This window comes from Quercus robur, chromosome 8, assembly GCF_932294415.1.
Source record: "Quercus robur chromosome 8, dhQueRobu3.1, whole genome shotgun sequence".
Taxonomy (NCBI): Eukaryota; Viridiplantae; Streptophyta; class Magnoliopsida; order Fagales; family Fagaceae; genus Quercus; species Quercus robur.
Window position 1 is genome coordinate 33721808 of NC_065541.1, and position 72089 is coordinate 33793896.

Consider the following 72089-nt stretch of genomic DNA (forward strand, 5'->3'; position numbering starts at 1 on the left):
CACATCACCCTTCGCCACGCACCACGTGTTCCCTGACGTACTCTTCGACACGCCTCCGCCTCCGCTACCGTTCACCGGTGTTCTCGCGTGTTGGTTACCGGGCACGGGTGTCCGCGGCGTGTCGTGGTAGTTCTTCAATCCCTCCACGGTAAACGGTATGTCGTAAACTTTCTCCTCAGTAGGGTAAAACAGCCCGTAGTTACGCTCCGATGTGGGACCGTTCTTGTTGTTCTCGTTGAAAAGAGCGAACAAATAAACGGTCAGATCTGCCTTGGGTCTCAACGGGGTCCCACCTCCAGTCAAAATCCGACGGACCAGATTTCCGTTATAAGCTGCAGCGTTTGGAACCGACGCGCCTACTTCGTTTTCGTCTCCTTTAGAAGGCCAACCCGTTTCCGTTACAACGACCTTGATATCGTCGTATTTCAAAGCTGACATGGCAGCAAAAACAGCGTCGATTTGAGCGTCGAATAAGCTAAAATATCTTAACCCATTACCCGCATCCACTACGCCCGGGTTTTCACGGAACAAAGCGTAGTCTAAGGAGATGACGTCGGCGTTCGACTCGTAAGCGAAAAATGGGTAGGCATTAACCATGAGGTACGACCCAGTTTGGCGAAGGAAACCCAACAAGGGCTTGAAAACGGACTCTACTAGTTCGGGTCGGAAAGACCCGGCTGAAGAAGGGTAAGAGTTTTGAAGTGCGCTGAGAGCTATAGGGGAAGAGATTTTGATGTCATTATTGAAGTTGTACTTCACGAGAGCGTCATGAAGGTTTTTCATTGCGGGTAAGAGGTAACGGGTTGTATTGTTTGGGTCGACGAAGACTTCGTTTCCTACAGCAATGGCTTCGATTTGTGTTGAGGGGTGGTAGGCAGCGACATTCTTCTGGACCCATGTGGAGGCGAAGGATTTGCTTCTGGCGGCGGCGAAAAGGAGCCCGTTTGGGAGGTCCACGGTGACTTTGATGCCGGATCCGGATAAGGCATTGAGAACCGCCGGGTCGGAGTCGAAGACCTTGACCCGATTTAGACCCTGAGATTTGAGAAGCGACACAACCTTTGATGCTGGGGGAAGGTTGTTTGCGATTCTACCATAGTTCACTCCTATGGAACCCGCATCTGCAAATGTAGTAACGTAAAACAATGTTAGAAGTAAGAACTAAAAACAAAAACGAAGGCTCATTTTGAGTTTTAAAGCAAATGCTGAAGAAAGTAAACTGTTTTTGCAAGTATGTTTTGGTTTTACTTTGTTCTCTGTTTCTTTTAAACCAAAACAAACAAGCAAAAACTCGTCATTGTAGTCAAATACTTTCAGCGAAACAAAAACGGAAAATGAGAAAGCCTCAGGCTTGTGATTTTACCTGCGAATGCGAGGAGAGAAATGAACAGGAAGAGGCAAGAGAAAGCTAGGCGCTCCATGCTCTGGTTCTGGTTCGGAGAGAAACAGAGCAGGTGAGAAAGTGAGTTGTTTTAATTTTGCTTGCTGTATTTCTGGGGTTGTTTGTACTGTCTGTGAGAGAGTAAGTGGGTGAGAAAGAGAGTGAACACTGAGGAGTCTTTTATGGAGGAGAGAGGAATTGAGTGCATCGAGGTACTAGTGGGTGGGACCCGCTGTTGGTAGCTCATTTGTCCATTGACAAGCACTAAAGGCTGAAAATAAGACTTGAGATAGTTAATAAGAGAAGAGTGCAGGCTCAACGGATCGGACCAAGGTCTTCACCGTACGGTTCTTTCTCATAAAAATGTACAATTATATCACCAGTAAAACGAATTAAGAGCCGTTAGATCTGAAGATCATTTCGGGGACCCACTTTATTAACGTTACAAATCTCAAATCAGTGGGTAAAGTTTACTCTTACTAAAATAAAAAATAAAAAAAAGTATTTGCAGGTGATTTTTATATTGTGCTATTTCTAGTTTACTCGGCCATTTGAGCTTTTCAACGTGGCCCCTACAAACTCGACCGTTTCAGGGTACAGTTACCAAAAAGACATTAAATTAAAAACACTCCTCCTCCTCGGTTGCATCATTATGAATGTACTATTGACTAGTGTCATTTACACGTGTTTCGTGATATTAGCTGTAAGTCAACAAATGAGGATGGGGATGGTGCTGTTTTGGAACATTGTGGCAGAGGCATCTTTCGTATGTAAAATCATTTATTAATGAAGAAAGTGAATTGGGGGATGGTCGACTGTCCATTTTACGATTTTTTTTTTTTTTTTTTTTTTTTTTGAACGTTGGTTGCGACAAGAAGTGACTGTGCTTAACTGGACTGAAAAAAAAAAAAACCATCATATGGTGTAGAAATGGAAATATCATAATAATGCTGTATACACAGTGGAAACAGTGACCTGGTGTGGTGATTTAGTGAAACATTTATGTGTTCCATTTGTAGTCTCGGCACCATTAGGCGAAGCTTGCAGTTTGTGAGCCCAAACATGGGGGCAATGCCCAATGAAATTAACAGTAGAAGCCATTGCAGAAACAAACAAACAAAAAGTAGTGAGAATTACATACTTTGTGCCTAACTAGGCCCACGGCCCATGCTGTTTGTCTATGCAGTCCAGGGCTCACCTTTTCTATTTCGGTTTTCTTTTTTTCTTTTTTTATGAGATCTATTTCGTTTTAGTTGTGTGGTAAAGCCCAAACGGTACAAGCATACGAGAGGCTGGTAGCACACTAGCACTCTCTATTCAAGGCCCATGGAAAATTTTCAAAAATATTATATACCATCATCATCTTCAATGTCACAGATAATTTTGTCTTTATATTTTAGTAGCAATTAATTTAGTCTTTATTATTTTAATTTACAGTCAATTTGGTCTTACTATTAACTTACTAAATGAAAAATGTCTACACAACAAACGGTTTGTACCGTCAATAGAATTGAAGTTTTTTTTGAAGTGAAATAGAATTGAAGTTGACATGAATGATAAAATAATATTAAAAATATTTAATTGATATTTAAAAAAGCCGCCACAATATCATAAAAAATCTATATCCGAATTCTTTTTTTAAAAATTTTTAATTCCTAATTGTAAAACAGGAGAAATTTTAATTTTAAAAAATTTCATCTGGCCTTTTCTTTTTCTTTTTTCTTTCAATTTCTCGGCTACCAAACACATCTAAAATTATTGTTCCCTTGTCAAACACACAGTTCAGCACCACCACCACCACCACCCATCGATCCATCCTTTCTTTATCTAAAAATAAATAAAAATAAAAAAAACACCAAGCTTGAAAGAAAACCAGTTACCCAGGTTTTCTCAGCCACCAAACAGAGCATTAGAACCAACCCACACTTTAGATATCTCGAAATTATTGAAATAGTTTGAAAGAATTAAACATAAACATCATATTACTCGTGAAAGAACAACTTTAGATCTTCTGGGTTTGGGAAATTTCTAGGCTTTGGGTTACTTGATTCAATGGTGGTGGGATATTGCTCATCAAAAAATAACTCCCAAGATCTTCAATTTACGTTACTCGAGAATATGTATTGGCGAGCCTGACATTGGTACCAAAATTATGGCTTATAATCACTATAAAAAGAAATTTAAGAAGGAAACATAGCAGTGCTTGAATACTTTGAAAGGGATGAAGAATAAACTCATTATTTTGGATCACCTACCATGTAGGAGGCAAAAAATTTTCAAGCCAATTACGAAATGCCACATTGAAATTTAGTGACAAATTCCAATTTTTTTTTTTTTTTAAATAATTATAACATGCTGCTAACCCAGCAACTCGAACCCTTTCCCCCCTAAACCTCCAAGCACTTTATACATAGGAAGGTATCAATTCAGCTACAAAACTTTTGACATTAAACTAATTAAGTCAAATAATGACATGTGTCATCCAAATTGATATTACATTGGCATATTTAAATTTGCCACGTGTCATTCAACCCACAAGATAAAGATAAATTCCCTATTCAAAGTTTAGTGATAATTATCTTTATTAAAATAAATAAATAAATAAAACTAGCCTCTGAGCACGCGTGTAAGGCTCTTCTATTTTTTTGGGAAAAAATTAATAATTTGCATCTATTAAAATTTTAGATTACTACATTTTTATTCACAAAAATTCCTAGGGGTGTGATAAGTGTTATGCGTTTTAGATGAAATAATTTTTTCATCACACCCCTAGTTTTTTTTGGTGCATCTATTATTTTTTTGAACCCAAGGCCAAAAGTTTAATAAATGAAAATTATTCATTTTGGATTGTGAACTTTGTAATGACAGAAGAAGATATACCAGTCATAGTGTCACAATTATCATTTTTTTTTTAAATGAGAGTTATCAATTTTAAAAATAAATTAAAAAAAAATCCTAAAAGGCAGCCATAACATCTCCAACAGGAGAGCTAAACACAAAATCCTCTCTACTATAGAGAGTAAACCCACAAAATAGGTCTCCAATGGACTCTCTATACCCGGAATTTTTTTGGCTCATGAACAGTATTTCATCAAGTCTAATGGGTTGCTGTTCATTCTTCAAATGTTTTTTTCTATTATAATAATCAAGTATTAAATAAAAAAATGTCAAAAGATGTGTAGTTGTTAAAAAAAGAGTAAATAATGAATGAAGAAATAATATTTAAATGAAATAGAGAATGAGATAGAGAATCTGTTGGAAAGTATATTTGAAAAATTGGTTAACTAAAAGGTAAAAATCACTGTTCATTCTCCAAACAGTACAAAAATTTGTCTAATCTACTAGAGATGCTTAGTCCTAAAAGGTAGCTAGTAGCCTAGTATTACACATCCATAACCATAACAAAAATTTCAAATGCTAAAGACTCTCACGTTGTAAACGTAGAATTTTTTTAATTAAATTTTTTTAAATGGTAGTTATGTAATTATATTTAATCCTAAAAGATAGCCACTTAGTACACATCCATAACTAAATTTTAGCATGCTTTAAAAAGTTTAAAAAGAAAAAAAGAAAAAAAAATTAAGAAGGGCTGTCAATGTTACCATTCCTTTAATTATTTTTTTTTTAAATGTGTTCTCTTTTTTTTTTTTTTTTAAATGTGCAATGAAAGGCACAACAAAGGACAATAGTAAATTTCATATGAAAGAGATGTGATTGAGTAAAATGAAGCTAAAGTGTAATGGTATCAATTAATTGAATACGTAATGTTACACAAATTAATAAATATAGGTATATATAGGTAGGATATTTACCAAAAAAAAAAATATAGTCTTTAACAACTACCTAATAGATTGACTACCACTTTCCTCACCCAAATTCATCCAATATGCCTGCTATGCAATCTAATGCTCTGGCTTCAATGATCTAGTGACTACTCAAAAGGCTTGAAAAGGAAAACACCTAATTAAAGGTGACCGGGTCAAACCGGCCAAGAACCCTTCAGTGCTTAAGTTAGTTTCTCTCTTAAATTATGGAGTTCCAACTTTTTGGGAGTTGTCGCAAAACTTATCTTCATTTTATGTGCATGAATGTTTATATAGTGTGCTCTTGAAGCGATTACTCGTCTCATAACTTCCCCTATATTTGAGGAGGTCAAAGGGTTCAAGGTTAACTTCCACAACCACTACAGGAGTTAGAATATTTTATCTTTTTCTATAACTGTCGTTGGAAGTTAAGTACTGAGTAGGAAGTTATAATGATTAACCAGGATCTTACTCAAGCCTCGAAATAATAACACGTGGTTCAATTTACTAGCTCTTGTAGATAAATCTCTATGGAATTTTTCGAGTGTCAGGGGTTGTTTAGGCGCTTTCCTCATGGATGACCCATATGCCTTTGGACAATCGTTTTGCTAGGTACAACCATTCTTGTCTTCTTGGCTTGGATGACCCTCATGGACGAATTGAAGTTGGTTCAAATTTTAGTTCAACATCGATATAAAGAGAATAATGATAACAAAGGGTGGTCCTATTTTGTAGGCAATATTTGACGTGGGAGTTAAAAGGGTTTTTTTTTTTTTTTTTCCTTTTAGACTCTAAATCACGATAAAATAATAAGGTTTTAAAAAAAAAAACTATATGTCAACATTCAACTAATTTTTTTTTATTTTTAAATATCAATTTGAGTTTTAAAAAACTAACAAAGTAAGGAAACCAAATATAAACCAAATACAGAAAAGCAAATACTGAATGACAAATTCAAACTCCTAAAACCCTATTCCATTAATTTTGTTGCACTTCGGGCTCTTGTTACCTTATCTGGATTGATACCACTCCTAATAGCATGAGTATCTTGAATAGGAAATATATTTAAAGGATTGGTGCACTAAACATCAAACACATTACCCTTATCTTTCAAACCCAACTTACTACTTCATTCCAAATTATCAAATGGCACGTGTGTCTTTGAAGCAAGCAAATTCCCACTACCAACTTTAGCACTTTCTAGTTCACTTGAATTCAAATTTGGATACACGTAATCTACAGATAAAGCTTTATCAATATCATGAAATTAAAGAAACCAAATATAAATCAAATATAGGAAAGCAAATACTGAATGGAAACTCATAAAAGTAAACATAATACAGAGAACCCAACAGGCATGAGGCCTTTTAAATAGAGGTCATGAAAGATACTTACATTTTTGTTGTTGACTACACTTAAAGTTCAAAGTCCAAACAGTCTGTTGGAGTTGGAGGATAGATCACACAAAAATCTTGAAGATTAATACCCCAGCGCACATTCCTTGAAGTTTAGATACCAAAATCTTGAAGATAGACACCCCAGTGCACGTTCCTTTAAGAAATATGTGAAAAAAATTAAAGGTAAGGTTAGGGCTATCCAAACCCGACCGGAGCCCGACAACCCGACCAAACCGCCCGACGGCGACTCGATTCCAACCCGAACCGAAGGTCCAGTCGGTCGGTGGCGGGTTTCCATTCTCAAGAACCGACACCCAGTACAACAAAATGTATTTTTAGTGACAAAAATTAGTGAGGAAATATTTTTCTTCACTAAAAATACAACTTTAGTGACGAAATATGAATTTCGTCACTAATAATGAAAAAAATTATAACATTTAGTGACGAAAAATAAATTTCGTCACTATTGTGATCTGAAAAATGGGCGCCAATAGAGGGAAATTTTGCCGTGAATTTAATTAATCTATAGTGACGAAATATTTCGTCACTAAAAATTTCAACTTTTAGTGACGAAATATTTCGTCACTATAGGTATTACTATAGATAGTATTAGTGACGAAAATCCTTTCGTCACTATAAGGAAGAATTAGTGACGAAAAATATTCGTCACTAAAAATAATAATAGTTGTGCACTTATATGTTTTTAGTGACGAAATCATAATTTGTCACTAAAAGTATAATTTAGTGATGAAATATGAATTTCGTCTCTAAAAATCTTAACAAAACCCAGTCTTTAGTGACGAAACTGGAATTCGTCACTAAAGACTTCAAAGCCCAATTTCAATACCCAACACATGCACCAAAAGTTTTTGGAGTTTTTTTTTCAACATAGCCACAAACATTTCTAAAAACTCTCTTTAAAGCACTTGTTGTGCCATATTTTGGTCAAAAAAGAAGAAAAAAAAAGAAAAGCAAAGAGCCAAACAAACTCTCTTCACCATCGCGATTAAGCTCCCACCGTCGCTGTTGGGCTCCCACCGTCGCCGTTGGGCTCCCACCGACACGATTAAGCTAAGCCGTCGCCGATGAAGCTCAAACCGTCGCCGATGAAGCTCCATTAAGAGCCAACCGTCATCGATTAAGCTCAACGGCGACCCTACGCATTCCTTTGAACTGGCGACCATTCGACTTCCCGGCGACCCTTCGCATTCCTTTGAATCGGCGACCATTTGACTTCCCGGCGACCCTTCGCATTCCTTTGAACCGGTGACCCTTCGCCTTCTCGGTGACCGTTCGCCTTCCTGAAGACCGTTCGCCATCACCGTCGATGTCGTTGCTTCCACACAACCTTCGCCTCATTCTCAAACTCCACCGCCGGTAATTTCCTTTTTTCAACGTTCACGTTCAAAATTTCCGCCGCCGGTATATATATATATATATATATATTTATATATATAAATATATATTTTTGATAATCTAATTTTTGTGTTAGCACTGTATCTATTTGTTTGATTGCTTGAGATTATCTGTTAAATCATACAATTTTTTTTTTGCATCGCATTGAATTTTTTTTTTGAAATATATTTATTTATAAATTTTATTAGTAAATTTTGTTAAATATGACATTCTTAATCTGATTCTTAATCTGTAACTATCGCCAATGGAGGAGTGTTGCCGAATATCCACCAGACCCTTCTGCCTAAGAAGGTTGGCAAAGGAAAAGGCAATATTGGATCAGCTTCACATAGATGTGTTTTAGTAGTTTGTAACATATATGTGTTTTTCTATTTTTGTACTTGTGCCAACTGAATTTTCATGCTATGTTTCTTGTTAATGAAATGAATCTTATTGCTTCTACATACTTGTCCGATGTGCTTTCTTACATCTGTCCTTTTTTAATGAGATTAAATCGAAGGGTGAGATTTTGGATGATGGTATTTATGTGATAGAATGGTTTTGTTGGGGAATTTACTGTTGGGTTTCTCCACAAAGTTATATTGCCTGTTAAGATGGTTCTGTTGTACTTTGGCGTTCTTTGCTATGCACTACCATGTTTCCTCTTATGCTAGTTGTGTGTAATTGTGTTTTAGATTAAGTGAAAGAGCCTGTTTTTTTAGATGAATTGTGTAAATGCGTGTGTGATGATATCTTCATATTGGGTTCATTTGACTAAAATTGCTTGCGAATGTGCCTGTGGCCGTGGATAACCTTATTTGTTTTGGAGCTGGTGGGTGAGGTGGTTTAAGTTGTAGTTATGAGCCTATGAGGGAGCAAGGTAGATAAAGGCAATCGTATTTTATGCATTGTGATTGTTTGATTAATTAAAAGTTAAACTTTCTTTTATCTCCAGCTCTCTTTCTCTTTGGTGGCTAAAAAAATTGTGAGGAACAAGGTGAAGAACACAAGTTAACTTTGGATTTTTTCTGAAAATTGTAAACTTAGCTTGAGCAAAGTAAATATATTTTAGTTAAAAACTTATAAAACTCTATATATACTTATGATGTTGGAAATTTGTTTTGTGGTGGGTTGTTGTGTTGGAGCAAGCGGGTGGCTTGCATGGTGTTATAAGGTGGTTTAAATTCATATTGGGAGTGTTTTTAATTTCTTGCAAATATGAATGAAACTTATTGATTAGTAGCAATTGTGTTCCTTTATTCAATTTCAATACTTGTAAGCATTATAGTTGTGATGCTGAAAATTTGTTTTGTGGTGGGTTGTTGTGTTGGAGCAAGCGGGTGACTTACATGGTGTTATAAGGTGGTTTAAATTCATATTGGGAGTCTTTTTAATTTCTTGCAAATATGAATAAAACTTGTTGATTAGTAGCAATTGTGTTCCTTTATTCAATTTCAATACTTGTAAGCATTATAGTTGTGATGTTGAAAATTTGTTTTGTGGTGGGTTGTTATGTTGGAGCAAGCGGGTGACTTGCACGGTGTTATAAGTTGGTTTAAATTCATATTGGAAGTGTTTTTAATTTCTTGCAAATATGAATGAAACTTGTTGATTAGTAGCAATTGTGTTCCTTTATTCAATTTCAATACTTGTAAGTATTATAGTTGTGATGTTGAAAATTTGTTTTGTGGTGGGTTGTTGTGTTGAAGCAAGCAGGTGGCTTACATGGTGTTATAAGGTGGTTTAAATTATATTGGGAGTATTTTTAATTTCTTGCAAATGTGAATGAAACTTGTTGATTAGTAGCAATTGTGTTCTTTTATTCAATTCAAAACTTGTAAGCATTATAGTTGTGATGTTGAAAATTTGTTTTGTGGTGGGTTGTTGTATTGGAGCAAGTGGGTGGCTTGTGTGATGTTATAAGGTCGTTTAAATGCATATTGGGAGTATATATTTGTGTGTGCAATGTATATTTGTTTAAGTATTAATATAGACTTATGCATTCATGAATAAGATAGAACTTTATCTTAATAGCTTATGGATTTAGATGTTAGAATACATTATGCATGAGTTGTCCTTATTTTACTAAAATAACATTCATTTTGTAATTGTAGTCAAACATGGATAAAAGTTGGATGATAATGGGTAAGACACCCAATGGCCGATTAAGTCATCCATATATTGAAGGGGTCAATGCATTTATTAATTTTACAAGAGTAGTTGTGGACGTGAGTGATAATATTCCGTGCCCGTGTATTCATTGTAAGAATTACCATCGACAATCTCCTAATACTGTGCGTATCCATTTGCTTTATCGTGGGATTATACAATCTTACATTAATTGGTATAATCATAGAGAACCTCATGTATTGAACGAGAACATTCATGATAATAAAATGTCGGATGGTGATCAGATGGATGGTATCGATGCCTTGGTAGGTGACCAAATTAGAGGGGAACCAAGAAATGCAACCGAAGATAAGGAGGTGCATCATTTTGACAAACTTGAGGAAGATGCAAAGCGTGAGTTGTATCCGGGTTGCACTGATTATAGTATCTTGAAGTTTGTTATTGAGATGTTGAATGTAAAAGTAATGACCAACTTGAATAATAAAGGACTTGATATGATGCTAGAATTGCTGACAAAGGTTTTACCGAAAGGTAATTTGGTTACCAAGGTCAACTTATGAAGCAAAGAAGATATTACGTGACTTGGGCATGTCATACGAGCATATAGATGCATGCAAAAATGATTGTGCACTATAGGCATTACTTGAAGACATATGAGAACATCTTCCGTTAGTTCTAAAATAGGGTTTAGGTAGAGTTATTGTATGTATTGCAAACAATTATTGTATGGAAGGAGTTTGAATTAGATACTTGTTTTATTTTTTACTTGTGGAACATATAGATCTTTTTTTATAAATGTGTTGTTGAAATAAATGTGTTATTCAAATGTGAGGTTTTAATAATGTAATGATAGATTACAGGTTAATATCAAAGCCATGAAAAAAATAAAAACAAAAAATAAGTTTTAGTGACGAATTTTTTCGTCACAAATATAGCAACAAAAAATTGTTTTAGTGACGAAAATTTCGTCACTAAATATAGCAAAATTTTGTAAGAAATGGTTTTCGAGACGAAAATTTTCGTCACTATATGTGCCCGGATTTTCTTAAAAATAGTTTTAGTGACAAAATTATTCGTCACTAAATATGATTTAGTAAACTAAAGTGTTTTTAGTGACGAAATATTTTCGTCGCTGAATAGTGTTTTTAGTGAGGAAAACATTTAGTGACGAAACGTTTTTGTCACTAAAAGTTTTTTTTTTTTAAATCAAATTGGACTTTTTAGTGACGAAATTTTTCGTCACCGGGACTTTTAGTGACAGGGCTTACAGTGACAAAATGAGTTTCGTCACTAAAAGTCTAATTTCGTCACTAAAGGTCCTTAGTGACGAAAAACTGGACTTCTAGTGACGAATTTTTTCGTCACTGAAAATACATTTTGTTGTAGTGACCGGCGGGTCGAGTGGCGGGTTTGCTTCTCCAAAACTCGAGCAACCCGAACCCGATCGGAGTTGTATAAAAAATCCGGCCAAACCTGCAAAATCAAGCCAGATCCGGCTAGATCTCAACCAAATCTGCCGAGATCTTGACCAGATCTGGCCAGATCTAGTGGGATTTAGCCAAATCCTGCCAATTCCAGCAATTTTTAGTGAAAAATTTCAAATTCCAGCGAGAAAAAATGCAAATACTAGCAAGATTTTCCAGATTCCGGCGATATTTTTCAGATTCCAGCAACTTTTTTTTTTTTTTCAAATTTCGATGATTTTTTTTTACTCCAGCGACCGACCGAACCGACTAATGCTCACCCTCACCCGAAACCGACTCGACCGATTTTTCCAAAGGTCAGTTCCATGTTCCTCCACCCTCCCACTCGACACCGACGGGTCGAGTCCGGGTTGGGCCCAAAACCGACCCGATCCGACCTGTGGACAGGCCTAGGTAAGGTTGAAATATAAGGGTCATTTTACACAAATATTTGATTTGTTTCTAGAATATAAGAAGTTGTTCATGAATTAGAAAACCAAAATAGAAAAGACCAATGTACATTGACATACACATACCGTTGAGCAGATGCAAATTTAAGCAAAGCAAGTAGAGAAAATAATGAGAATGGTGAAAAGAAGATTAACACCGAATTGAAAGAATTGAAGAAACAAAGAAGATGGAATTTGAGTTTGAAAACAAACATAAGTGTACTGGGAGTATGGTCCTATTTGTAGATAGTGTTTTACGTGGGAGTTATTGAAAGCATTTTTACCAAGTTTTGTCCCTACTTAAACGTAGGCTGTAGGGGCATTTTGGAACAAAAAAAATTTCGGTCCAAACAAGGGAAACCTCTTGAATAATAGTATAGATAAAGATAAATTTTCTATTCAAAATTGATGGATAATTATCTTTATTAAAATAAATAAATAAAATAGAGATAATTGTTTATCTTTATTAATCATTATCTTTATCAAAATAGATAAATAGAGATAATTATCTCTAAATAAAATTTGGACCAATCAAAAGTCTTCTATATATCTTCAAGCATATCAATTCAAAGTGAAGCCTATCCTTTGAAACCATTATAAATAGAGGACATCCCTTCTCATTTTCAACACAAAGTTTTCAAGAAGCCAAAACTTTGGAGAAATTCTGCCTCTAAAGCACCAAAGAATTATAACCTAAAATCCAAGAATCTTCGAAGAACTTGAAAAACATTCAAATGATTTGAAGAACTGAAGAACAACAAATCTCGAACATGCTCAAAGCTAGAGATTCGTTGTGAAAACCGTTTGATCCATCTTCCAACCAAAGGTAAAGAGAATTTCTTGTTCAAGTCAAGTTCAAAAAAGATTACTACTTGATTAATACAAAAATATATTTGTGACACCTTTTTCAATTTGTTTGATTTGCAAACTTTGTGAAAAATTTGTGTTTACACACCAATACAAGAATGTTAAAGTAGTTGTCGGGTGATAAAGGAAGTGAGGGTGATTTGTGGGATTTGAGTTATTTGATTGAAAGGCAAAGAGGGCTTGATTTTGGAGTTTTTTAATATTATTTTATTAGCCATGTCATCTTTAATGTGCCAACTATACAAATCGTTTGCCACGTAGGCATTTCTGTTAGTGAGTTAACAGTAGATACCAAATTCATAGCAAATTGAAAATAATAAGGACCAAATTGATTGCTACCAAAATGTAGAGACCAAATTGATTTTGATCCCAAAATGTAGGGACCAAAATAGCATTTTCGCCTCATTTTTATCCATTTAGTCTCTCCCTTTGTTAAAATGAGTCAGTCTATTATGCTATCAAAACCTATTAGCATGTAAATCCTTTTTATTTTTTTAAATAATACTCTCAAACAACAAGATCTATTAAGGAACAGTGAATAGCATAATATGATACTAGGATCAAAACACTTGCGTTAGTCAATGCAAAATATAATAATTGGTCAATTTCACATATTCAATTCCAAAAATCACCCACATTAACTTATGTAAAACTATGCAAAGTAACATTGTCGCTACATCAACCACGTAAATAATAAGGAAAAATTGCACTTAACCCACCTGTGGTTTAACCCATTTTAACAACGCCCACCTGTAGTTTAAAACTTATCACTTAACCCACTTGAGCTGCCCTCCGTTAGCACCTATTACCCTCTTCTACCTTCTTCGTTAGAAAACCCCATTTACTATATAAGCCAAAATTAGAACCTAATTAATACCCCCTAAAAAGAAGAACGAGCTCTCTCCCTTTCTTTACCTCATAATCCCTAAAATCCCTAAACTCATTATCCCTTTCTCTCTTTAGTTAGGGTTTCAAGGTGAAATCTGAACATATCTTCTTCAAGTTATTACTCGGGTTCCAGTCGCCATTCATGTTTTGCTGACCGTTGTCAGTTGCAGACTACTTTGACCTTGAACAATTTTGGGAGAAGGTTTTATGGGTGCTACTATTGTGATGTGGTGAGTAACAATTGGTTTTCAGATTTATTTATTTTCTAGTTTTGTTGGCTTTATGAATAACCCTAATTGGATTTTGTTTGTAGGATGATGAACCTACTTGCAAATACTTTAGGTGGTTGGATGGCAAAACATGTAAGTGTGGGTCTAAAGTTGCACCCATTGTCCTTGCAAGAATTAGTATGTATAAGAATCAGGCAAGAGTTACACAAGAAAAGGAAAAAGAGGCTAGTGATAGGAAAAAAATAGTTACTGAAAAGGAAATGCTGGCTTGTGCAATGGAAGAAGAATCAAAGAGAATGGAAAAAGTAGCCAAGTAAAGGGAAGAAAAAGCTAGGGTGAAAGAAAGGATAGCAAAGAAAAGTTACACAACTACAAATTTGCACTTGCTGTGTCATGGGTTTTTTTTGCTATTTTTTTATATTTTCTGGTAGGATGGGAGAATTTGGAACAAAACCATTGTCTGCCTTAAAGGCAAGTTGCTTGTTGGCTCACTTACTGTTGACCTGATGAAATAGCTAGCTGCTTTTGTGCCTAGTTGAATGGTTGTCTTGCTTGATGGGTGGTTGGATTTTTTGTTGGATGGCTGGCTACCCCACTTGTTGCTTGGATGGGTGGCTACTTATTTTGCTGCCTGACTGGTTGTCTGATTGACTGAGCACATTGACTGGTTGTCTACTTGGCTACTTTGTTTATTGGTCCAGGTGGGTGCCTTGTTTGATGATTGGTTGTCTGATTGGCTACCTTGTTTGCAGATCTAGGTGATTGTCTTGCAAACTTTCTTGGTGGTTGCCTAGGTGGCTGACTTACTAGTTGTCTTGTTAGCTGTTTGCTTGCCTAGCTATCTGGCTAAGGTACTGAAGTTGAACCCTAACCTAGTTGGTTAGTGCTTCTTGTCCCTACAAAAAGAATTGCTTTGCATCAGAAATAGATTTAGAATAAAATGGTCATAGTGAACACCTTTTTGCTCTACTTACAATTTTTCTTTGCCTCTCAAGCCTTTGTTTCCTTTGCCATTGTATCTCACCAGTTATTCCAGCCTTACGCCCCTTTGAATTATGCCTCTCCTTATGGCAAAACCCACATTTTATAGGTCCATTTAACCTAGAAACTTTGTATGGATTGATTGGCTCATCTGCATATTTCTTCCTTTTCTTGGGAGGCCTGCCTAGAGGCTTACATGAGTAGGTTGGTTGGTTATCATCTCCTTGTATGTAGCCACATAGGCATCCTTTTTATAGCATGAATGCACATAATCCTCAAGTCTCTTTAGATTCTTATAGATTACTGCAACACCATGTTTACATGAAATTCTTGTCAAATCCTAAACTCTACAACTACAACACTGTTTTGTAAGGTTAACCAAATGCTTCTCATACTCATTATCAACCTCATATATAAACATGCCTCTTATACTCATTATCAACCACCTATAAAGCAGCCTGATGGAACAGCAGAAAATGACTTACAATCAAGTTTCAACTGCTCAAGCTTTTGCAATATTTTTGGATATATGTCACTAGTGAATTTTTCAATCTCAATCCTCTTACTGTACATTCTAGTCATCAAGCTAACCCTAATCCATTCTAGCATGGCAATGAATAGGCTTATCTCTAGCTTCCTATATCATAGAATTAAATGAGTCATTAAGATTGTTCACATAACAATCTGAGATGGCCCTTGGAATGAAATGTGACTTGGTCCATTGGGTTAGTTGGATGTCTACTAGGTACTCTTATGCTTCTTTGTCCAAGTCCTTCAAATCTTGCATTCTCTTCTCAAACTCCCTAATTGTTGTTGCTGTAGCACACCTCAATAATGTAACCTTCAATTCTAAACCCTTTTACTTTAACTTGAAGTTATTGTAAATATATTTCACACAAAATCTATGTTCAACTATTGGTAACAACAACTCCATGGCAGGTATCAATCCCTGGTTATCATACACAAAATCAATAAACATCCAAAGAACAAAGATGAACATCATCTGCCTATTTGACAAAAATAGAACTTTCAAAAAACAAAAATGTAATGACTAAGAACAAAAAGAAATCTCAAAAAGCAAGTGACTTGTATTACTCTCTGTCTATCTGAAATGAACAACAAATTCAGCTCATCTGGCCTCCCAATATCATTTGCAAATGTTTTTAAAAACCACACCCAAGAATCCTTGTTTTCTTACTCAACTACAGCTAATGCAACAGGGAAAATATTGTCATTCCTATCCCTTGCAGTTGCTGATGATATATGTCCACCAAACTTGCCTTGCAAATGGCAACCATCTAATCCTACAAGTGGCCTGCACCCCCCAAGAATCCAACTTTCTATGCATTGTATCACACATATAGCCTCTTAAACTTGAGCTGTGTGTTAGATTCAGTAATCTCAATTTGCAGAATCACTTTACTACCCACATTAGTTACTCTAATCATTTTAGCATAGTCCCTAAGCATCCCATACTGCAACCTCTCATCACCTAGTATGAACTCTCTAACTTTTTTCTTAGCACTGTAAACTCGATTTATGCTCAAGTCCATAGACACATCTTGCATAACTCAATGCTTCACACCAAAAATTGCCCAATCATGGTTTTTGTTGAAATCATCCAAGTAATTCCTAGCCACATATGTAGAAGTGACCTGACTATGTTTGAATTTCCACCCACATGTACAATTTGGAACCATGGTCTTTATCTGGAAGGTTATCTCACCTGAAATTTGTGATGCATATACCTTCCAACCACATTCATACTTGCAATGGATAGAAATTTTGGTCTTTTCATTAAGTTTAAACTTAATGTCCACAGGCTTCTTCACTGCGTATTTCCTCAAGGTAGCCCTAAAGACCTTCCCATTTGGAAATTTCATATCCTTGCATAACTGAGAATTACTTATGCTAGTCTTCTCATTGAACTCTAGACATCTCACCCTTTCATCCTCATCCTCAGAATTGTTAATGCTCCTAGTGTCATCATCATCAAGAGCTTTAGCATTAGCACTAGCTTCTAGTTTCTTCCCCTTATCTCTAACCTACTCCTTCAAATGCTCTCCCCCATCTACCTTTTCGATCTCTCTTTGATACTTTCTCATATTGGGCATCTCATTGTTCTGAGCACATGGTTCACCAAATATGTCATAAGGATAATCTGGTCCTTCATACCCTTCATCTAGCCAATCAGATTCATCCATATGAACATTTTCACTACCAACAGTTATCCACGGGTAGCATTGCCATCCACATTCTTCCCAACACTACAATTCACACGCACTTCTTCACAACCAACAGGTTATCCACCACCAACATTGTCGTCCATAACCCTCCTAACACTACCATCCACATTCCCCTCAACAGGCTCTTTACTAATATCATTTTGCTTAACAACAGATGTTGCAAGGGAGAGAATATTATTACTACCCCTAGTGTGTTTACACATTACTGGAGCCACCTCCTCACAATCAGCACCATCATCTTCATCATTCATTTCCTATGGCTTTTCTACTGTAATTGGTTGATCTGGTTTAACTACAGGTTCTTCAACAGCAATTGGTTGAACTTCTGGTTCTACATACAATGCGATTTCATTTGTTGACCATTCAGCATGTAGTTCACACATGTAGGTCACATCATCACTTGAAGTAATTAACTTTAACCCTTCCTCTAAGTTACCACCAGCTATTAAATAATAAATCCTATTGTTAATGGGTTCCCCAGCCTCAGCACAAATGTCTTATATCTCAAAATGACTTAGTGGATCTGAATCAACATTACCCAGTACAGATACCTCACCACCTACATACTCTAAACCAAGGTTCCACTCAAAATACCCACTATGATGAATAGTAAAATCAAAACGAATTTCATCAACCATCTGTAGGAGTTAAAACACATGCACAAACAATAGTAATCAAATACAGAATCAACACATGCACAAAAAGCACCAACCATTAACAAAAGTAGAAATAATTCCATACAACATAAAATATCATTTAACATGGGGTCAGGGGAGACAAGAAACTCAACCAACTAAACAATTTGTATCCATGGGACCATAGACAACCTAAAGATGCATTTACCCAAAATATTCCTAGGGACCACAGTCATCAATGTCAACTGTAAAAGCAAGAAATCATTTAACAGAAAACCAATTATTTTATGACAAAAAGCCTTTAATCATGTAACCTTTATCAATCATTACACATTGAAAAAGAACAAACACAACAATGGTTAAAACTACTTGAGTAAACCCAACAAAATCATTTCATACCTGATATAGAGGAAACCCGAGTTTTAGTACACCTTCTTGCTCGCAATCAGTAGAGTAAATAGAGATTCTTTTGGCAATTGAAGTAAAGAGAGAAAGGGATAATGGGTTTAGGGATTTTAGGGATTTTGAAGTAGAGAGAGGGAGAGAGCTCGTTCTTCTTTTTAGGGGTTCTAATTGGGTTCTAATTTTGGCTTATATAGTAAAGTGGATTTTCTAACAGAGATGGCAAAGTGGGTTTTGTTAAAATGGGTCAAACCATAGGTGGGTTAAGTGCAATTTTCCCAAATAATAATATACATGGCTACTATATTTTGCATTTCATTATTCAGTGATAGAGAGACATCAATCCCCCTCATACATTAGGGAGCAATTTTTATTTAATTTTTTGTATTATGGAATATTGAGAAGAAATTAATTATATATAAATTGACAAGACTTTTATTAATGAGTGCATCCGTGATTTTTATTATTGAAGAATTTAATAGGCCCTATAATATTAAGTAGTGAAAACAAATAAATAATACTTCTTTAACCAACTCATGTGTCATTAAAAAAAAAAAAAAAACTAAGTGATTACAATAAAAAAACTCAACATTAACCAATGCTTTTAGGCACTCACTAACCAAACCCAATTGACAATCAGAAACGTTAAGCTCATAGTACTTTTTTTTTTTTGTGTGGAAGAAGCTCGAAGTACTTTTATGTGTACTAAACAAGTTCCACTTTTATGTACTACTGTAGTGTTTTGTGGGACATCATGTCTAAAAAGTATCATTGTTTTAAAAAATTAGACCAAACCAGCCGTTCAACCAAACCCTAAACGAATTGATAAAAAATGTGAAAATTGGCCATAAACCGATAAAAATCGGGAATTGGTCCATTTTCCAATTCTTTGACCGTTTTAGTTTTTAAAACCATAACAAAAATTACTTTGCTAAGTTGTTTAAAAAATAAAAGTCTCTCTTTGATTATTATTATTATTATTTTTAAGTAAAACAAGTAAACCAAAATGTCTTATTGTGTAAAAAAAGTATCCAAAAACCTCGGTTGCTCTTACCAAAGGGAATTGGACTATAAGAGGAAAGGCCATTATTGAAGATGGATGTATCAAAGACTTCTACTTATTGATGGGAGACGTGTTTAGAACATTAGAATCAGCTATGCCAAACAAATTCTATTTTGATATATCAAAAAGTTACTTTATTTATTTTAACACACTATTTCACAATACATCGTACCTCAAATCTCTTATTTTAGTACATCACCCATTAAAATAACTTAAAAAAACTCCTACATTTTATTATTAAAAAAGAAAAAAAGAATCATCACCAACCAACAAGCAACAGCAACCAGCCAACTTCCTAAAAAACCAACACCATATTTATGGAACAAAAATTTTAGACCAGAACCCATGGGAACCCACCTTAACTTGGAGCAAAATCACCACTGCAAATCATCCCAACCAACAACTAACATAACTATTAGATCATTAGATAATGCAAATATTAAAATCCATTCAAGACAACAAGATCGAGCCTATCTCTAGTTCTAGATCAAAGTCTATCTTTAGTTAAACTTCAAATAATCGGATAAGATAGAGATAGAATTTCAAACAAATTTAATCAATGTAACTAATGTGTATATCTTCAAGGTTGGTTGGAGAGAGAGAGAGGCAATTGCATAGTCTAGTGAGAGTGGTGAAGGAAGGGGAATAAAAAAATTTTTGGTATTTGGGATATCTGATATAGTTCTTTTTTGGTGTGTTAAATGTTAAAAATTTAGCATTTAGCACATTTGATGCTAGTTCTTTTAGAGTATTCACAATGAAGTTGGTATGATTGCTAAAATGCTATTTTAGCAACCAAAACACTAAAATGTAGGTTACAATGAAGGTGCAATAGTATAAAAAAAAAGAATGGCAACTGAGCTACATATATTGCCAAAGATGGCAGCTTATTGTAGCTACAAACTTATAAAAAATTAAAAATAACTAGCCTCTAAGCACGCGCGTGAGCGCATGCTTAAAGGGTCTTATATTTTTTTGAGTAAACGTTAGTAATTTGAATATATTATAATTTAGAATTTTTTTTTTAACAAATAAAAAGGATAAACTTTAGAAATAAGCAATAACTATAATTTCTTTTTTGAACGTGAAGGGAAAAAAAATCCTAAATCTTAGGAATTTTTTTTTTGAATTTAAAATGAAATTTGTTATTCAATATTTAAGATTCTATTTCTAAATAAAGTCACCCTTCATTAATAAGGGTATTTTTGAACCACATGAAAGTCTATGTTGAAAAGGGGAATCTTCTTATAGATAGTATAAATAATATTTTATTTATTTCTCTCCCTTCTTCTCTTTAAAATATTTTTTTTTTCTATGACCAAGTTTGTAACTAAATCTTGTCATTTTATTTTATAAACAAAATAGAAAGACAATAAGAATGGAGCGATTTGATCATACTATATGTATTTATGAATTAGAAAATTGCATGATATAGTGATTAGCATATATACATGTGGGGACCGGCCCAAAATAATAGGTTGGCTGGGCCTTGGGCCCGTCCGAGGACCATTCTGTCCGAGGAGACGTCGCGGCCCAGAATCCTTGCTCAGGCCCATTGGAGCAAAGAGAACACGTTCGGGGAGTAATTCCTCCTTGGACGTTCCAAAATCCAGGTCAAAGGTGCGTCCCAGCTACTGTAGTCCTCCCTCCAAGCACGTAAAAAGAAAGGAGATCCAAAATATCCCAGAAAAGGCTACCACCACCACATTAAATGCACCACAGCTACTCTCCTGGCCGCATTAATAAAGAGAAGACCCCTGAACAGTACTACCTTGGTCACTGCAACTCACAAAGAACTAATAAGGGTGTCTGATGGGATAGGTGCTCAAGTAAGAGTTTGGATGATCAACAAGTGTAAGGCCCAGATGATAAAAGAGGACCTATATAATATGTAAGAGTCCCCCAAGAGAGGGGGATGGACGGAAAAAAAAAAAGGAGAGAAGGAACAGAGGAGGAAAATTTCACTGTACGAATGTATGCCATGAATAAAATCTCCCCCTTCACATCCACTTTCTTCATTCTTGTTTCCATATCTCCTGAGCCCATGCAACAAACCGTTTAAGCCAACTGGAACCAAGTTCTTTAGCCCACACTCTACAAAAATTCATTGTATGGGACTTTTTGGGCCAAGACTTGACCACCCAGAATCGGGTCAACTAAAATCATGTCCCTACAATTGGTGCCGTCTATGGGAAGAACTAAAGTATCAGTAAGCACAACAGTCGAGCATGGCAGAACTAGGTCTACACCAGGAGAATCCTCACCAGGCTAACCCTCAACAGACAGAACCCATTGAGTCCCAGCGGCAAAATAACCCTGCCAACCCAGGCGGCAGAGGAAATCGTGAGAGAAGTGTACATACTACCCAGACGAACTAGAGTCACACTCAGATAGGTAGTCACGTATCCCAGAGGCGAAACAGTCATCAGGCCATGCAACGAGAGATAGATGACCTAAAAAGGAAGTTACGACGTGTGCAGCGAAAGCGATCTCCCTCTAGCTTAGATGAATCCTCTAATGGGGAGGACGCAAGTTATCAACGGAGGTCGAGACCCCCCCCTAAGTGAAACTTTTTCTTACGAGAGGGAACCACGCCCTGTACGAAAATATGAGAGCCCATCCAGCAAGGGTTCGGGAAACGAAGCTATGAATAGGGCACTAGACCAGATTTCAAGATCACCCTTCATGTATAGAATTGAAGGGGCTAAGTTGCCTCGACGCTTTAATCAACCAGCGTTCACCATCTATAACGGCCAAGCAGACCCGGTGGAGCACGTGAGTCAGTTTAACCAGAAAATGGCTATCTACTCGCAAAATGAAGCCCTGATGTGCAGAGTCTTCCCATCCAGCTTGGGACCAATGGTGATGAGATGGTTCAACAGCCTGAAGACAAATTCAATAAGCTCATACAAGCAGCTCACTCAGGCTTTTTGCTCCCGCTTTATTACAAATAGTAGAGTCCCTCGACCCCTCAGTTCGCTATTGTCCTTATCCATGCACGAGGGAGAGACCCTGAAAGCATATTCGGATAGATATTGGGAGATGTATAACGAGTTAGATGAGAACCATGATGATGTTACTATCAGCACATTCAAAAGCGGTCTCCCCACCGAGCATGGATTAAGGAAATCTCCCACTGGTAAACCAGTTGCCAACGTTCATCAGTTGATGGATAGGATTGACAAATACAAAATGGTGGAAGAAGATTAGCTACAAGGAAAGGGAAAGGAGAAGATCATTCCCCTCAAAGCGAATGATTTCAGGATGGAATGATATAACCATAACTAGCCGAGGAGAGATTTTTCGAGATAGGCTGGACAGAGTAACATGCAAACGGTGAATGCCGTGTTCAGAGAGCCAGTACAACAAGTGCTGGAGAAAGTAAGGAACGAACCATTCTTCAGATGGCCGGGAAAGATGGCTGGAGATCCTTCAAAACGTAACCAGAACTTGTACTGCCACTATCATCAGGACCATGGGCATACCACTGAGGATTGCAGGAATCTATGGAATCACCTAGATCAATTGGTCCGAGAAGGGAAGTTACGTCACCTTTTGCACCCCTCGAGCGGTCATCCGGGTTAGGCAATGCAAGAGCCTTCAAAGGATGTATCATTAAGACCCCCCACCGGGACGATACACGTCATCCTTGCCGCACCAGGAAGAACCGGGCCATCTCCTTCCAGGGTACTGGCTGTTGGTCGGCTCCCCTCCGAAGACAGGCAGAGGGAACCTAAAAGGTCTAAAAAGGGAAGCTCTTTGATACTAGGATTCTCGGACGAGGATAAGAGGGGAACTATCCAACCTCACGACGATGCCTTAGTGGTTACATTAAGAATCGGAGGCTTCGGTGTGAGAAGGGTGTTGGTAGACCCAGGAAGCGCAGTAAAGATAATGTACCCTGATCTATACAAGGGGCTGAACCTGAGGCCGGAGGATTTGACGGATTATGACTCTCCCCTTATCAGCTTCGAAGGGAAGACTGTTACGCTAAAAGGGCAGATCAGACTACCCATATAGACTGGATCAGAAGTGGTGGAGGTGAACTTTATCTTAGTCGATGCCTACTCACCCTACACAACGATAGTAGCCAGGCCATGGATCCATGCCCTAGAAGCTGTATCCTCCACACTTCACCAAAAAGTAAAATACCCATCCAGAGGCCAAGTAGAAGAGATTCGTGGAGATCAGGCCATGGCCAAGCAGTGTATGGTGGCCGCCATCTCACGTCGGTCCCATACCGAGTCCTCGGCCTCTGGGAACTTATAGCAACCAGCCACCTCGGTAGGGCAAGACAATGAGCCAGCCGAGGAGATAAGGTGTGAAAGTTTAAAAAAGTTTATCGTCGACAACGACTTGGAGAGATTTTTCCAAGTCGGCTCCGAGTTGCCTCCTCAAGAAAAAGATGAACTGGTCGGATTCCTGAGAAGAAATGTCGATGTGTTTGCATGGGACGCTTACGACGCCCCGGGGGTTGACCCTAGCCTTATTTGTCACCATTTGAATGTTAACCCATCTTCCATTCCAAAGAAACAACCACCCCAACGTCCCTCACAGGAGCATGCTAGTGCCGTTAGAGACGAAGTGATGAAACTAAAAAAGGCAGGAGCTATTAAATAAGTTTTTTACCCTGAATGGCTGGCAAATACGTTGGTGGTGAAGAAGAAAATGGGGAAGTGGAGAGTCTGCGGGGACTTCACGAACCTAAATAAGGCATGCCTGAAGGATCCATTCCCCTTACCGCGAATTGACCGATTGGTGGATGCAACCATGGGCCACCCTCGAATGAGTTTCCTGGACGCCTTCCAGGGCTATCATCAGATACCCCTTGCATTAGAGGATCAGGAGAAGACGGCGTTCATGACACCCGTCGGAAACTATCACTATAAGGTGATGCCATTCGGACTAAAGAACGCAGGGTCAACCTACCAAAGGATGATGACCAGGATGTTCGAGCCACAACTAGGCAAAGTTATTGAGGTCTACATAGAAGATATGGTTATAAAAAGTAAAATGGTGTCCGAGCACGTGAAAGACCTTAAAATCATCTTTGCTATCTTAAGGGAGCACAAGTTGCAACTCAATGCTTCTAAGTGTTCATTCGGGGTCGGATCTGGGAAATTCTTAGGTTATATGGTAACCCACAGGGAAATAGAAGTGAGTCCCGATCAAATCAAAGCGATTAACAGCCTACAGGCTCCTCGGAATCCAAAAGAAGTGCAGAAGCTCGCTGGCATGATCGCAGCATTAAACCGATTCATATCACGATCTGCAGATCGATGTCGACCTTTCTACCTCTTGATAAATAAGTGGAAATGGTTTGAATGGTCGGAGGATTGTGTCCGGGCCTTCCAGCAACTTAAGGAATACTTGTCGCGACCACCCATCATGTCCAGCCCTGAGGCAGACAAGGTACTGTTTGCATACATAGCCATAGCCCCTCATGCTGTAAGCCTGGTACTGATACGGGATGACGACAGGGTACAACGACCAGTGTACTACGTGAGTAAATCACTATATGAGGCCGAAGTGCAATACTTACCATTGGAGAAAGCAATTCTGGCGGTAGTGCACGCCATAAGGAAACTCCCTCATTACTTTCAGGCACACACGGTCATCGTTCTAACCCAGCTTCCCCTTCGAGCGGTGCTTCGAAGTGCCGACTACACCGAAAGGATTGCCATATGGAGTGCACTTTTAGGAGCCTTTGATATTAAATATATGCCTAGGTCCTCTGTCAAGGGTCAAGTCCTCGCGGACTTAGTCGTAGAATTCGTTGAACCCTCTGAAGAAACAATAACCGAGAAGAAAGACATGGATGGAAAATCGGTTGGCACAATTTCAGTAGGGGAGACCTTGCGCTGGAGGGTCTACATGGATGGCGCGGCCAACCAAAGAGGATCCGGAATTGGGCTAGTTTTAATATCGCCCGACGGTATTGCCATTGAGAAATCATTGAGACTCGGTTTCTCGGCTACAAATAATGAGGCCGAGTACGAAGCCTTACTTCAAGGGATGACGATGGTTCAAAAATTGGGCGAAAGGGTAATAGAAGCATTCTCGGACTCCAAATTGGTCGTTGGCCAAGTGATGGGTGAGTTGGAAGCTAGAGATGCTAGAATGCAAGAGTATCTCGGACGAGTCAAACGCCTAAAGTCGGGTTTTGAATCCTTCAATCTGACACACGTTTCAGGAGTGCGAACACCCATACAGACTCGCTGGCCACTCTTGCCACGTCCTTGGCGCATGATCTGCCGCGAATGATCCTTGTCGAGGATCTAGTCCAAGCGAGTCCCATTAGAAGAGACCTGGCTCAGGTCCATCAGATTAGAAAGAGTCCCAGCTGGATGGATCCTATAAAGAACTTCCTCAAAGACGACACACTACCAGAGGGAAAACTGGAGGCCGAGAAGATACGGAGGAATGCTCCTCGATTCTGGTTATCAGAAGACCACAAACTATATCGGTGCTCCTATTCTGGGCCGTACCTACTTTGTATACACTTAGAAGAATCCGAGTCCTTACTTGAAGAATTACATGAGGGGATTTGTGGAAGTCACACCGGAGGGAGGTGGCTAACGCACAGGGCGCTCACCCAAGGATACTGGTGGCCAAACATGCAAAGAGAGGCCCAAGAATATGCAAAGAAGTGTGATCAGTGCCAGAGATTCGCCCCAAATATCCACCAACCCGGAGGAGTCCTTAACCCCCTCTCCAGCCCCTGGCCGTTTGCTCAGTGGGGTCTTGATATTGTCGGTCCTTTCCCCAAAGCTGTAGGGAATAAGCGATACATAATAGTTGGAACCGATTACTTCACCAAATTGGTGGAGGCTGAACCTTTGGCCAACATCAGGGATGTGGATGCCCAGAAATTCATCTGGAAAAACATTATTACCCGCTTCGGAACTCCACACACACTTATCTCGGACAACGGTCTCCAATTTGATAGCAAGAATTTCAGGGAGTATTGCTGCGAGTTTGGATCACTAACCGGTACTCCACTCCCGCCTACCCCCAAGGAAATGGACAAGCCGAGACCGTGAACAAGGTCATAATGAATGGACTGAAAAAGAGGTTGGATGAGGCAAAGGGGAGATGGGTGGAAGAGCTCCCACACGTCTTATGGACCTATCAGACAACGCCGCGACAGTCAACCGGTGAAACCCCCTTTTCAATGACCTATGGGGCTGAGGCCGTGCTCCCAATCGAGAACAGCTTCCCCACACTGAAGTCCAATGCCTTTACCCCAAACAACAACGACGAGTTATTGGGGAGAAGTCTAGACTTAGCCGAGGAAAGAAGGGAAAAAGCAATGATCCATATGGCCTATTATCATCATAAGCTAAGACAAGGATATGATGCTAATGTAAAACTGCGACCTTTAGGTCCAGGTGATCTCGTGATGAGAAAGATTCTCGGCAGCGCAAAAAACCCCTCTTGGGGCAAGCTGGGGCCCAATTGGGAAGGACCATATCGCATCACATCTGTGACCAGAATAGGTGCTTATTATCTAGAAGACTTGGATGAAAAAACTGTACCTCGCCTGTGGAATGTAAATAACCTAACAAGATATTATTATTAATGAAAACGGCTTTGCCTGTGTTTTGTTTCGTGATCATCGCGTACCCACTGATCCATTTCCATCCATCCAAGTTTTAAACAGAACCTAAGTCCTGCATGGCTCCTCGGACCACAGACTTAGGGGAAATTAATGCTTATGACATCTATACAAGTTTTAAATAGAATCTAAGTCCTGTATGGCTCCTTGGACCACAGACTTAGGGAAAATTAATACTTATGCAGTCTATACAAGTTTTAAACAGAACCTAAGTCCTGCATGGCTCCTCGGACCACAGACTTAGGGGAAATTAATGCTTATGACATCTATACAAGTTTTAAACAAAACCTAAGTCCTGCATGGCTCCTCGGACCACAGACTTAGGGGAAATTAATACTTATGCAGTCTATACAACTTTTAAACAGAACCTAAGTCCTGCATGGCTCCTCGGACCACAGACTTAGGGGAAATTAATAATTATGCAATCTATACAAGTTTTAAACAGAACCTAAGTCCTGCATGGCTCCTCGGACCACAGACTTAGGGGAAATTAATGCTTATGACATCTATACAAGTTTTAAATAGAACCTAAGTCCTGCATGGCTCCTCGGACCACAGACTTAGGGGAAATTAATACTTATGCAGTCTATACAAGTTTTAAACAGAACCTAAGTCCTGCATGGCTCCTCGGACCACAGACTTAGGGGAAATTAATAACTTAGAACTCTTGTGCAATTTCAAGGTACGTGCGTAGTTTAGCATTATTACAACCATTATTCAAATTCGCTGCATGGCATTCTTCTTTCTTATTCGTTTATATTTATTTATATCGTTGCGAATGTTAAATAGAGGAATAGTGTTAGTAAACATCCGTAGAAAACGAAGAGAACGTTCTATATTAATATTCTGAGGTCAATACAAAGAGAGGTCTTTACAAAAGAACAAAAATAAGACAACTCTCATTAAAAAAAGAGACAATAATTAAAGACCTAAAATATAAGCCTCAGCAGGGGGATCCTTTTTCTGCTCTGACTGAGGAGGAGGAACCTCGGAGATGGAGTCCTTGGCAGGATCCTTGGCTTTATCAAGCAAAGGGATGGCATCAGGCACAGCCAAGCTCTGCTCAGAAGCTGCTTGAGTGCCATCAGGATTCTCTTGGATCTCCTGAGGGTAGAAGACCTTCTCAGGCAATCTCAGCGCCGAATCTGCAGGAATTCCTGCAGCATCAAGGGCATGAGCCCATGAGATGCTGCAGTAATCTCTGCACACCTCCGGAATTTCCTCGGAGAGCCTAGCTTCAGTTTCTTGAGTCCTAAGCTGATAAGCAGCTTTCTTTCAGCCTCTGCAGCCTCCCGGATCAGCTAAGCCTCTTCTTTAGCCCGCCGTATCTCCTCCTCAGCTTTCTGCAGAGCGGCCTTAAGATCCAGTACCGTCTGCTTTTCAGTGGCAAGACTGGTCTCGGTTACATACAACTGTTGGCGCTGATCCTCCGCTTGGGTTTCAGCGTTCTTTAGGCCAGCCTCAGCGCTCCGGCACTGTTTCTCCGACTCTTTGAACTTCTCCACAAGTTCAAAGTTCTCTTGCTTGAGGGACCCCACGGTCTTCTCCACCTCTGTCCGAGACTGGACCTCAGCTTCAGCCAAGCTGCGGTTGCTGCGACAGAACTCCTTAGCCACAAACACCTGCTGAGTGATTTGCCAACAAAACAAAACAAAAATTGTGTTAGAATGCAACAATGTCTGATGACTTAATGAAAGGGTAGAAGAATGACTTACCATCGCAAGGTCCCTCTTAAGGGATAGAAAGAGCTCGAGCTGGGAGAATCGCCTGTAGGCCTCCATGTCCCGAGGAAGGAGCACTGGCTGCTCCAGGGCCTCAGCTATGTAACCTGCTCTGCCCCTGTTGTATTCTCGGACCGAGGTAGTAAAGGGGATAGCGACCTCGTCTAACTCCAACTTCGGACTCCATATGCGTGGATTAACGCACACTTCAGCCCGATTCTCCTCCTCTCGGCTTTCCACGGAATTGGCCCTTTTACTCCTCTGCCCCCGAGTGGTTTTTTGCTGCTTGGCCTGGCGGGGGGCCACTTCACCTTCCTCAGTAATGTCAACCGGCCTTTTCTTTTTTAGGTCCGGGTTAACCTTGAGGCCAAGGTCGGAAGGAACCTGAGGGGCAGTTGGAGGAAGGTCCTGGGCCTGCGACTGAGCAGGCACCTTCGAAGATTGACCTTTTCCTCGGTTGGACATCAACTCTCGTAGGGTTTTTCCCTTGCCAGCCATGTTGTCTACTTCCTCATCTGAAGAGTCGTCCCAACAGGCTATAATAATCGGAGCTCTGACAACGGAGTTTCGATCCTGCTCTCCTTCAGGGTCCGAGAGCTCAATCAAGGGGGCTTTATCAACCTCCTCTTCAAAATAGAACTCATCTATCTCCTCCTCAAGAGAAAGACGAGATGATTCGGTCTCTCCTTCAACTGGCGCAGTGACTTCAAGATTGTCGGGTGGAGGAAATTGCGCGGCCGGTGGAGGATCCCGAACACCAGGTAGCACGACTGGCTTAAGATCTTCTCGGGCCAGAAACTTGGGCTTGGATACGTCAATCCTAGCCAACCTTGGACTACCAGCTCTGATGGCGTGGCCAATGGCTTGGAAGGAACGGGTTAGTGGTTGATAACCCAAAACCAAATGACACGCGCGTAGCTGCCCGTCCTCGGAAACGTAGATTTCTGACCTTAGAAGATAGTTCAAGGCCAGAACGTTCATGTGACTCAGCTTGGGGGCAACCAAAGCTCTATCTGCAATACAGCCGAGAAGGAGATTAGAGTCAAACTATAAAATTTATGACTTAAGCAAAAAAGAGAGTAAATCCGAGGAGCTAAGCCCTTTCCCTAAAGGATTGGCCCTAAAGGCGCCGCACCTGGAATTCCTGCCCGAGTTGGACAATGAAAACCATCGCTCCATTCTCCTGAGGCAATGAGGAAGTCATCCTTCATAGTCTTATTGGATATGGGGAGACAGGAGATTAGCCTAACCACCTCGGATCGAGATTTAAGGTAATACCCTCCCTTCTCGATGTAGTGGCACTCGTACAGGTGAACCACATCATACCAGGTCAGGCCTAGACCCATTCGCTCGTTCAAGACATCTATGCAGCCTAATACCCTGAACATGTTTGGAGCGCACTGGTGTGGTGTCAACTTATGGGGGAACAAGTAGTCCCGGGTAATCCTACGCATGGGAAGTGTCATTCCTCCTTGTATAAAGGCAATCATAGGAATGACCACTTCACCCACGTTTCTATCTAACACTACTCCTTTTGAGGGATAGTACCGCAGAACCACTCCCTGCGGGATGTAGTATTTTGCCCTAAAGGCCTCCATGGCAGCCGGAGTGTCTACTAGGTCTTTGAATCTACCCATCTAGGCTGAACTGGAGGGACACGGAAATAAAAACCGAGGAGAAAAGTAAAATCCGAGGAGAAATTCGATGCAACGAAACGAACGGAACTTACGGGTATCTTCACAAATGACCGGTGAGATGCTTGAAAATCTCTTCTAGGAAGGACGCTTCGTGGAAACGATTATGGAAATTTGAAAAACGGAAGTGCTCGTAGATTTCTGGGCGCTGGAGTTCTCTGGAGTTCTCTGGACTTCTAACGTGCAGATAAAAAAAAAAAATGAGCTTCTCTGGCGCTTTATATAGCAAGAGGGAGAAAGAAAATCACTCCCGCTCAAAAATTCAAGGAAAAACGCTGGCCGTCAGATCTACACCTCGCCGTTGGATAAAGGAGACATAAAGTTGCCTGGAGTAAATGGCCGCGCCTCATAAATTGTGGCGCGTCAAAAGTAACTACCCGCACGCGCGGACCTAGACCTCATTAATTCCATCATTTGTAAATGTCAAAACCCCGCTTTTCTCCTCGGAAGGAGATCAAAACCGGAGTTTTGAGGGGCTATTGTGGGGACCGGCCCAGAATAATAGGTTGGCTGGGCCTTGGGCCCGTCCGAGGACCATTCTGTCCGAGGAGACGTCGCGGCCCAGAATCCTTACTCAGGCCCACTGGAGCAAAGAGAACACGTCCGAGGAGTAATTCCTCCTCGGACGTTCCGAAATCCAGGTCAAAGGTGCGTCCCAGCTACTGTAGTCCTCCCTCCAAGCACGTAAAAAGAAAGGAGACCCAAAATATCCTAGCAAAGGCTGCCACCACCACATTAAATGCACCACAACTACTCTCCTGGCCGCATTAATGAAGAGAAGACCCTTGAACAGTGCTACCTTGGTCACTGCAACTCACAAAGAACTGATAAGGGTGTCTGATGGGACAGGTGCTCAAGTAGGAGTTTGGATGATCAACAAGTGTAAGGCCCAGATGATAAAAGAGGGCCTATATAATATGTAAGAGTCCCCCAAGAGAGGGGGACGGACGGAAAAAAAAAGGAGAGAAGGAACAGAGGAGCAAAATTTCACTGTACGAATGTATGCCATGAATAAAATTTCCCCCTTCACATCCACTTTCTTCATTCTTGTTTCCATATCTCCTGAGCCCATGCAACGAACCGTTTAAGCCAACTGGAACCAAGTTCTTCAGCCCACACTCTACAAAAATTCATTGTGTGGGACTTTTTGGGCCAAGACTTGACCACCCAAGATCGGGTCAACTAAAATCGTGTCCCTACAATACATATTTTATACATACTGAAGAATGCAAATATCGTTTTGATAAAAATAAAAATGTATATATCTTTCAATTTTTTTTTACATTCTTGACTGTGTATCACTAATTTTTAATTTATTTTTTGTTTGACTTTGTTTCATCTGTTGAAAAAAATAACTAAATTTGGGTAGGAATACCATATTTCAAATCAATAGTTTATGATCATATAAAACTTAGAAGAATGACATCAAAATTTCATTATACTTAAATAATGATTGCACTATTTAAAATAATTAATATAACAAAATAACAAGTAATTAACCTATTAGAATTTTTTTAATTACATGTAATACACACACACACACACATATACCACTTAAAGAAATTAGGAAAACTAAATGGTTAAGGTTCATTTTAGTGAATTCACAAATACTAAATTTGTAGTGGTTTTTGTGTCAATTGTTGTCAAAACTAAATATGAGAAAAAAATATCATATTCTAAATCGATTATTATTATTGTAAGAACTAAAAATATAAAGGCCAAGCCCAATTAGAATAGTGATGCCCGAATCTTCAAACCAAGCCCAAACAATGAATTTTTAATAGAGCGGGATTCTAAGTCAAGTGCAACACAGAGATCAACCCAAGTCTAAGACTAATAGAACCTAACTGATAAATAAGAGTGAATGAACTAACAATTCAATGATAGAAAGTTTCCTCGGGCAAGTTCAAGGATAGATCTTATATTTATAAGTAAGGATGATGTTGCTTTATAGGGTATTTCTTTGTTCTCTCATTTGTTTCTTTTTTCTTTGAAAATGTCCATCCCCCCTTTTATGGGGGGTTCCCCTCCTTATATAGCCCTTCCCTTTGCATCCTAGCCCTCCATCTATACGTTTCAGAGGATCCTTTAGGATACTTGTCCCATCAAGAGCCTTCTGGAGGTGGTAGAAAGAGTTGTTAGCTGTGAAATTGCTGTTAAAGGGTCATTTCCTCATAAATGTAGCTAGTTAGGTTAGTGCAGAATATTGAATGCGAAGGTGGGAAGTGTCTTCTTCAGGAAGCTTCCTACCACCACCCTTGCAAGTCTTGTACCCTCTTGTTGCCATCCCTTCCCTTATCCTTGGGCTTTTCAAGGATGCCAATCGTCCTTTGGCTCTCTTGCTCTCCTTGGGTAGGCGCGGTCCTTGGAGTTTGCCTACCTTTCCTTGCTTGGATTGGGCAAATCCGTCCTCAGATTGGACTCCTCAGTCCTCGGCACCCCCACAATTATTATTCCAAATAAAAAAAGTTTCTTATATAAAATTTATAAAAAAAAAAAAAATCATTAAATTCTTTTAATATAAATAATTAATGCACAAATATTGATAATTTATATATATATATATATATATATATATATACACACATAAAAGATGAACAAAGACAATACTTATATTTCCACGATGCTATTCATTTTCACAAAAAACAATTTATGCACATTCACAACATGAGGGAAGACATAACAAATATACTTAAGTCTGCTAAACATCAAATTTCATAATAAATTATTCATGATCCATATCTAGATATGCATATTTTCCTCCAAACTTGAGCGTCATTGGTACAGGTTTCTATGAAACATTAAATAAATAAATCGTGCAGAACATGTAAATATATGCATGTAGATGATTTATAATTCATGTAGATGCACTAATTGGTAATTTGGTACAGGTGGTGAAGTGAACTAATTCAAAAACTATAACTTATGGCAATCTATAAGCAATTCAAAAACTAAATCAGTGCAGTGAACATGTAGATATACCTTACACAACAAAGCAATACTTACAAAATTTTCATATAAATGGTGCGTTTGGATACCGCTTATTTTGCTGAAAATTGGAAACTGAAAACAATAAAAAAATAATTTTCGATTACTGTTCACTGCTGAAAATACTGTTCATTTGCCTTAATGAACAGTGCAAGAGGCGTTGGTTAAAAAGAAAAAAGGCAAAAGGCAAAACACTAAACGTAGACGTGGGATCCAAACAGGTACGAAATATGATAACAAATTAACAATTTTACACATAATTTAGGAAAATAATTATAAAACTTTGTCAGTTAAGTGTCATATACAATCATTGAATGGCAATATTTCAAACTAATATAAATAATAAAGCATAAAACATTTATTAAAAAATGACTATGGATAGCAATTTATGGAGGCATAATTTAGATTTTTTTCAAATCGAGTGAAACCAAATAATAAAGACAATAAGCCAAATAAAAAAAAATGATGTGAAAAATTGTGAAGCTTTCAATGCGAGGTGACAAATTTTTTTTTTATGGGAAAAAAAAAATTGTTCAACTATTATATGTTCCATTATTTTTCTGGTTTAATGTCAATTGATTTTTTTAAATGTATGAAAAGGGTTTAAAAAAAAAAAAAGAGCATATCATGAGTATAGAGAACTGAAAGTGAAGTTTAGTTGTGTTTAAAATTTGAATGTGATGTTTATCTGCTTTGTTTTAAATTTAATTATTTTTAAATTTTTTTTTTTTTTTAAAGATGAAAGTGATTTTACTTAGTTACCATATTCTTTTAAGATTTAATAAGGTGTGAACAAGGGTATTTTGGGATACAAGCAGTGAAACTCATGAGAAACATGAGAATGTAATTAGTTGAACAGATTATATAAGAACCTCAAAAAATAAAAATAAAATAAAAAATTATATAAGAGGCCAGACAGACAGAGATAGAAAGTCAGACTCCCAAAACTTTAAAAACAAACCCTAATTTTATATTTTCGAAGAAGAAGAAGAAGAAGAAGAAGATGTCAGGCGTGACGAACTCCCAGCAAGAGGAAGACAAGAAGCCGAATGATCAGTCTGCTCACATCAATTTGAAAGTCAAGGGCCAGGTCTCTCTATATTTTTGGGTTATGGTCTTGTTTCTGTATTTACTTTACTCCCTGTTTGGTTACCGAGAAAGTGGAGGGTAAATTAGAGTTTTTAAGTTTTATGGATGTATTTTTCTGATTGTGATTTTGATTTTGGTTTTGTTGTGGATTTTCTTTTCGGTGTACTCTCTGTTTAGTTACCGAGAAAGTGGAGGGAAAATTGTGTAAAATTATTTTTCTCTTTGTGTTTCTTTGTGTCCGATTCTGTTTGTGTATTAATGGTGTTCGCTGTTGTGTTCTGATTTTGGGGTTTTTTTTTTTTTTTTTTTGAGAAGAAAATTAAACGAATATCGTATTTATCTTTTTGGGGTTTCAGGGTTTGTATGTGTAATATGTGGTTTTTATTTTTAAATGAATTCAAGGTGGTGCTTTTTTGTTTTTGATTTGTTTTGCTTGTTTACCCTATGTTTGGTTGCCAAGAAAATGGTGGGAATTAGAAGTTATTATGTAAGGGTGATGTTCTGTCTACTTATGGGTTGGGTCTTGTTTGATTTTGTATATTAGTTGATTGTGGTCTTGCTTTGGTTTGACATGTGATTGGTTGCTGAGGAAATGAAAAGAAAAGAAAGGGTATTTGGTTGAAGGGCTTTTACGTTTTGGTTCATTGCTCGTTAGTATTTATTAGCGATAGCTAATAACATTATTTGATTTGGTTTGTCCATGAGCCTTAGCTAAAATGGCACCTTCTCCCCTTTTAAGAGCAAGGTGAAGGGTATAGTTTGTGCTTTTAAGACCCATATGGTGCAGCTTTAACTTACTGATTTAGGTTTGTTCCTCCAAGTGATTTTTTGGGTGAACGGTATGCGATATGATTTACGCTACTTGAATTCGAAGCGTTTACAGTGTTGTTGTCTGTTTTTTTTTTTTTTTCAATCAATGAGCCTTGGCTCAATTGACTCTCTCTCCGCTCACAAGTGTGGGTGGAGGGTGAGGTCAGATGAAAACCCTTTGGGTGTGGGTGTAACTTTCCGACCAAAAACAAAAATATTTTGTTTCATGTCGCATTAACTCTTTATTTTCTTGCATAATTTCATTAGATTTGTGTCTATGGAAGTCCTTGTATTGTTTGTTGGTCTCAATGGTTCGGCATAATAGTACTTTAGCACATTATCATTGAAACATGAATAGACCAACAATGCATTTACAAGATTATTATATATATCATCTTGGGGTTTATATATCATGATGATGTTATTTTTTGCTTTAAAAAAAATTTACCTACCTTCATGACCATGAATTGTGCATGCCATCTTTAGATGTTTCAGTGCATATATATCTTTGTGATAATATAGGATGGTTTATTAACACAATTAGGTTTGAAGTATTTGAAATAGTTACCAAAAACAAGTATTGGTAATCAGTCATGAAAAAAATTGTACCTTAAATTTTTAATTTTATAAGTACTGTTAGACAATATAATAGTAATGAAACCTGGTAATTGTTATGGATTGGAATCTATTAATTTGAGATGTTAAATATTTTCATCTGAGAATTTCAACATACAAATATTTTACCTCATTTTGGCTGTCAGATGAGATTGCTTTGGTTGATTGCCACCCTCTTTTAAGGCCTAATTGTTATCCCAGTTAATACCTACTATCTAGTTAGAGTTTTGAACTTTATTATCAATTTCCTTGAGCATTGGACCACTTTCTATATTCTGCTTGTTAATTTTTTATTTATTTTATTTATTTTTTTCTGAGTAATTGTTCTTGCTAATTCTTATATCTTTTAAAATGTTACTTGCAGATTGTTAGGTTTCCTTGACACAGAAATATGCATCACCAAAAGATGCTGGTTGGGGTGGGGAGGGGGATGGCTGAATTGTATTTTGAGTGTATGATGGGGATGAATGACTAATTTGTATTTTGATTGTAGGATGGAAATGAAGTCTTTTTCAGGATCAAAAGAAGCACTCAGCTGAAAAAGCTTATGAACGCATATTGTGATCGCCAATCTGTTGAGATTAACTCAATTGCTTTCTTGTTTGATGGCCGTCGTCTCCGAGCAGAACAGACTCCTGATGAGGTCTCTCTCTCTCTCTCTCTCTCTCTCTCTCTCGTGTATTTGTGCCAAGCAGTTTATGGGTAATTGGTGCCAAAGAAAAATGACCTTTGTTTTTTTTCTTCTTGTTTTCAGCTAGAAATGGAGGACGGTGATGAGATTGATGCAATGTTGCACCAAACTGGTGGAACAACTGCTTAGATTGTATGTTGCCAGTTAGCAGTGCTTGGTAGTGAAGTTCAACCGTTGAATTAATGTAGGTTATGCAGGATTTTAGGTTTTTGGATTTGTAACAGACGTCTTTAAGCTAAATCTTGTGTTGCAACATGTAGCTCTCTCTAGGAGCTTTGACAATGTTTAAGACAGGATTTGAAACTTCTATTTTAATAGTATTAGCGTTTGGTTGAGCTTTGCTGACAAAACGGGTTGGTTTCAATGGCCTTTATGTTCACCTTTCAGGGCGCAAGTTGCAGTGTAATCGTTTGTTTGTTTGATTTTTTTTTTTTTTTTGATGAGCAGTGTAATCGTTTATTGTGTTTGGCTGTGGTTGAAAATATGGTTGGCAATCATTGTTTTCTAAAATATGTTAAAAAAAGTTTTGAGTTTGAAATCACCTATATATGTAAATAATTTTACTTTATTTGTGTGAGAACTGAAATTAAGATCTAACAAGTTAGGGGAGTAGATACCCCAAATATCTGCCACCTTGGCTTACAATACCAGAATGTGGATCAAATTACAATACAAAAGGTCACATGGAACAATTCCATGGCCTTTACTAAAGGTTTAACAAAGAAATTCCCCACTGATGAGTTTGCTAGAGATAAGCTTTTTCAATCGATTGGATCAAATTACAATACAAAAGGTCACATGGATCTACTTAATGTTTTTCTTGCATTCAGATGTGTTGCCAGTTTGAGTCTATCCCTCAAATCCCCAGAACTGTGCTGTTAATCCTGTTTGTGATTTGTGAATCCAATATTCCTAGAGAAGCCTCTAAACTAATCCACTTTCAATTACTGACTCTAAGTGACTCTTGCACCTGCTTGGCCCGGGGTACCCAGTACTGAACTCTCTGTTTAATTTGACAAAACGTGCTGGTAATAGAAAAGGTCAAGGGATAGAGTTTCTAATTTCTAAATCTCTTTTGGATGATCTTCTTATTAATCAATATCTATAGGAATATAAGAGGCTTTTTATGTTTGGATTCTTACTTTTAGATACCCAAAATATCTTCAAATTCAAATATGAGTATTATTTAAGAGGTTTTTCACAAAATACTCTCAAATTCACATGTCTAGAAAGTTTAAATAATAGATTAAACATGTAAAATTACTAATTTTAAAACTAAAAATTTTAGATAAATTTAAAAAACAGTTGTTTCATCAACGGTTCTTTGTCAAATTCAAATTTAATAATAAAGCTATTTTTTATAAAGAAAATAGAACAGTTTTTTTTTTAATAGTTTCAAAATGTTTTTTTCCCCTCTTTCATGTTAGAAAAAAATAGTACTATTACAACTTTTAATTTTAAAACTCTTAAATTTTAGATAAAATTGAAAAACAGTTGTTCCATCCAAATTCAAATTTCAAAATAAAACAATTTTTTTATTATAAAGAAAATAGAACAGATTTTTAAGATAGATTCATCTCTCTCTCTCTCTCTCTCTCTCTCTCTCTCTCTCTCTCTCTCTCTCTCTCTCTCTCTCTCTCTCTCAAGTATAGTATTATTACAACTTTTTTTTGCACTCTCTTTCATATAACATGTTACCACTTCTCATGGGATAATTACCTACATTCACCACTTTCCGTTAATTGCTATCATTTTAAAAAAATCAGAAAATAATTACTATTATTTTGAATACCAAAAAAAAAAAAGTTTCTAAAAAAAAAATATATATATATATATTTTTAACTCCTATCAAAATATTGTTATTACCTTCTTCTTCTTTTTTGTGAGAAGTAATTACAATATCCTGCTAACCTTGCAACTCGAACCATTTTCCCACCTAGACCCCCAAGCACTTCGTGCATGAGGAGGTGTCAATTCAGCTACAAAGCCTTTGGCCTATCTTTTTTTTTTTTTTTTTTTTTTTTGAAAACAAATAATATACACTATTTTTTTTTTTTTTTTGGCTAACTATTTATTTCTTTTAATTTAAAGATAGAATGGTTACAATTTCTTTTAGATGGAACAATTACAAAATATAAAGCCATAACCTCTTATCCATATCCCTTAAAATATGAGGTTTATATGCTTAAAGGGTTTTTTTTTTGTGGTTTAAATCTCAATTTTTCCATTCATCCCAATTTGAAGTTTATGCATTTATCCAATGATGTTATGCATTTGTGAACTACTAATATAGTCAGGAGAATGATGAAACTAGCACCAAAAATGAACACTGTTGTACTGAAAACTATGTCTTATTCTGGAATTTAAAGTTTCATTTGAGTTTGTTATGCACAAAACTTGTAAACAACAGTTACATACGGACTTAAATGATGATAAAATGCAAAAGAGATAGTGTTGCTGTCAAGTGTCAACCACGACAACAAATTATTAAACAACTCCTAAAAAACAACCCATAAAATAGTGAAACACTCAAACATGTAACATTTAATGATATGTAAATTAAGAAACTACAGGATATAAAATCCAAATACCCCCTGATGAAGCGTGAGTTCGTCAGTCAGAGTGGGCAGATGGAACCAATCCCCAGTCTGTGTGAATGTATCTTCAAAGATGGTCACCGATGTGGTGCTTGCCACAACTTCTCCGATGCCAAAGTTAGTACAAGGGAACCCCTTGTAAGTTAAAACAGAATCATAGAATAACAGTGAAATTATCTGAGTATTTCTCATACCTTGTGTTGATATTGTGAGGGCCTTATATATGTTTTTGCAGCTTCTAGACATTGGGGTAGTTATGGTGGCCTTAATGTCCCTCTTGGTAACGTTTTATGCTTTGTAATGTGGCTTCAATGTGCTCCAATGGTCCACACAGCTAGCTTTGTAACTGCTCCGGGTATAATTGGCCGCATTGAATGGCCTGGTTGCCTTTGTCAGTGATGTGGGTATTTGTTTAGCTCGTCTGAGGATGTCCTCGTCTGTATCATTGAGATCGTCTCTAGGAGACGAATTCGTTAGTCCCGTCAGCTGCCCCCTGATTCTGTGGTCATCGTGACGTGTCATGACGATCATAGAATATGAAAGGTCGTGGGCTATAGACGACTCTTGGGGTTTCGCTCCGTATTAAATGCATAGTGGCAGCGCTCCACAAGTCGTGGCCTACGTGGCACGTTTTGACTAGTGGAGTTAATGCTCCAATTTGTGGGATTATTGGGTTTCCCGTTGGTTTTCAGTTTTCTGAGCCTTGGTTTTAAACTTCTCCCCTTCTCATTTTTCTCTTTTCACTTTTCTCAAAAGCTTCCAATTATTGTTCTAAGCATTTTCTTCGCCAACCTCACTCTGCAACTTTTCTCCAGACTTAGTGTGCTGTGCGGTGGTGCTTCCCTTGTCTGCCATTTTTAAGGTACATTTCTTCTCTTTTTCCGGCTTTGCCTTTCCCCTTTTTATTTTATTGCGATATAGCTTCTAATTTCTTCCTTCTTCTCCTTTCCTTTTTCCTTTTGTTTGTCCTTGATTTCTTGGGAATTTAGCTTGTATTGTTCCCTTTGTGTTTTTTCAGGATTTTCATGGTTAGTAGCTCTGAGGTTAGGATAGTTTGCCCATCAATTTCCTTCCTTTTTGCGCCCTTAGGGGGGTCTTTAGGCATTTTCCCGCATCATGAGGATTTCGTTTTTGAGGGTAATTGTTTGGGCGTTGCATTGGTTGACCTGTTGTCTTTGCTTCTTCAATCGATTGATTGGTTCGAGAGTCCGATAAAAGAGTAGGAGATAATGTCTGAGGTTTGGTCTAGCAAACTCGAGACTGGGCTATCACCCAGTGGAGGGGGATATTGCCGTCTCTACCCCTCGAGAAGTTAGGGCTTTTTACGCCCTCGAGGAGGAGTGTGGATTGGATGCTGACACACTGGGGAGATTTAGGGATAGATTCCAATTCCTGGAGCAAGTTAGGGTTTGTCTGCCTAGTGAGAGGATTGGGCATGTCACTTCTTCCCAGGGGAGGTATGCTTTTATGAGTCTGCCTTCATCTGTGGGTTAAGGTTTCCTGTCCATCCCTTCCTCATGGAGCTATTAAACCGCTTTGGTATCGCTCCTGGGCAGCTTATGCCTAACTCGTGGAGAATAGTGATCAGCTGCATGGGAATATGGCTGGCCGCTATGGATGGAGATATGCTCAAGGTTGACGAGCTTCTCTATTTGTATCGCTTAAAAGCAACTAAGGAGCACGGGTACTATGAATTAGTGCCCTAGGAGAGGAGGACTAGGATCGTTAAGGGTTTACCTTCGTCTTTCAAGTATTGGAAGTCCAGATTTTTCTTTGTGTTTGGGGACGATTTTGAGACTCCCTTTGGCGAGGTTTGGGGTGATCTCCCAAGGTTGCATCGTCGGTGGGGAACCCCGACCTTAGGTGCGTCAATATTTCTTCACGTCATTTATGTTTTATTACGTTTACCATTATTGCTACTGATTCTTTCACTTCTTATTTTGCGCAATTAAAAGACGGCCAAAACTTAAGAGCAAGTATAAGGAGCGAGTGCAAAAGGCCATCGAATACGCGTGGACGATTGAGTGTTGGGACGATCTTGTGGACCCAAGGACTCTTGCCTTCTACTGTCTCAAACCAGAGCCTTCTGCCTTCGTCCTACGCAATCTTAAAATTGAAGGAAAAAAGAGTAAGTGTTAGGTTCGTCAGTACTGACTTTTTCATACGCACCCCTCTTTTTTTTCTTTTTTCTTTTTTTACAAGTGTTTCCCTCTTGCAGAGATGAAGACAAAATTCAACAAGGACATGTATGCAAAGATGAGGTTGAAGAAGGACGAGCCGTTGTCGAACATAGGGAAGAAGATGGTGTGCGACACTAGGAAGGGTCCCTTCGTCATTCCAGCTGCCTCCATTAATCCCGCAGTTCCCGGTGCTGAGACGACGAGGACGGCTTCTCCTTCGACCTCGATTGAAGAGCTTCCTACTCCCGCCTATAAGAGGCCGCGGTTGTCTGACCGGGAGAAGGAAAAGGTCGATCCTCACACGTCCACTGTCTGGGATGATGAGAGACTGGCGGTGGACAGGGCTCACAAGGTCATGACTGCCGAGGATTTAAAGGTCTTTTCTAGAGTGCCTTTTAACAATGTTGCGAGTCGCCACGTCCATGAGCTTGTTTAGGTAAAATGTTTGTGCAACTTTTAGTTTCTTTTTCTTTTTCATTCTACTGACGATTTTAAATTTCTTTTTAGGTGTTGGGGGAAAGTCTCCACATTACCTCTGAGTACTTCACTCAAGAGGCCAAGGTGGCTTCTCTTACATCGAGAATGGATGTTTTGGTGGCGGAGAGTTCCATGTTGAAGAAGAATCTGATTGACTCCATGGGTGAGGCCACCACTCTAAAGGAAAAAGTGAAGACTTTGAGTGATGAACTCAGGGCTGAGCGTCAGTTGACCCTAGAGAAGAATGAGCAACTTCTGGGTGCCAAGAAGAAGCTCAAGACTATTGTTGTCAGGTCTGTTGAAGCCTTCTAGACAACTGATGAGTACAACACAGTCCTGTTCAACTGGTACTTCAAGGGTTTTAAGCTTCTGAGGAGATTCCTCGTCAAGCATCCTCCCGAGGTAGACTTGGAGAAACTGGATTTGGAAGAGGTCGACCAGGAGATGGCTGCTGGCAAGGCTGCCCAGTCATCTACCACTGAGACTGATGCCGCCGAGAATGTCCTTGCTAGTGACGCCCCAGTCGGTGATAATGTTGCTATTGATGCCTGAACCTAATCCTTAAATTTTTTTTTTTTTTTTTTTTTTTGTGTGCCTATTATGTTTTGGGCTTTTTGTAAATCTAATTTCATAACAACTTCTTTTTAATTTGTCTTGAGAACAATATTTTTGGCCCAGCATTTATGGGCCTTTAGATGTAAAAACAATGGTAATTGCCCGTTGTTTTTGGGCTTTTATTAAATTTACGGCTGCGTACTTACTTGCTTTTGCGATTGCACACTTATTGGCTCTTGATATGCTTGTGAGTACTTAGTAAAAATTTTAGTTTTGATTTTCCTTTCTCTTCGTCAACGATTTGCTTCTCGTCTGCGCTGATTCTGTTACTGAGTTGATCTGTTTGAGCTTTGTTCTTGTTTATTGCAAGGTTCTTGTCCTTTCTCTCTTTTTTCTTTTTCTTTTTTGTTTGACTTCTTCAGTAACTTACATTCTTCTGGGCGGAATCTTGTTACTTGGCCATTTCTATTGTGACTTACACCCTTTTAGGGATCTCGTCATTCTTATGGATTTGTCAGTAACTTACATCCGTCTAGGCGGAATCTTGTTACTTAGCCATTTTTGGCTTTTGTAACTCATACCCTTTTGAGATCTTGTCGTTTTTATGGCTTCGTTAGTAACTTACATCCGTCAAGGCGGAATCTTGTTACTTAGCCATTTTTGGCCTTTGTGACTTACACCCATTTAGGGGTCATGTCGTTTTTATGGTTTCGTCAGTAACTTACATCCGTCAAGGCGAAATCTTGTTACTTATCCATTTTTGGCTTTTGTGACTCACACCTTTTTGGGATCTTGTTGTTCTTATGGTTTCGTCAGTAACTTACATCTGTTAAGGCGGAATCTTGTTACTTAGCCATTTTTTGCCTTTGTGACTTACACCGATTTAGGGGTCATGTCGTTTTTATGGCTTCGTTAGTAATTTACATCCGTCAAGGCGGAATCTTGTTACTTAGCCATTTTTGGCTTTTGTGACTCACACCCTTTTAGGATCTTGTCGTTTTTTGAACTTATAGCTGACTGGACCTACTCATACGAAGATATTAGCTGAATTATCCTTTTATTAATTTCATGAATGAATACATTCATTTGATACATCTATTGGTGGTACTTCTTCAAGTGCTCAATGTTCCATGGTCGAGGGAGCCTCTGTTCGTCTACGGTTTCCAGGTGATAGCTGTCTTGCCTAGAGTAGTAGATGACTCGGTAAGGTCCTTCCCATGTGGGGCCAAGCATTCCTTGGGTAGAGTCTCTAGTCACTGTGGTAATCTTACGCAGGACGAGGTCGCCTATGTCAAGTCGTCTGAGCTTTACCCTCTTATTGTAGTATTCGGCCATCTTCTGCTAATACTTCGTCATTCTGCTGGAAGCTTTGTCTCTTATTTCGTCCAGACAATCCAGGTTGATTCGCAGGTGATCGTCATTGCTCTCTTCATTGAATACCTCTCGCCTGGTGCTGGTTACTCCTACCTCGACCGGGATCACTGCTTCAGTGCCATAGGTGAGCCTGAAGGGGGTTTCTCCCGTTGGGGTTCTTGCCGTAGTTTTGTAAGCCCACAGGACATTGGGCAATTCTTCTGGCCAGGCACCCTTCACGTCATCTAGCTTGCCTTTGATAATCTTAAACCGTTTTCGATTCATTAATTTCGTCTGTCCATTCTCCTGGGGATGAGAATTGGTTCTTGATGTCTAGGCTTGAACAGAAGTCCCTAAAGTCTTGGCTGTCGAATTGCCGCCCATTATCTGATATGATCATTAATGGAATCCCGAACTTGCAATTATATTCTTCCACACAAAGTTCCGAATTCTTGCTTCAATGATTGTTGCTAGAGCCTCTGTTTCGACCCACTTTGTGAAGTAATCAATAGCAACTAGTAGGAATTTTACCTGACCTTTACCTAGGGGTAGTGGGCCAATGATGTCGATTCCCCATTGCGCAAATGGCCACAGGGAGGCTATCCTCGTCAGTCTCTCTGCTAGAAGTTGCTAGACATTCTCGAATCGTTGGCACTTGTCACACTTCTTGGTCCTTAAGTAGGCCAGAAATAACTTGTTCGAATGACCTTGCTTACCAGGGGCCTAGGGCCAACATGGTCCCCGCAAATCCCTTCGTGGATTTCTTCTAATATGTACTTGGCTTCCTCTTTGTCGACACACTTCAAGTAAGGCATGGAGAAGCCTCTCTTGTATAAGGTGTCATTAAGGATCGTAAATCTGGCCGCCTTCTTCTTGATCTTCTTGGCCTCTTCTGCATTCTGAGGGAGGTGCCCATCCTGGAGGAAAGATACGATTGGTGTCATCCAGCTGTTTATGTTATGGATTATGAATGTTGGAACTTCTTCAATGCTGAGGTGTTTCTGGACTTCCATTGCCAAGCCCATGCTTGTCCCCCCTTCTTCTGACGATGCTAGCTTCGAGACTTCGTTTGCTACCATATTCTGGCTTCTGGGGATCTGTACAAATTCCACCTTATCGAACTCCTGAGTTAGATGTTTTGTCAGCCTGAGGTATTTCTGCATTCTCTCCTCATTTGCTTCGTACTCTCCCTTGATTTGCTCAATCACTAGTTTTGAATCATTTTGGACTAACAGGTTCTTAGCTCCAAGCACCTTTCAGAGTCTCAGTCCCGTCAGTATTCCTTCGTACTCGGCTTCGTTGTTAGTAGCCGGAAATTTCAGTTGGACTCCGTACTTGAGCACTTCTTCGTCAGGGGTGGTTATGACGACCTCAAGTAAGGCTTCTCTATGCCTTACTTGAAGTGTGTCATTAAGGATCGTAAATCTGGCCGCCCTCTTCTTGATCTTTTTGGCCTCTTCTGCATTCTGAGGGAGGTGCCCGTGTTGGAGGAAAGATACGATTGGTGTCATCTAGATGTTTGTGCTCTGGATTGTGAATGTTGGAACTTCTTCAATGCTGAGGTGGTTTTGGACTTCCATTGCCAAGCCTATGCTCGTCCCCCCTTCTTCTGACGATGCTAGCTTCGAGACTTCGTCTGCTACCATATTCTGGCTTTTGGGGATTTGTACGAATTCCACCTTATCGAACTCCTGAGTCAGATGTTTCGTTAGCCTGAGGTATTTCTGCATTCTTTCCTCCTTTGCTTCGTACTCTCCCTTGATTTGCCCAATCTCCAGCTTTGAATCATTTTGGACTAATAGGTTCTTAGCTCCAAGCGCCTTTCCGAGTCTCAGTCCTATCAGTATTCCTTCGTACTCGGCTTCGTTGTTGGCAACCGAAAATTTTATCTGGACTCCGTACTTAAGCACTTCTCCGTCAGGGGTGGTTATGACGACCCCTACTCCCCCCTTCTTTTTGGCTGACGAACTATCGGTCTATATCGTCCATCGTTCGACCTCGTTGGTGAGACTGTCCTTGTCCGTAAAGGTGAACTCAGCGATGAAGTCCGCCAAAACTTGTGCCTTAATGGCGGTTCTGGGATGGTACTCAATGTCAAATTGGCTGAGTTCAATTGCCCACTGGACCATTCTTCTGGCTGCCTCAGGTTTGCTTATGGACTTTTTGATAGGTTGGCCCGTCATCACTAGGATAGGATTTTCCTGAAAATACTGTCTTAGTTTGCATGAAGTTACTATTAACGCGAATGCAATCTTTTCAATCCTTGGATACTTGGATTTAGCCCCTTGAAAAGCTTGGCTGACGTAGTAAACTGGAAGCTGTTTCTTGCCTTCTTTTCGAATCAGGGCTGCACTCACGACGGTAGCTGATACTGCCGAGTACAAATGTAGGTTTTCCCCTTCCTTGGATGGACTTAAGAGGGGTGGATTACTCAGGTAACGTTTGAGTTCCTGGAACGTTGTTTCACATTCGTCGGTCCAGGTGAAAGCCTGCTTCAAGGTCTTGAAAAAGGGCAGGCATTTGTCCATCACTCTAGAGACGAACCTATTAAGAGCTGCAATCCTTCCAGTGAGCTTCTAGACTTCCTTGACGGTCCTGGGCGATGCCATGTTGATTATGGCTTGCACCTTCTCCGGGTTTGCTTTTATTCCTCTCTGGGACACCATGAATCCCAAGAATTTCCCTGAAACTACACCAAAAACACACTTACTAGGATTCAGCTTCATCTGGTATTGTTTGAGGGTGGCAAACGTCTCCTTTAGGTCGTCCAGATGGGCAAGCTCTTCCTTACTCTTGACGAGCATGTCATCCACGTATACTTCCATATTCCTACCGATCTGTTTGCTGAACATCTTGTTTACTAATCTATGATAAGTAGCTCCTGCATTCTTTAATCCAAAAGGCATTACCTTATAGCAATAGAGTCCTTGACTTGTGATGAAAGTAGTTTTCTTCTGATCTTCTTCAGCCATTTTTATCTGGTTGTATCCTGCTATGAACGTCAGCAACTTATGTCTGGCTGTAGAATCTACAAGCTGGTCTATCCTTGGTAGAGGGAAACTATCTTTTGGGCATGCCTTGTATAGCTCCATGAAGTCCACACACATTCTCCATTTCCCATTTGCCTTCTTCACTAGGACGACATTTGCGAGCCAATCAGGATAGTACACTTCCCGGATGAAGCCTGTCGTCAACAGTTTGGCAACTTCATCTGTAACTGCTTGGTCTCGTTCTGGGGCGAAGACTCTTCGTCTTTGCTAGACGGGCTTTCTCTCCGGGTTCACATTCAACCTATGTTGAATGACTTCTAGAGATATGTATGGCATGTCCTTGTGTCTCCATGCAAAGACATCTAGGTTCTCTTTAAAGAATTGGACGAGCCTTGTTCTCATCTCAAGACTTAGCGCCGTCCCTATCCTCGTCGTCTTGGTTGCCTTTCCTTCGGCCAGTTCCACTGTTTCCAGAGCATCCATTTTATCTTTTTCCCTCTCTTCAATCATTCATGTATGGTTCTCCTTTGCAGCTAAGATGGCTTGGTAGCACTCTCTGGCTAAGACTTGATCTCCTTTTACTTCGCCGATACTGTTATCCGTTGGAAACTTTACCTTCAGGCAATAAGTGGATGTGGCTGCCTTCCATTTGTTAAGTGTGGGCCTTCCAATAATTACATTGTAAGATGAGGGGCAATCTACCACCAAGAAGTCTAACTGATGGGTCAACTACCTCGGGTAGGTCCCCACTGTTACTGTCAACGTCACTATGCCCTTGGGATATACCCTGTCTCCACTGAAACTAACGAGGGGGAAGTCAAATAAGCGCAATCTCCTTGGATCTAGCTTCAACTACTGAAAGGCAGGAAGGTAGATGATGTCTGCGGAGCTACCATTGTCCACGAGAATCCTTTTGGTGTTGAATCCCTATATAGTCAGCATTATGACCAAAAGGTCATTGTGAGACTGCTTCACTCCTCTGGCATTTGCTTCATTGAAGGACATATCCTGGTCCGTCCGTTTTTACTTAAACGGAGGTATCATGTGGACGCTATTCACCTGTCTTTGGCATGCTTTCTTAAGGGATTTGAATGACCCTCCTGTGAAGGGTCCCCCTACAATCGTCTTTATCTCCCTAATCACATCCTGTGATAGTTAGAACGGACGATTGTCACTCCTAGATGAGGACTCATGCTGGCTCTTATTGCTGTCTCTGAACTTACTATACTCCCCCTTCTTCACATATTTCTGCAATTTCCCTTTCTGTATCAACTCCTCTATTTGCTCCTTTAGGTCTCGACAATCTTATGTGTAGCCATGATCCTTGTGAAACTGGCAATACTTATTCTTATCTGACGATCTAGACGCTCCCTCTTTTGTCCCCTACGCTCGTCGTCCTTCCTTCCTTTGTCTCCTGGTTTCTCTACATCCCTTATGACTGCTAATGCGTCTTCAGCATTCATGTACTTCTATGCTTTCAAGAGCATCTCTGTCATCGTCTTTAAAGGATTCTTCGCGAGTGAAGCCATGAGGTCTCTAGATCTCAGTCCCGCTTTGAAGGTCGTCAACTGCACCTTGTCGTTAGCTTCGTCTACCTCCAAGGTCTCCCGGGTGAAGTGTTTCACATACGACCTCAGGGTTTCCTTCTCTCCCTGCCTGATGGTGAGTAAATGGTCCACTGGCCTCTTAGGACGCTGCCCCCCAATGAAGTGACGCAAGAAGGAGTTGCTCAACTACTCGAAGTTGTCAATGGACGATGTTGGTAACTTTGTGAACCATTCCCTTGCAGCTCCTTTGAGAGTGGTGGGGAAGGAACAACACAGTATCTCGTTGAGGGGCTGTTGAAGGCCCAACGTCGTTTTGAAGGTATTAAGGTGATCCTGAGGGTCCTTAAGCCCGTCGAACGGTTCAAGTTAAGGCAGACGAAATTTCGACGGCACTGGACATTTGAGGACTGCTGTAGTGAAAGGCGAATTCGTGGCCCTTACCATTCTATCCACGTTCCGGTCCGTTTTCTCCTTGATGGCAGTCCTTAACTCATCCATCTCTTTCCTCATCTCTCGAAGAAGATCCGAATTTTGTTCATCTGGAGTAGTAGGTCTTTGATGATGACTTCTTCTATGGCTGTCTCCCTCACCCTCCGGGTTGTCCTTGGACTGATTCTCCTTCTGTTGAACTTGTTGAAGCCTTAACTGCATTTCTTGATTTTGTCTGGTAAGCTCTTCAACAGTGGTCGCAAGAACTTGGACTTGCTTAGCCAAGGTTGTGGAATCTTGATTGGACTCCATTTGAATATAGAAGTTGATGGAAACTGCGTTTTTGAGTATGAATACGAAAATGTCGTCCCCACAAACGGTGCCAAAGTGATGAAGCGTGAGTTCGTCAGTCAGAGTGGGCAGATGGAACCAATCCCCAGTCTGTGTGAATGTATCTTCAAAGATGGTCATCGATGTGGTGCCTGCCACAACGTCTCCGATGCCAAAGTCAATACAAGGGAACCCCTTATAAGTTAAAACAAAATCGTAGAATAACAGTGAAATTATCTGAGTATTTCTCGTACCTTGTGTTGATATTGTGAGGGTCTTATATATGTTTTTGCATCTTCTAGCCATTGGGGTAGTTATGGTGGCCTTAATGTCCCTCTTGGTAACGTTTTATGCTTTGCAATGTGGCTTCAATGTGCTCCAACAGTCCACACAGTTGGCTCTGTAACCACTCCGGGTATAATTGGCCGTATTGAATGGCCTGGTTTCCTTCGTCAGTGATGTGGGTTTTTGTTTAGCTCGTCTGAGGATGTCCTCGTCTGTATCGTTGAGATCATCTCTGGGAGACGAATTCGTCAGTCTCGTCACCCCCAAAACTTTAGAAAGTAAAATCCAAACACCCCTATAATTTAGGGGGTAAAATCTAAATTTTGAAATTTTAAGGTATAAAATTCAAACACCCCTAAACTTCAGGGAGTGAAATCCAAATTCTGAAATTTTAGGATATAAAATCTAAACACCCCCAAATTTTAAAGGCATAATTTGCAATTTAGCCCATTGTTAGTGTCTATTGAAATAAATGTATTTATTAATTAGATTATATTAAATTACATTCTTGAGAACTATAATACAAAGAATATTGTATTTATTTCAAAAAAAAGTATATCACAAATGTTTCCACATTTTTAATGACAATTTTTTTTCTTAAAAATTTTAAATTATATATGTTCGTATATTTACCATACTATACATATACCGTATTTTACTAACTATGTGTAGATGTGTTCATTTTTTGGTGTGGCTTCATCATATTCTCCATATATATATATATATATATATATATATATATATATATGTAAAGAGAGAAGTTCTCTTTCACACCTTTAAGTTTTTTTTTTTTTTTTTTTTTTTGAATAACTCACATTTATTATGAATTCCATCCCTCAAAAAAAAAAAAAAAAAACCAACTTTGTATACCCCTTTCATGAAATCAAAGCATATGAAATCCAAGGCCCGAGTCCCTTCGCCCTCAACTATTGAAGTATTAAAATTAAAAATATCAATCAATTTCTTATATAATTTTTCATGTGAAATATTGTACGAAATTAAAAGCCATGCTCGTAGCGGTCAGATGAATTTAGTGTCAAATAAAGTTTATCCATGACGGTTTTGTTTCTAACTTTCTAGATAAGTCCAAACGGTTAGAGGATTCTCAAAAAAAAAAAAAAGTCCAAACGGTTAGAGGGAAGATATCTTTCTAGCCCAATTAGGTTGGATGCAGGCTTATCTCGTGAGGAGTGAAGAGTTCGGTTCTAACTTTCTAACTGTTTAGATAAGTCCAGAAGGTTGGATGGATGTTTATCTCATGAGACAAGAAAGGAGTTTGACAAGTAATTTGCCCAATTCTTCACACTTGACAATCAAAAATCGGTATTTGTTGTGATCTGAATTCCCTCTAAGTTCCAATAGCTACCAAATTTGTTTAAATCACTGATTTTTTATTTTAATTGAAATGATTTTATAAAGTTGGCTTCTACTGCGACCAGGCATAAATAGAGGCATTTTTGAGGTGATTTCTTGCTTCTTCCTGTGGATTCCCTACCCAAAGGGAAAGGGTGAGATTTTAATTGACAAAATTAAAATTTAAGACTTTATTTGATATATAGTTGTCCTTGATAATTGACAGTTGAATTTCCATATAATTTAGATGTTGGGTGCGTTTGTATAAGCTATTGGAAAATTGTGTTTTAAGTTTAAAATGAACACTTGTAAAAAATTTACGAAAAGTTGTGATTGCAAAATAAAATTTTGAATTTTAAAAACACTCTTTTAATCTCACAAAACACTTAACCAAATAGACTTGTTATGAGCTTACGCAATATAATAAGTATTAAGTTTGTTTGCGAGTGGTGGATTAATTTTGTGAGCTATTCTCTTTTTATTAGAGAAAATGGGAAATAAGAAGAGTAAGGTTTGCTTTATGGGAAATCTCTAGAATTTTCTTCAATTTTTAATTATTATTATTTTTGTTTGTTGAAGGGAAATCTAGACCCTTATGTTAGACTAGCTACCGATTTGTAATTTGGAAAATCATGATTGATCTTCCATTGTCCACATTTGCTTTTAGACAAGATTGACCTCCAACTAGATAAAGATATTTTGACTTCCTACCATCTATCATTGAATCTACTATAGCAAATTCCTAATCTAATCCAATTTATTTGAATAAATTACAAACATTACTCATCCAATAAAAAAACAGTATGGTAAAGCTAATATAATTTTAGCTTAAAAAGTTTATAGACGGATGTAGTAGTGTGATTAATGTCATTTAAATAAGACAATAAATTGATATTTAAAACTTTGAATTACATTTTGTGATACTGATTGGTGGCATACCAGTTTTGTAAAACTTATGAAATAAAATTTTTAGTATTCATTAACATAACTAAAAGTAGAGTCAAGATAGTCGTTTGAAATTTTTTTGAGACAAAATTTCGCTCCAAACATGTTTAGAATTATTTTTTCCAATCTATTACTTGACAAACTATAAAACTATCCATGTGTATGTATTATTTAAATAAGTCATATATTCATTAAAAAAGTCATGTAACTAAAAGTATAAAACCATACATAATGGTCTCTTTAACTACCACATAATCAGCTAGGGTAAGACACCTACTAACAAGTTTAGAGCCAAATTTTTTCCAATTTTTTTTTTTTTTTTGGATGTAAGACATGCCAATTTTATCACCACTTTTAAGGTAAAAATACTTGCCTAGCAAATGGTTGGAAGTAGGAGCACTCACTCTCTCTCTCGTTAAGTTGGTAAACAATTCATAAAAATTGGACTGAATAAGGCCAGGAGACATGTAATTCCCTGCACTAACTCCTAATTCCAGACACCGTCCCACATGCCCCAAGGATTGAACAACTCGTTAATGAAAGAGCTGGTCAAAGTAAAGCCAAGCCAAACAAACCATATATTTTTTGCGTATTTCAAAAGATTTGTGAATATCTATGAAATGTGAAATCTTATGAACATTGCTGAAATTAGAAGTTACAACAACAATGCCAACGGTTATGGCACGTATCCCTTCCTCCCTTCCCCAAAATATCCAAAAAAAAAAATCAACTGATAGCTTTGATGAAAATATACAAGCCGCCTATACATAAAATTTACATTCTCTTGAGTTGACTATGGCCCAGACAATCTGAATTTTATATACAATGGAAAAAAAATACCCATAATTGGGAGGGGAAAAAATAAAAAGAACAGCTAAAATTTTGAGAAATCTAAATGTAAAATCAAAGAACGACAAAAAAATGGGCCCAAATCTGTGATACTTCGGTAAACATGTCAACCAAATCATCGTGTAAAATGTGGGTGCTTTTTCCACCCGTATCTTTGAAGTTAGCTCCATTATGTTTGTCAATGGTGTTCAATACAGACTGGCACCCTTGCATGGAGGAACCCTCTCTCTTTAGTGTGATTCTAAAAATGATGGAACTTCACTTTAATGTGAACGTTCCTCCTTTCTTCTCAACTGCAAAAACCAGAAGCACCAAATTCAGTATAAGGATATGCATGTAAGTTGGCAGTTGATATATTTATTCATTAATTAGAAAGGATATGTTGGTACATGCAAATTTGAAGAAAAAATTCAATATGTATTTAATGTCAATTGTAATGTAATGTTAATACGTTGAAATCAGAACATATGCTCCAACACCAGCAATTTAACGATATATTTGGGAACTAGGGATCTAATTAGAAATTATGTCAAGAACCATTACCAAGTTGATGCAACACACAGCAAACCAGAAATAATGAAGCAAGGGCATCATACAAATCAAATCCAAACAGAAAACAATATGCAGCAAACCATTTTATCTTTTGTACTGCAATCTTGTGTTTGGATTTGACAACCATAATCTTCAAGAAAACTCATGTAGAAGACTACTTACAGTGGTCTGAGTCTCATATGTCGGTCTACTATGTCTTGAATCTGCAGGCTGTGATCTCTGGGCCTGGCCAAATAATCTTTGGATAAACTTCTGTATATGATTGTAAATGCTGCATCACATCACATCAAAACAATAATTAGCATGCAGTTAACTGAACTTCACCAAACAATAATACATGATCAAAAGAACATAAAACTTTCAAGTTTTGCAATTTCGAGGCTTGGAAGAATACTTCAGGATACTCATGATGAACTAATCCCTAGAGTTATCACTGCTCTAAATCCAAAGCAAAAATATTTAGTTCTAGATTCCCAAACAAAAATATAGATACAAACACAATTAAGAAATCAAGCTTACAAGAAGATATCTAACTGACAGTATTAGTCAATACCATATATTTGGCCACGGTGAACTTCACCACATGACATGATTAACTAGAGATCCAGACAAAGAACTGTGTGCATTACAGGTTTTGAAAGGCATGAAAGGAAACGAACAGCTATATGAGATTCAAAATATCTAAAATAATTAATTAAGGATACCTAAGGCGATGCCTGTTGCAGGCTGTGAAGAAGGCAACAAAACCATTTAATATACTCCTGACAGCTCGGAAAACCTGAAAACAAAAGAAAATAATTATGATCAGTAATCCATTTACTTTTAGCCACTACACATTATCATATGCAATTAATACTCTCTTACAACCTGGGAAAAAAGGTCATTCCAAAGTGAACGCCACATGGAAATCTCATACGTGCTCACTGTTGCCTCAGTAGCTGAAGCAACTTGGAAAATGCTACTAACAATCTGCCATACTTCTTGAAGCATCTCGTATATGCTGACACAAATGAAAGCTATGAAACTGGCTAATGCAAGGACCATGCGAATTGGAGCATAAAGTAATTCCCAAAGGATCCAAAATACAGGATATAAAACTGTTGTTGCTGCATTATACAGACAAGAGTATATATAATCAGTAGCATATCTTGTTAATTGTATGACCCCATTAAAACTAACAAGAATGAATAATCCAAAAGAGCTGATGACCTACCAATACTCCAGACAAGTGAGAGGCTAAACCATAATGGAGATAGTAAAATCTCTACAAGATTTTCCACTAAATTGACGGAAGACTCAATCACAACCCAAATGACTGAACAGAAGCTCTGTAGTACTTCAATAAGCACATTCCACATTGGAAGAAAATTCTCAAAAAAATCCAGAAATGGTTCTGCCAGTGGTTGTGTGCAAACTGAAAGGAAAGATCGAATCGTACGTGTAATTGTAAGAAACCACGTAACAGCCTTCTCAAAATTATGTAGAAATAGCATTGTTCCCAAGTACTTGATCCTTGATACCATCTCCCAGGTCTCTATCCAATCAAGAAGAGGCCCACACAAACGAGAAGCAGTTGCCTTGAGAACTGGGACATTTTTGTATAAATCATAGAATCCTATGAGAACAGTGACAACTGAGATAAGAACATATAAAGCTCTCGCCAAAGGACACATCCACGGGCGATAGAGGTGGCAAAACCCAGGATATGACTGAAGGAAGATAACCCAAGATGGAAGACCAGCCTCCAACAAGGTAAGCAACCGCAAATCAGACATTATTATTTGCCGTAGTTTAAATGGGAGATCGCAGTCATTGAACCTAGACAAAATCAAGACATCCCTGTACTCAGTAGCTTCCAATGCATCTTCAAAGTTCTCTAACGAGTCATCATTTCCTCTCTGTATTTGCTCAGAAAAAATATCAAGTTCTCCATCACTAATCGACTTCATTACTTTTCTTCTTTTGTAAGCCCCAGTGGGAGGAGGAGGCGTGTGTAATGCACTTGTTCTATCTTGATCAGTAACAGAATATACATTAAAGTTACCACCAATGTGTAGAGAATTATCCTCAACACACACATTATCATTGCAGACAATATCATCATCATCATCAATAGGGATAGACTCCAATAAAGTTTCTTCAGCATCATAGAACACTTCTCCTGAAAGGATTGCAATATAAAATGGAATATATTATTGAATGCTCACTTAAGTCAGCAACGTAAAAATACTGTAGTTCCAGCAGCAATCAAGTGTATGACACTCTTAAATCAGATAAGTTATCAAACTAAATATTTATAAGTAAAGTTTGTTATAAATGACAAGTTACCTATCTACTTAGATTATTCAAAAAAAAAGTACACCAGCAATCAAAAGCTAGAAAGAAACACAAATAATAAATTAAATGACCGGTAAGAAAAGCCTTTCATATCATCAATGGGCATACATAAGTAGAAGCCTTTCCTTCAGATATATGAAACACAATGCAAAAGAAGGGAGGCACCTGCTGTTTATCCCCCTCCCCCCTGGGGCTTTTTCTTTAATAAGTAACTGATAATTTTTATTATAAACAGGGGGGAAACATAGCAACCCATGGGCAGTGGACTAAAGGCAGTTAAAAATCATACTATAAGGGTACATAAGTCAAAAAATTCCAGCATATTAGAGAAGGAATGACTACTCAAAGCAGCCATCCAATCATACTAAACTCAAATATGTACCTTATCACTCTTGCCAAATATGGACTCAAATGCGTACCATATTTACCATAATGCATGAAATTTTAGAATGAAGCATCGAAATCTTAAGCCCCATGACACTCAAGAAGCAAAATGTAGTAATGGACTAAGATTAAATCTATATCAATTCAGATTAAGCTAGTCCTGATTGTATGATAATTGCTTTTGTTTCAGAATACATACTTAAAAAAGGCATAGGCATTCCTAGAGGCTCACCTGACGCCTGAAATTTATGCCTTTATGAAATAAAAAAGATTTCACATTTATTATTTAAAAAAATGATAATAAAACCTAATACATGACCATCAGCAATATCCCTATATTTCTTCCACACACACACAATATACAGCCAGACCCAACCCCATACCTGAAATCTACAATTGACTAGTTTTTGTGTCTTAACACCATATCAATGATGAGGTATAGCACTTCTGCGTGTGTCTAAAAATCACAGAAGATTTTTTTCCTCTAACCCAAATGAAGGACATAAGAATACCTATAGCAGAATCCAGATACTCTTTCAAGAGTAGCTGCTCAGAGGCCGTTCCAGAGAACCATGAGGATATACAGCTTGCTGCTCGTGCTATACTATCAAATTCCCATCTTAGCATTACTTTCGCCTCTATAGCCAGAGATGTATCAGTCTGCAAGCGGCATAAAAACTTTGGAACACAAGAACATTTATGATAAACTGGTAAAAAAAGGGAGCAAGTAAAGAGACAGTACCTGAAGCTCATTTAAGTAGTTAATACCTCTAACATTGCTCCATGAAACTTCGAAGACAATAAAGCCAGACAAGGTTTTATGCAACTCACTGCTAACACGCAAAGAATGGTGAAAATTTTTTCCAGGTAGAACCCTCTTACGAGACAGTCTTGCTGCATCAATCACTGCAAACCATTTCTTAATCATCCCTGCTTTACTAGAGTTGGATCTAGAACAAGACTCTTTTCCTTCCTTTCTCTCTCTCCGAGCTTTCGAGTTTGCAAAAGGAGATAACCTTGACTGAATTTAAAACATAATGAGTTTCATTTTCTAGATATTAAGCAAAAGCAAGATAAATCAAATACGTTTAACAACCTTGGTAACCATTAATTGCCATATTTGAGCTCGTCGTGAACCTAGGTCCGGTCGATTGTCCACCAAGATATAGAATTTCTTGCTTTCATTGGCCAGGAAAAGGCTAAGATCTGAATGATAAGACTGCAAATCTCTGATATCACACATAGCACAAATACAGCACAGTATTAGACGCAAAACCCAATTGAAAAATCACGAGTGACAACCCTCCAAATTAACTGAACGACCAAATCACATAGTTAAGTTAGCAAATGAACAAAACTGCTTTTTCTGCATTTCACTTCTGCCCTTACATTACTTCTCAATTGTTATCATCACAAACCCTATCACTAAAGAAAATTCTTGTAAACAGTATCACCTATTTTAAATTAACTTGACTGCGTTAATCAACTAATTAAAATTTTCTACATATAACCCAGAAAGCCTTAAAATTAACCACCTTTGGTGCATGCTTAACCATGTTCATCCCCTTAACTAAACCCAGAATCAATTTTTCTTTGGAAGAATAAACCCAGAATAAAATTAAGCATTAAAAGGTAGAAACATTATAAATTACCCCCCCAAAAATTGAATATTTTACCTCTTATACGTTATTGTAGTCAATTCAAAATCAAAATTACAAATTAAGTTTTTTTTTTTTTTAAATCGAAATTCTTATTGGGCCTTCATTGAAATGCAATGTCAAAACCCAAAAAAGAAAAAGGGAAGCATTTACGCATGTCAGTATTTATTGAAGAAGAAAAGGAAATAAAAGGCTTACCCAATTTGCAAACTGGTTAGAGGGAAAAAACAACCGGAATCGTCACCATTCCCCATCAAAATCTCTCAGTGATACCAATTCTTCACCACCACAATTCACTGCTTTACATGACATCCCACAATAAAACCAAAACCCATTAGATGCACAATTTAACACATTCATACAACAAACATATCTAATGTATAGAGAGAGAGGACCTTGCGTCCATGAAAATGAAGGAGGAGAAGAACAGAGAATGGTGCTGAAGAAGAATTTCATAAGAGTCCACGGTAAACAAAAATGGAGGGCGGAGGAATCCAACAGAGAAGTAGGAGCGGACACGCGCACCAAAACAACCGGACAGACACAGATATAGAGGGGCAGGCAGGTATGGTGTATCGTGTATGTATGGAATAGTAGTGTACTATTCTTATTTGAATTTTATTGGGAGGAAAGGAATATATCATATATCATATCTATTTTTGTTTTTGTTTTAAATGGTTATGTTATTGTTTCTTCTTTATTTGGGGTAACTTGGATTTGAAGGAGAGTGATGTGATCGTGATGTTGAGGAGAGAGAGAGAGAGAGAGAGAGAGAGAGAGAGAGGCTGTTATTGTGTTGTGTTGTGTTGTGTTGTGTTGTTTCTCAGAAGAGAGTTTTAATTAAAGTCGTGAGGAACACACGACCCAGAAACCAAAAAGGAAGCGGAAACAGTGAAGGCTATAATTGTAAATTTGGATCTCGGGATCTGCGAGTTTCTTCCCGCGTACCTAGCTTGTCCTTTCGCGTAGGAAGACTAGACTAGAGAAAGAGAGATTTGTTTTTTTTAGAAGAGGAGAGTTCGGAAAGCCTCGCAAAACTTGGGAAATATTAACCGTAAAACATGCTCCTTGGGAACTTCTACGGTGTGATTACGTCTTGCTGAAACCTGTGTGTGGCCTATGCCTGCCTTTTCTCCATTCAATTCTTATTCTTACATTGAATACATTTTTGTTGGCAATTATATCATTATTATGTATAATTAAAAAAATTATTAACACCATTACCCTTGTCACACTTTCTCATCATTTCAACGTGTGTAAACTAATATTATTGGATTGAGTTTTTTTTTTTTTTTTAAGAAGTGGATTGACTTGTTGTATAACTTGTATGACCATAACATTTTTACAACATCATAAGTGTGAGGGGTAAAATTCCAAATCCAACTCTCTTAGAATGGGCTTGGACTAATATTTGAATCCAATACAATTAATTTGTAGAGATGGAGGTGCATGCCAACACTTGGGTTCTTTAGAGGTATGACTTAATGATTAAAGAAGAAAAATGACTCCAGGAATTGCTAACAGTAATAGAAATCGAATAAGAAAGAGTGAAATTCTTATTTATCTCTCTCCTCGAGTTGACTAAGGATCTGTTGTATGTGATGAATATTACAATTTCTTTTGTTGTTCTTATTCCTTTCTTCTTCCCAATTTTGATAACTGTTCTGTAGGATCTTCCCTCCTTTTATAGCCACTTGAATCACATCCACACCTTTTACTTGGAGAGCTGCTAATCTTTCCCTGGATACTTGTCCCATCATTGCTTCGCTAGTGGTGGTGGAATTGGATACAAACTGTGTAGGTACTATTCAAGAATCATTCTACCATTAATGTGGTAAACTGAGTTGTTGCAAAGTATTTAATGCGAAAGTGATAGTTGTGGTATATGGTTAACTATGTAGGATATTTATTTATAAAACTTAAAGCCTCAAGTTTACAAAATTTGACACATTTACAACTTCCCCCCAACCCCAACAATTTACGGTTTTTATTTGTATCAAGTTTAAATTGGTTGGATATGATAAAAATATTGCACACACCTTTTTCTTTTCTTAATAAAAAAATTAAAAAAAATAAAAATAAAAACCACTTTGGGCCTTTTTATAATAAGGTAGAGCATTTTTATAAAAGGGGTAAAACCTTTTTTTAGCGTGGACTTAGGCATGTTTCTCAAAAAAAAAAAAAAAAAAAAAAAAAAAGTGAACTTAGGCATAGGCCTAAACCAATATTGAAAAGTCTTGTAATTTAGCGATACTGTTTAATCTTCATTATGTAATAATAAGGTACTTGGTGTGTTAGGCATATATAACCAACTTTTTATATAGGAGTGGATTTCATATTAGTGGAGCTGACCTCCATATGAGAGGGTGATTACAAATTATATATTTTGATAAATATGACTCTTTTCTCTTTTGTTGTGACATATGCATTAAGTATATTGTTTTTTATTTTATTTTTTCCCTATATTTTTATTTATTTATTATTATTTAAAGCAAGTCATGCATGTAGTGAGATCTAATCCATCATCTCACACCATCACTGATTCCCATAATTGAATATTATAGAATTATCTCATAAAATATATATCTTAGTTAAATCACATGAACATATAGCACAAGATTGAGATTTTATTAAAATAAAATCATATTAAATCCTCAAAATAATTTAAATTTTATTGTGAATTTCATTTAAAGTAAATTTATTAATAATTTTAATGTATTTGTAATGAGACAATATGATAAAAGCCCGTGCTACAATGTGACATTATATCAAATCACGCAACATATATAATACAATATAATATATTAATTTTGCCAACTCTTTCATGTTGGAATATTTGATTTAAAATTCATAATATAATGTGAATAAAATGTTCATATATGTGATGGGTGGCTAGGAGTCTATGATTGGGAACGTTGGCATGGACATGACAATGCTATAAGAAAATACAATACTCAAGTTGGAGTTGGAACCCGCTTTTGAGATAAGATGAAACGTAAGTGCTTGCTACATTATTATTATTTTATAAAGCTTTCTACATTAATTAAAAGTGTATAATTTGTTGTAGTTTACACTTATATTGACTTGTTTGCCTTTCTAGGAACTTTCCTTTTTTTTTTTTTTCTTTTTATATAGAAGATTTCAAGGAATTTTCCTGGTTCTCATCCTATACATCATAGACATATATATATATGTATGTTAAATGAAGACGAGTAGATGGTGGTTGTGAAAGTGGTGGTGATACATCATAGACATAAGATTAAGTCATTAAGATATGGAAGTTGGTAAGCTAACATATATATTTTTCTTTTAATTTCGAGAGCATGTCTTCAATTAATTGCTTTTGATTACTATGAAATGAAAGCACTCAGATCTCATTGGATACAGTATCAGTGTACACTACCTTTGAGGTGTAGTCTGCAGAGAAACAGAGGAAGCTGGGTTAGGCGTGGTTGCCCGAGATTCTCATGGTCAGGTGCTTGCATCCTTGGCGGAGAAGATCAAGCTTCCATCATCCTCAGACGAAGTTGAAGCTCTAGCAGCTGTTCGAGCTATCACCCATGCTATGGACCTCAATCTACCCTCTTTTATTGCCGAGGGAGACTCGAAGGTGGTTATTTCAGCCTTAAGAAGTGAAGAGGAATCTCTCTCATCTATTGGTCATCTGATTTCTTCTATTAAGCACTATTTAGTTTCTTGTAATTGCGTTTCTTTCTTTCACATTCGTAGGTCATGAAACTCAGTTGCTCATTTTTTAGCAAAACACGCAAAAACTATTGATGGTGTTTCTGTGTGGATGGAGGATGTTCCACCACAAGTTGCTGATGTACTTTTAACCGATTTTGGTTGATTTTAGTTTTATATAATTCGAAGCCGGATTCTCAAAAAAAAAAAAAAACCCTTTGAGGTGCCTCTTGATGACATATCACATACGTGATACTACTACGTTGAAATCATCCTTTGAGAAGTCCTCTAAATCAAATGTGAGTCAATCAAGTATAAAATGATATTTTTAATCTCTTATCTAAAATAAGAATATTTGAATAGATTATTAAAGCACATGTCAGTGTTTATATAACACATAAAATATTACATTTTAGCCAACAAAGTGTACAAGTCATTCATATTATGTAAAGTTGTGTAAAATACATGGTTGATATAGTAATCGTGTAAATTTATACTTGCTCTATTTATTTTACATTTAGTCACGAGATGAAGGAAAAGAATAGATAATAGTTGTTATGTATGAAGAAAAAAATTAAAATTAAAAAATGATATTTTAATGAAATATATCATAAAATAGATAATTTAATATGTAGTATTTTTATACTAAAATAAACAAAAGTTTTTATCGAACTAATGTCAATGTTCATTATTCTTATATTTTTGTTAGTTAGTTAGTTAGTTAGTTAGTTAATATTTAATAGGAATGATGAATTTTTAATAATAGATAATAATTAATTTTAAATCTAATGAAGAAACAAAATTCAACCAACTTTTTTTTTTTTTTGAGAATAAAATTCAACCAACTAATGTAAAAATAAATGAGTAAAATTTTAACGACTCTATAAGATTGAATATATATCTTTTGAGATTCGCATAAATTGATATTTGATACTTATTAGTATCATATTGACGGAAGAGCATATTCCTTTAGTACTCCAACAATAATAGTAGACAGCCCATTCTTATCCAAAAAAGATTGGAAACACGATGACAAACACAAACCAATCCGCGTATAGAGTAGAGCTGTCGCATCTCAGCTCATCCCTGCCTGCTAATGCGATAGCTGCAAAGTGCTTGTCCTTTATACCGCTGAGAGTGTTGCGTAAAGCCATTAACAATTCAACCCAAAAGACCAAATTTGGACACGGATTAGATGCGCATAAAAGCACACGCACTTTGAGCTTCTTCATGGTCCTGACTGAGTCCTGAGTCCTGAGTCCTGACCCCACAATGGGGAGGAATTCAATCATGACTGTGGAACCCATAATAAATTTTGGACACATCTGTGTCAAACCAAACCAGTATCGATTTGTGGTAGGGCCCATGTTCTGCAAGTGGCCTGTATTAAATAATAGAAATAGGACGTATATTAGAGTATTTTGGATCAGCATGATCATGGGGTACCCCAAAGGCATCATCACTTGCATTGCATGTTAAATGGGTAGGCCAAGTGGCTGCGTCATATGGTGTCAGAGAAAATTATAGGGAAAGAGAAGACTAACAAAAATTATACATAAACCAAGTTTTACACAATTTTTCCTACGCTGACCTAAAATAATAAAAAATAAATTGGCGATTCATATAAAATTATGACAAATATTAACCAGCACGTGCGGTGCGGTGCGCTGGTTAAAGTTGGATTAGTTGTGAGTCCTCCAAAAAAAAAAAAATTGAATAAATAAAATAAAAAGATATAAAATTGACCCCATAGTTTATTTTAATATATATATATATATTTTTTCTTTATGATGTTGGTCCCATTGTCTATAAAGCTAAAAAAAAATGACATAAAACTACAAAATATGATAAAAAGCTGCTAGTAATGAGCACCTTACACAACCCTAAAATTAATAGAGAATAAATCACGGCCATCCACTTAAGATTGTGAAAAACAATATGGCAAAAGTGGTGGTATTAGAATAACGACAAATTATTATGAAAAATATTTGGATTTTAATTTTTACCATTACTTGTCCACGTGATAAATTGTGAATGGTGGAGTAAAAATGATGGGTTCACAACTGTACCACTCACAACTTATTAAGTGGATAAATTATGTTAAAGTTGATAAATTATATTAAAATTGTGGTCTTAACATTACTCTCTTTTTTTATGAACCTCATTACTCAATTATTATACAATTTATTTCTCACAATTATGATGTAGCAAAATGTGAGTAGTGAAGAAAAAATTGTAGATTTATATATAAATAATAACATTATTACTCAATTATTGTACAACTTATTTATCACAATTATGACGTAGCAAATGTGAGTAGTGAAGAAAAAACAGTAAATTTATATGTAAGTAATACGCAATCACTCTCAACCTACTCAACCTGCCACGTTAAGTTAGAATTGTGACAAAAATTTGTGGAATAATATATGTTGTAGAGCAACTTAAAGATCTCGAATACATCGAATACAAAGCCCATGCATAGGTGCATGTTACTTATTCTAGGTTGGATGATGATGGTTTTCTTTTCTGTATTTTATAGATTAATTTGTAGGCTCCATTTGAATGGAATTGATAAAGATGATTTTCGTTGTAAAATTTTAATTTATTCTATTCGTATAGAATAAACTATGTATAGTTAATTTATAATTGTAACGAATCCCAGCATCATATTTTGTTTTGTAGCTAGTCACAAAAAGATTTGTCTCTAATACGTAAGGCATATATATAAGTATAAATTGAATCATGAGTGGTAAGTATATGTCTACTACTTTTGTTTAAAGTTTAAACTAGCTGGTGCCTGTTAGTAGTGGCACGTGAGCTCCATGAGAACCTACAAGCATATGTGATATAAGTATATGATAGCTTTTCGTGGAGCACCGTGCCGACTACGAGTGGCTCTCTCCGCGTCTGTACTCTGTAGGATTGTTAGATGTTGGGCTGTCGATTGTAATTTCTGAGTGGTGACAAACTTCACCCTCAATCTAGGAAATTTCGAGGTTCATTCCTTGGCTATAAAGGCAGGAATTTCAAGTTGATGTAGATGTATGGAGAAAGATACCTAACAAAAAAAAAAAAAAGATGTATGGATAAAGATGCTCTAAAAATACCAGTTTTTGTTTTGTTTTTTCCTTCTAATTTGCATCATTGGGCCGTTTAGAGGCTTTATTTTCAAAACTTTAGTCATTTGACTTACAAAAACCACAAAAGAGACTAGAAATTCTTCATTTTATATTTTTATTGCATTTGTGCTTGCAGATAATGTGACAACCCGAGTGGTGAGTTCAAAGGATTTGTAAGACATAAATTTGGAGGTTTAGAATCATCACATTATTAGTTGGTAGAGTTTTTAGGATGTTTTATATAGAGAAAGTAGAATAGTTTGGTTAAAGGTTGGAACACTACTTTCTTGGAAAAATTATTGAATATTCTGGGAGTACTATAAATGTATATTTTTTCCTCTCACATGAATTGTGGGTCCTACCATAAATTTAATTAGTGAAATCCACGATTATGTGAAATGAGAGAGTACATATTTATGATATTCCGAGAGCACTTAGTAATTACCCACTTCCTAGTATTAAAAAAAGTGTGGCAATTGGCAAGACAGTTTTTTTTTTATTTTTTTTTTTACTTATTTTATTTTATTCATGGCAAGTTATTAAAGTTTAATACTTTATAACATTAATGACATTGGTTGAGACATAAGTTTTGAAGAAATAAAAATATTTTTTTGAATTCTTAGAAGCTGTTTGGTTAGCTAAAGAAAATAGTGTTTTTTGTTTTCAATTTCAATTTTCAATGGGATTCACCACAAAAAATTAGTTTGGTTTAAGAACTTGTATTCTAAAAGTTGAATTTGAATTAAAAAAAAAAAAAATGAAAACATCATTTCAACATTTTCATTTTCATAGAAAATGAATACAACTACAATTCCATAAATATTGTGAAAACGCAAAAGGCCCCACCTAATTGATTTGAGTGTGTGTAAGTGAAAAAAAAAAAGTAACTTCTTGTTAAAATAGAAAACAATATCAAACCAAGTATGATAAATTTTATACCAAATTATATATTCAAAATAACTTACCAAGCACCCTTAGATGTAAAATTGTGTCATTTTTTCTATATTCAATTTAAAATTTGAATAAAAAAATAGAGAATGAAAAGTGAATATACCACTTTTTAGAATCAAACAAGGCTTAATGTTCTACTCTATACTTTACTAACGACAGTATGCTATATCTCCTCCTTTTTTCTTTTTTAATTTTAAACTTTTATTATTTTATAAGAAAAGAAAAAAATATGTGTGGTAAATTGTGATTGGTAAAGAGTATAAAGTGGAATGCACAAGTGAGATCTAGAGTTTTTATTTATTTTGAAAATGAGTATATGCTCCTCTTGAAAGGTATACCCATAAATGCGGCCAAAATGGGCAAATGCCCCTTTCAAAAAAAATAAAAATCTAGCATTTTGCCCCATTTTCTAAACTAATTAGGGAAATGCTCCTATTTTGAAACTCGATTTTTTTAAAATCGAGTTTCTACCATAAAACTTAATTTTTGGACAATCGAGTTATAACAAACTAAAAATAAAAAAAATAAAAAAAAAAAATTCTAGAGCCCTATAGTGGCGTTTTAAGAAACCCTATAGTGACGCTTTAAAACCCTATAGTGGCGTTTTGGAACTCGAGCTCCATGAACTTGAGTTCCATGCAAAAAAAACTTTAAAAAAAAAAGTTTAATCGCCCCAAACCTATAGTGACGTTTTCAGGACCCTATAATGGCGTTTTGAAACTCGATTTTTGGACAATCGAGTTATAACAGAGGCATTTCTTTAATTAGTTTAGAAAATTGAGCAAAATGCTAAAAAAAAATTTTGAAAGGGGCATTTGCCCATTTTCTCCCCATAAATGCACATGTCTACGTAGGATGACTCATGGATCTGACCAACTCAACCATCTAACCCAAACCGATAACGCATGGACAGTTTGCCACCTTCTTTGGTTGGAACAAATACTGAGGTGCCAAATTCGACGCAAGTTAGTGGTATGGAAAGTTAAGGTGTTAAAATTGATTCCTAAACTATGATATTTGATTCTTCATTCTAAATTATAAATTACACCATTCAAGCTTTGGGTAACTTTTATTTTTCCCCCAAAAGTAGGGGTATGCAATCAAGCCACCAATTCACAAAAACTGACAAAATTTAATCCAACCTTCTCAATTTTTAGGGGTTGATAGATTGAGTCAGATTGCCATTTTTTTTTTTTTTTAATATATAGGAGTTGGATCAGATACGGGTTAGTTGATTCACAAATCCACTTAACCCTGACTCAACCCACCTTAATATATGTCTAAAATTTATGTTATATGGTTTTATTATTTACTCTTTTGTCTCTCTCATTGATATAAAAATAATTTGATGCTATACTCAGGTTAACAGTTCTTGAATTTTTACTTGATCACGGTAATAGTTGTAGGAAAAGTTTTTTTTTTTTTTCCTCAAGAAAAGAATGACCGTTAGAGGCTTCTCTGTGCTGGTAGTACGCTATCAATACCATATGAAGGCAGATTAATTGGCCACATCAGAGGAGGAGCAGTACACTATAGCTTCCACCAGCATTTCTCATGGCTGCCTCTAAGATTTGTTAATCAAGTAATTACAAATTAACAAGGTGAACACTACTAAAGAACCCTAGTTGGTTTCAATCAAGGGGTTTGGGAGGGGTGTGTGAAGGTTTGATTTGGTATTAGGGTTTTCATGGTTGGGTTTCAATCAAGGTTCTAGGTTTAAAGGTTTGATTTAGATTTCGATTAAAGGCTCCGTTTGGGAGTTTATAAGGGAATGGAATAGAATGGAATGGAATGATTATAAGGGAATGGAAAGGAATGGAATGGAATGAACTAAATTTAAGTAAGGGAAAGGAATGGAAAATAATGGAATGGGATTAAGTAACCTTGTTTGGATGTTTTAAAATAAAGGAATGGAAAGGAATGGAATGTAACTAATCTTGTTTGGGAGCAACATGGAGGGAATGGAATGGAATCATTTTCTGATAATATTACTATTAGACCCCTATTTTAAAATAAAGAGTTGAATATATAAGGGTATTTTGGGAGTTTTAGTAAAAAAATCATTAAATCTAATTCCATTCCCTCCCATTCCTCCCAATTTTGGGGGGAATGAAAATTTGAGGTTTTAAGGGAATAGAGAGGAATGAGTGTTCCCTCCTATCCATTCCATTCCCTCCCACTTAAACTCCCAAACAAGGGAATGAGCTTTCCATTCCCTCCATTAAAACTCCCAAACAAGGGAATGGAAGAATATTCTAAAATGATTCTTTTCATTCCTTTCCATTCCATTCCATTCCCTCCTCCCAAACGAGGCCTAAGGGTGTTGGGTCTGAAGTTGAACCTCATTTGACTAATTCTAAAGAAAGAATGAGATCATGTTCAATGACGATGAGATTTATGGAGGTGAATTATTTTTTTATCTAATTTTAGTGTGTATTTGTTTTCAAAAAAAAATTTATTTGATTTTTATAGGAAAATGAGAAAATTTAGGCAAGACAAAAACCAAAAAGGAAAAATAGGATGAAGAATGTAAAATAAAAAGAAAAAAAAAACTATTTGGCATTGACAAAATGACTCGTTTTAACTGCATTAAAAGTACATCGTATTGAAATGATTTGGCATTTAACATACACATTAATGGTGTCAAAAATTGTCAGTTGGGTCACTCGTCCAATCTAGAGCTTTTGACAATCTTGTGAGATCCGCAAGAAAAACAGAGTTGATCAAAGAGACCACCGAGTTGTGCCCAGTGGGAGAGCCTCCAATACTTAAGTTAGTATCAGCCTATATATTTTGTATATAGATAATGTTTTGTAGTCATTTTTGACGTACCTTAGCAAGTGAGGCAAATTTTGCTTTTATAGATGACTTAGGCTGCTATTGAACATAATTGTAGGTGATTATTTTTAGGAGTGTAACGGTCATTGTCTTGATGGGAGTTTAAGGCCAACAAGTAATGGCTGTCTTTTAATGTGTTGAATGTGATTGAATGGTTACATCTTTTGCTTCGATGGCCTACTAATGACATGAGGTCGTCCATTAAGGTGACGACCTTAATGATTTTTCTGGACTCATCACACATCATTAACGGATATAGATAGAAGGAAGTAAATCTAAACACCATGTAACATTAGGGGAGTGGTTCAAACTTTGAAACTTGAGAGGATAAAATGAAAATTACCCCAAACGTTAAGGTGTAATTTGCAATTTAGTCAATTCTCTAGATGAAATTAATATTGGTTTAAGTATCCAATTATGTGTTGAATCCATCTTTCTTTGAGCATGTTAAGGCTATTGAGTGATTATATTGTTAAAATAAATTATATTCTTCTATGATTTAAATTTTTTTTATTATTGTCTTATTAGAGATTTACATATCATAGATAATTTTTTTAAAAAAATATTTTTCTAATCATAGATGTCTACTAGAAAAATATCAATATGGTATGAAAATTTAAAAAAAAAAATTGATTAAATATCAAATATGTTTTCTTGATGAATTTTTTATTTGAAATATAAAAAATTGACAAAATATTTAGATGAAAATTATAGATTCACAAATGAATAAGAAATTCATTAAAAAAAAATTAGATTATAATATAACAAGAATATACCAACGAAAATAATCATAATGATGGTTAAATATGTAATATAATAGTACTTGTTAAAGTTATTTATCTTTATCTTTATATTTTTATATTAAGAGGATAAAGAGAGTTATTTATTCTCTTTTTAACTTCCAAAAATACCCATAATTTAATTAACTTATCCTTATTCCTAAAACATAAAAATGAGGTTAAAATCGTAAATTGAAAAAAATTAAAAACAAAAAACCTACTCATGTTTATAAAACTATCCCGTATTCTATAAAACTTTCCACTACCCCCCATCTACACAACCAAAACTACCCTATATTCTAAGGAAAAAATAATAATAAAAAAAAAAACTACCTAAAAAAAAGAGTCTCATTATATGCGTAGAGCGCGTATGATTAGGTTAATGTATATTAAAATTTTTCAAAATTAAAAATAATAAAATCCTACTTAAAAATGATCATTTAGAATATAATTAAATAGATTAGTCATATTATCAATTGAAAATAAATATTAGAAAAAAATTAAATACATCAATTTTAATTAATAATTCCACATCAAAGAGAAAAATGGGTTTTTCTTTTTTTTTAATAAAAAAATTCTTCTTTTTTTCATTTTCTTTTTGCCTTTTTTTTGGGAGGTGTGGGTGAAAATCTCGGGTTTATCCTTGTTGTGGGAGTTCTTGGTCAGCCCCTCAATGGGATGCTGAGGGCCCATACTTTCACAGTTCATTATTGCTTTTCAGGCCCATAAATGTGCACATGCTACATGCCATTTATCCTTTAAGGATCAGGCAGGCGGTCCAAAAGTATATGGAGATATGTGCACTCCACATTTCATTCTTTCATTCATGCCATGTGGCTAAACTAGTAATAGATCTACAGGCACAAAAATTTCACACTACTGCATATGTAGCATATTGTTAGTGGAAGGTAAAAAACCAACGTCACAAGTGGGTTAAGATAAAAACAAATAAAAACTTGACAAATCAACCCGTTATAAAAATTATTATGAAATTTTCTATAACAAGAGCAAAAGACGTTTGATTTCCACTTTGAGAATCCGGCTTCAAATTTTATAAACTAAAATCAGCCAAAATCGGCTAAAAGTACATCAGCAACTTGTGGTGGAACATCCTCCATCCACACAGAAACACCATCAATAGTTTTTGCGTGTTTTGCTAAAAAATGAGCAACTGAGTTTCCTGACCTACGGATGTGAAAAAAAGAAACACAATTACAAGAAACTAAATAATGCTTAATAGAAGAAATTAAGTGACCAAAAGAAGATAGAGACTCCTCTTTACTTCTTAAGGCTGAAATAACCACCTCCGAGTCTCCCTCGACAATAAAAAAGGGTAGATTTCCACTTGGGCAAACTCTTGAAATTACTACTAGTATTTTAACAAGGGAATATGTCGTACTAGTTAATAAGGAATTGAGTGGATCTTACTTTATTGGAAAGTAACAAAAGACAATAAACAATACCCATTTAAATGAATGTTTTGCAACTCCAATACATACATATATATATATATATATATATATAATTGATTGATTACGATAAGAAATTTAAACTTTACCAGAGTGCTAGACCATTTTATAAGAACTAGTGCTAACTCATATAGTGCACAAAAAAGTTTAACATAATAAAATGAATTTTTTTTTTCTTTTATTTGTTAATCTAAAGATGAAATTTGATAATTATTAATAAGTATTTATTATAATTATGTTTGTATGTGGAACTATATAAACATTTGATATTTATTATTATTGCGCTTGTATATGGAGCTATATATTTGAGAAATTATTAGAAGAAAATATAATGTCAAGATTTTAATGGATGACTTATATATAGAACATAATTTAAATTCAATTAAAATATACATATTCTTCTAAAAAAATTAAAATATATATTAAAATTGTGGGGCCCAATAGTTTGGGGGTTCGGCCCGCTCGCTTATGGGGAGTCCACAGACTCCAAACTGAAGGAGGCCAGGGTCCAAGCCCAAAAATATTAAGCCCAAAGGGGCCCGAAGATACGGCCGAGGACAGCTTAGTCCTCGGCAGACCCAAAGTCTCATTGATGAAAGTGGCATACAAGCAAACTTAAAAGATCAGAAAATATCTCGGGGAAATTGTCCTTAATACCCCTCATTGATATGACATCGCACCTAACAGAACCGGATTCTTAGGCTTTATTAACCATGCCCAACAATGCTCTGGAAAAACTGACCCTACACGTGGACGAGGGACAACAAACGTAGGCTAGTATAAAAGGAAAGGTAAACTAATTAGGAGGGGAGCCCCATCTCATTTCCTGGAAAAAACTCCAGGAATGAGAATGCCCGGATAATATATGCGCTCCACCATGGAAAACCCCTCGACGGGTAACCGGAGAAAAACACTAGTGCTCCTCGGACTTGATCCGAGGAGTCCAATCCCTCAATTTATAAAGTTATTGGGCTTGGATATCCGGACTAAAGCCTTTTCTAGTCTAGGTTTATCTAAGGTCTGGCCTGTACTAACGCCCCGTGACCCAACGCTAGCCTTTCAAGCCCACTCTCTACAAATATTATTGTGGGGGACCTTTCACGCGCGAGCTCAACGTCGTTGTTGGGCCGTTTAAGAGTTGTGTCCCTACAATTGGCGCCGTCTGTGGGAAGGCTTGCGCGTTGGCACGGGTGGCGCATGAGTCAGCTCTTTAGCAAGTAGAGATTCATGAGCTTTTCCCATCTCCGGCGACGTGCAGTCATTGCTCCGCCATAAGCTTCTGCTAGGGGCTACGCCTTGCACTGCTAACGACGCGGGCAGCTCTAGGGGCTTCCGGCCTCGAGCCAACTCTCCCCTCCCTGGCCTAGGGGTTAACCTTCGAAAAATAAATGAGTATAAAAAAAGTACAAAGAAGAAATCTTACAAGTTTTGGACAGAACCAAGGCCTTGCATGGTCCTCGGACCCAAGCCTATGGGGAAACCAAGTACAAACAAGAAATCTTACAAGTTTTGGACAGAACCAAGGCCTTGCATGGTCCTCGGACCCAAGCCTATGGGGAAACCAAGTACAAAGAAGAAATCTTACAAGTTTTGGACAGAACCAAGGCCTTGCATGGTCCTCGGACCCAAGCCTATGGGGAAACCAAGTACAAAGAAGAAATCTTACAAGTTTTGGACAGAACCAAGGCCTTGCATGTTCCTCGGACCCAAGCCTATGGGGAAACCAAGTACAAACAAGAAATCTTACAAGTTTTGGACAGAACCAAGGCCTTACATAGTCCTCGGACCCAAGCCTATGGGGAAACCAAGTACAAAGAAGAAATCTTACAAGTTTTGGACAGAACCAAGGCCTTGCATGGTCCTCGGACCCAA

At 37.2% G+C, this 72089-nt stretch overlaps 3 protein-coding genes across 3 annotated transcripts in view; 1 reads left to right on the forward strand and 2 right to left on the reverse strand.

The window, feature by feature from the left end:
* Window positions 1-1580, reverse strand: part of LOC126695277 (glucan endo-1,3-beta-glucosidase 12) — a 2846-nt gene extending 1266 nt beyond the window's left edge. The window contains exons 1-2 of the mRNA XM_050391961.1: window positions 1364-1580; window positions 1-1121 (exon numbers count right to left, since the gene is read on the reverse strand). The exon at window positions 1-1121 is cut by the window's left edge and continues 211 nt beyond it. Coding sequence (XP_050247918.1) covers window positions 1-1121; window positions 1364-1421 — 1179 coding nt within the window. The 5' untranslated portion in view covers window positions 1422-1580. The remainder of the gene's footprint in view (window positions 1122-1363) is intronic.
* A 32646-nt stretch (window positions 1581-34226) lies between these two features.
* Window positions 34227-36906, forward strand: LOC126695278 (small ubiquitin-related modifier 1-like). Its single transcript, XM_050391962.1, has 3 exons — window positions 34227-34441; window positions 36359-36508; window positions 36620-36906. The coding sequence occupies exons 1-3, from the start codon at window positions 34355-34357 to the stop codon at window positions 36683-36685; spliced, it is 303 nt and encodes a 100-aa protein (XP_050247919.1). The 5' UTR covers window positions 34227-34354; the 3' UTR covers window positions 36686-36906.
* A 15301-nt stretch (window positions 36907-52207) lies between these two features.
* LOC126695280 (uncharacterized) lies at window positions 52208-58400 on the reverse strand. Its single transcript, XM_050391963.1, has 10 exons — window positions 57773-58400; window positions 57576-57673; window positions 56816-56948; window positions 56462-56740; window positions 56232-56379; window positions 54212-55159; window positions 53866-54104; window positions 53703-53776; window positions 53161-53269; window positions 52208-52739 (listed from the first exon to the last, which is right to left on the reverse strand). The coding sequence occupies exons 2-10, from the start codon at window positions 57629-57631 to the stop codon at window positions 52710-52712; spliced, it is 2016 nt and encodes a 671-aa protein (XP_050247920.1). The 5' UTR covers window positions 57632-57673; window positions 57773-58400; the 3' UTR covers window positions 52208-52709.
* Between the last annotated feature and the right edge of the window lie 13689 nt (window positions 58401-72089).

Excerpts from the sequence above, each read along its gene's own strand:
- LOC126695278 (XM_050391962.1), top strand. The coding sequence starts at position 34,355 with ATGTCAGGCGTGACGAACTCCCAGCAAGAGGAAGACAAGAAGCCGAAT. Across the intron at positions 34,442-36,358 it reads ATTTGAAAGTCAAGGGCCAG|GATGGAAATGAAGTCTTTTT; the intron begins GTCTCTCTATAT and ends TTTTGATTGTAG. Across the intron at positions 36,509-36,619 it reads CAGAACAGACTCCTGATGAG|CTAGAAATGGAGGACGGTGA; the intron begins GTCTCTCTCTCT and ends TCTTGTTTTCAG.
- LOC126695280 (XM_050391963.1), bottom strand. The coding sequence starts at position 57,631 with ATGGGGAATGGTGACGATTCCGGTTGTTTTTTCCCTCTAACCAGTTTG. Across the intron at positions 53,777-53,865 it reads GGAATGACCTTTTTTCCCAG|GTTTTCCGAGCTGTCAGGAG; the intron begins GTTGTAAGAGAG and ends TTTTGTTTTCAG. Across the intron at positions 52,740-53,160 it reads CATATGAGACTCAGACCACT|TTGAGAAGAAAGGAGGAACG; the intron begins GTAAGTAGTCTT and ends TGGTTTTTGCAG.